General features: G+C 44.9%; 1 protein-coding gene and 1 pseudogene across 2 annotated transcripts; one reads left to right on the forward strand and one right to left on the reverse strand.

Moving 5' to 3' along the window:
* Positions 1-526: 526 nt before the first annotated feature.
* LOC144509254 (zinc finger and BTB domain-containing protein 8B-like) lies at positions 527-31379 on the reverse strand. 2 transcript variants are annotated; one of them, XM_078237828.1, is made up of 4 exons: positions 31321-31379; positions 28584-29553; positions 13366-13544; positions 527-5892 (listed from the first exon to the last, which is right to left on the reverse strand). In XM_078237828.1, the coding sequence occupies exons 2-4, from the start codon at positions 29512-29514 to the stop codon at positions 5584-5586; spliced, it is 1419 nt and encodes a 472-aa protein (XP_078093954.1). In that variant the 5' UTR covers positions 29515-29553; positions 31321-31379; the 3' UTR covers positions 527-5583. The 2 variants fall into 2 exon arrangements, with proteins under 2 accessions (XP_078093954.1, XP_078093955.1); XM_078237829.1 differs by lacking the exon at positions 31321-31379 and having other exon boundaries at positions 28584-29558.
* Positions 31380-62942: 31563 nt separating this feature from the next.
* Positions 62943-63152, forward strand: LOC144509615 (U2 spliceosomal RNA; annotated as a pseudogene).
* The last annotated feature ends 8937 nt before the right edge of the window (positions 63153-72089 follow it).

Below are 72089 nucleotides of genomic sequence, written 5' to 3' on the forward strand. Positions count from 1 at the left end.
CATTTTGGGATTTTTGATCTTTTTCACAGAAAATATTTTTAAATGAATTACATTAGAGCATGACATTTTAAAGTTAATTTGCACACACTTAGAAAGCCCCAGGCTGGAACCTCAGAGATCTGAAGTGTCCATAGCAACTGGGGATATTAAGTGTTTCTTTTTTTTCCACCCACATGGGCCAACAGAACTTCCAGAACCTATTAAGATGGAGAATATTTAATTACTGAACCCAGAACGTGGTGCCTTGTGAGGACATCTCTTTGGAGAGGGACAGTCAGTTTGGCTGCCAAGTCTACTAGAAAATGCTTGATGGGGATCGAATCAGAGACAATTCTCTTTCCTTTGAATGCAATGTGGAAAATGGAGGGGAAAGAGAGAGAAGGGCAATCAGCCATTTGTTTTTTTTAAAAACAGAATTACAAGTTAAGGCCTGGGAGCTAAGTTATAGGAAGAGTTTAGTTCTTGCAGTTAGTCAGTCGTTGAGAGAGAAAGCTATTGCCAAAGTAAAGTCAGCCCACAAAAAGGAAAGAGCATGTGGTTTATCTTTATTTTTTCCTCGTTTTCAAGAGAAGCAAAACTGAATGAAGAAAGTGAGATTTGCTTACAAAGGTTATATTCACTTGCTGTCTATAAAATAAAGCAGCTTAACAATTCAAACCAGGGCTCATCTCAGTCTGTGAAGATATAGACTAGAGAAATTCAAATGAGTCCAAATGTAAAACACACCATAACTAAGGATCCTATTGTTAAATCTTCAGGTTACATCATCATATAATTAGATAAATAGCAGTAGGGGCACATTTCTGACTGCAAGGTTTTCAGCTCACTGAAGAGAATGATCAGCATCACTGTATCTAAAGGAATATCCAAGGCAGACTCAACATTTGTAACAGTATTAAGAAAATGTAATTTTACCTCCTCCATTGACTTTATCTACTTCAATTTCCCATGCTCCAAAATTGACTGCACATGTCCGAATAATACAAAATACCTTAAAAGACATACAATATGAAAATGCATTTTAATAACAGTAATACTGTAGAGATACATAGCTGCAGTGTAGTTCACCTTTTAAAAACTAGGTCACAATTGCTGTGCTGATGGGACAATGAACATTCTGGGCTAACAGTTAAAGATGTTATAAGCCAGAACACTGACTTTTGTCTGGGATCTGTAACAGTTAAAAAAAGTTATCAAATTATCGCTTAAAATGTAGTCCAAAACTGCCACTTCTATTGGTTGGCCATAAAATACTTGATTTTATATATATTTTTGCATCTATTGGAAAATTCACTCCAAGTGTCCACAGGGTCACCATCTGTGAAATTCAACGTTGAAGCACGAAAATAGACACGGTTCAGTAAACATAAAGGGAAAATCAAATGTTCTTCAAAGAGTAACAGGTGCTCAGTAGAAACACGATTACACCAAAAGTGTCTACCAAGTCACAACAGCACATGGGGGTCCTAAACATTGACGACGGCAGAAACGCTGCAATTTGCCCTGCACCATCTAAAAATTGATTTACCGGTACGACAATGGTGAACTTAAACCATGATCAGACAACCCAGTGCAGCTCAAAGTGCATATTTACACCAAATTAAACAAAATGACCTTTTACAACTGCCAAAAGTGCTATGGCAATCATTAAAATAAAATCAAACTGCGCAGTTAAAAGATGCAATTCTGTTTAACCACACCTTGCTTTTGAAAAATCTTTCACAGGCAGTGTAGTAGTACAACGACACCACAGAATGTGGTGGAACGTGACCTGTGAGTCACCACATAGGAAGTCTCTGATCTGCTGGGGGCGAGATGGCAAAGTTTAAAAAAAAGGACTGGACACCACAAGCTACTCATGCAGACATCCCAGTGGCCACCTCAGGAGCAGCAACAATGGGAAGAACCTGGGGGATTGTCTGTTGAGCCATTTTGGACAGGAAATAATGCACTGTAACATGTGATCCAGAGGTAGAAAATTAGGGCCCAAAAGAGAGTACATTTTAAAAACTAAACCAGAAAAAAATATTTTAATTATATCTAGAAAAAGCTATACACCCTGAATTCCCACAGTTCTATCACCAATTAGAGGTCACCCAGCATCAGTTACAGCCACAGGGAGCTTACTGTAACTGACTTAATTAACTCAGCTGGAAGGCTTCAGAACACACAGTAATCGTACAGTTATCATTTCCATTTATTCTCCAGAAGATTGCAAAATGGGAGGGCTAAGGAAGACAAAAAGAAAATCCCTTTCTTTGTATTAAGATAATATTTCTACTCATCAGCTGTGATATTGCTACATTAACACTCAATACCACTGGCAACTCTACTATAAAGGAACACTCCTTTTAACATTAATTCAGCATATAGAAATTTAAAAATAATGTACAAGATTCTAATTCATGCATTTCTGTAATTACATTATTTTTGAGACTGAATCTGCTTTTCAGAGGAAGTTTTTAAAGTTACATCTTAAAAATTAATCAAACATTCGAACAGTACATCAGCCATTTTACATTTTTGAATATGATGGTGTCATCCAATGGGGTGGAAAGTCCTTTAATTAAGGAACCGGGGGCATATTCTGACAAAATACTGTTACAATAATTGAAATGCCATATTTCCTTCAGAGCAAAATTCAATTCTGCCGTATTCTCAGCAACCTGTGTGGATAAAGAAAGGGCTTATTCATTTGCAATATGCTACTGTCCGCATCTGATATAAATGGTATGGTGCTCAGGAATCAAGAACGTTCAGCTTTTAATGGATTTCAACTGTTAGAAGTTCATAATGAACAAAAGAGAGAGCGTATTTCAGCTGTGCTGCTGCATTCCCTCCCCCCCACACAAAAAAAACCTTTTCTCCCCCTCACCATCCACTTCCCGCCAGCAGCTAACTGTTAAATGTAGCATTTGGATTGTTTGTGTCAATAATTCTGTTATGCCAAAATATGGTGCCTCAACTAATATGGTCCTGCAAACAAAGATTATTTGTAAGGGCAATTTAACACAGCGTTTATTTTTGTGGAGTTTGAGGTTGTATGGGATCTTGATGCTTTTAAATGGAACACTTTCTTACTTTGCACTGGTATCATAAGAGTCATTTACTGGTAAAGCTTCCTTTACTTTGTACCATCAATGAGATATCTAATTTTGCTCCAGAGTCAGCCTCTTTTTGGCCATGGATTAACTGTTGCTAGTCTGTTTCCAGTACTGACAATATTGCCAGACATAGCACAGTAGTTCACCAGATATTTCTTCTCACTTCCCATATTATAGCTTTAACTTGACTCCACCTAATAGCTGCAAAGGTAATTTAATTTGTACTCTATCAGACTACTTTTAATCTCAAGCTTAGCTGTATCTAATGCAAAGTGTGGCTTCTCCCATACCACCCACGTCCTTGGCCTGAATAAGAGTGCCAATAAATTAAGAATAATTTATGCAATGTATTTAAACCTACAGGTAACCAGAGCCGAATTATCTCACTACAGTGACTGGATTTAATATCCAGGTACCTGAATTAAAAGACCAGAGTGCTAACTCACGTCACCACTTGATCTCTTTTAATCTCAATTTTTGGTTGAGATTATTGAAAGGGGAATTTCACAGTAACTTCATTGCAGTGTTAATATAAGTCTTACTTGTGACTAATAAATATATTTTACATTTTTTAAAATGAGGGATCAGAAAGGGGTCAGGGGCACTGATTAGTCCAACAAATTGTTTGTATAATTTGGATAGCTGACCGAGCTTTTAAAAAAAAAATCCACAAGGAGGGTTTGCTTAGGTACACTTCCTCCTTTTATCATCCAAAATGCCACTGGCTAAACTTAGGACCTAGTTGGATCAGTCACTGATAAATGATGCAGAGATCTTATACAGGGAGGAATCTACGTGAAACCACGAAGGATGGTGGGGGTGGGGGTGGGGGGGAGAGTTGGAGAGAAAGGTGAATCAATATTGGTTACTAATCAATAGTTTCATATTTTGAGATAACTGTCCAGAGCTGTATAATTTCTGGCCTCCTGATTTAAATTTTAAACAGGGTTCTCCGTTCCCAGTCAAGAGAGGACAATGCTAGTCTCAGTATAATTGAGAACAAACTTTACAACATGCACATTAGAATCACATCTACGCAGTAATTATTAAGATAAAACTTTAAAACACAGTGCCCAAACCAACAGAAATGATGAGACACCAAAAGAACAATGTGTCAACGAGACATAGGGACACTGTTTCCACCCCATTATACAACATAAAACAATGACAGTTTATTGAGCCGGGGCTAGCAGACAGCGATATAACCTATTAGACAAAGTTGAGAATTCCTTTATAGATGAGCAGTCTTGTCTGCTACTTGACCCCCTCAGGTCAAATTTAAAGTTAAAAAAATTATTGCAGTTTAAAGCAGTTCTGAGCCATCCATCAGAACATGTACACATTTATAGCAGACAGGTTTCGGCTTCAATTCCTGTAGGACAAGTTCTCTTTAAATACTATTTTCTAGCCCTTGAATTTCACTTTCCAAAAGTGACGGATAGGGTTCATCAAAATCTTTATCATTCCAGCTGTTCATTTTCCACTTCTGTTTAGCCAAACCTGTAGGCTGCCAGGAATGGGGAATAAATTTAATCACAATAATAAAAAAAAATAATAAGAGAGACAACAATGAGAATGGATACAATTATCATAAATACATAGTCAAGTGTTGGAGCGCCTTCCTCAGTTGTTTGGAATCCACCCTGCCTCCTTCCACCTGTGCCATATCCTGGTTAAATAATGTTCAGCGTCCCACAGAGGGCTGGGGAAATCCAGTGGTTCTGGCTTTTGGCCCCTAACAATAATTCTAAGAGAACAGATTTTACTCAACCGTAGGAACACCAACACAATATCCACTATGTACAAGCTATAAAACATCCACATATTAACCAACAGTGAATACTTCAATGCACCTAGACTACCATATTTTAGTGCTATTTTTAAAAAAAGAACTTCATGTACATAGTTATTCAATGCACAGCATTTCAAGCTGTTTGATGTTGAAACTCTAAGTGATTTGCCAGTGACACAGCCCAGTCAACCACTAATGTTTACTTTCCCATAACAAGTCGCTTACTGTAGAATTATTCCAGCTCAGTTGCATTTGTTTAGAATATTGTTTGGGAAGAAAAAAGTATTTCTCACAAAAAGAAATACTCAACAAAAGCTGAAAAGGAATTGGCTCTTAACTTTCTGCTACTGCAGAAGATTTCACTTTGGTTTTACCAGCAGATATTTGGCTCTTTCCAGTTGAGAAGTTGTCACAGAAAGAGGCTTCTCAGCTTCCTCCATTCAAATCGACAGGCATTCTGTAGCATTCTTCTCTCCAGTTTACTGACCTCCTAATGTACTCCTTGGACAGGGGTTCTTTAAAACTGCTCGTATCCCATTTGGAAATCAATGGAGGATCTGTTGTGGCTGGAGTTTCTTTGGCCTTGAAGTTTCCAACTATATACACTGGTACATAACTGCACCTGTTCAACATGATGCTAAGGGTGTATTTGCAAACTGCCTGGAGAAGGAATTGTTGAGGATAGCACTAAATAAATCCTTCACCATCTGTCAAGCTTCTCTGAATCTGCTGCTTGTCATCCACATTGTCTCCAGCAGACTCATTCTCCTCACTTGATTCTATGTACACAGGCCAGGTGGCATCTTTGTCCTCCTTCTCCTGGGTTTCCAAAACCTGCTCAGTCTGGCTCAGATTGACCGGTGAAGTCTCCTCGTTGGTGGTCATTACACACGTGCAGCTATCGCAGAGGCCAAACCGCCTTGCACCGTGCTGCAGGTTGCTGGTAAATGTTCTCCTGCATCCTTTGCAGACAATTGGTCTGTTCGAACGATGTACCTGAGCAAAATGGAATACAAAATGTATAGTTCAATTTTTGACCATATGTAGATGTCCCAACAGTAGAAAACCAAAATTGCAACAAAATAAAGCTAACCACTATGCCACAATATTTATTTTAACAAATAGTTAAGTAGATACTTCTGGACAATTAGAGAGTAAAAGTCACATTTATGTCAAAGACTAATTATGAATCACAGACAACCTAAAGGAAAAACTTGATAGCAACCAATACATTTAGTAATAACCCAGGGTCTGTGATAGTATAATTGGTCCAGGTGTGGCCAACTGACCATTGAAAGAGTAGCAACAGAACCCTGCATTAGTCCAAAAGGAAACAGCAAAATTACGTGATACTGACAACCAATGTTTAAACTGAAGGATAATTCATTTCAACCTTTTGTTAGTCTTGCTGTTTGAGAGCCCAATGTCAGTTAGAAATGTTTTTAATTGGTGATACAACAATGTCACCATCATTCAAGTTATCACCCTATTGCATTCTAAAGAGTGCAGAAATAACCACTCTAGGAAACTGGTCCAAACAACAAATGCAGAATTGCTGAAAGCAACAGTGCCATCCCAGTTTGTCAGTATGAGCTTTTTAGGTACCTAATACTTTTATACTAGCTGGGCAGAATTCAAATTATTACAGGAATATTGTACAAATATTGTATATAATTTCTGAATCGCTTTTGGAAAGAAGCCAGTCTCATCTAAAGTTTAAGTTTAAAGTTTATTTATTAGTGTCACAAGTAGGCTTACATCAACACTTCAATGAAGTTACTGTGAAAATACCCTAGTCGCCACACTCCAGTGCCTGTTCGGGTACACTGAGGGAGAATTTAGCATGGCCAATGCACCTAACCAGCACATTTTATGGACTTGCGGGAGGAAACCGGAACATCGGGAGGAAACCCAGAGGAAACCCAGAGGAAACCCAGAGGAAACCCCACTGTTTTTTCTCTAAACCCTCTCTTATAAATACACCACCACTTATAAAGAGAGAAACAAATCAAAACACCTTACTGTTTATGGACGAGTGGTGAGGAGAAATTAGTGCTGCTTAAATTAAAGCCCCTCCTGTCCATAACACAGGACCATTAAAGGACCTTGGATGGGACAACTGACCCTCAAAGTTTCAGTTTGAAGAAACAGTGAGTAAGCCATGACATTCCACAATCTAGATCATCTACTTTCCAAATTTCAATCCCTAAAGTCAGTGGCCTTTTATTAAAAACTCTGAGAATTTTGTTTTAAATATAAATGTGCGGGTTAGGTTAGGTTGATTGACCATACTAAATTGCTCTTTAGTCAGGGAGATTAGTACGATAAATATGTGGGGTTATGGGGATAGGGCCTGGGTGGCATCCTTCTGCACTGTAGGGATTCTATAATTAAACATAACTAATTCCCAAACCGTTTCTAAAGAAAAGTACAGAATTGGCACCAGCACCCACAGTGTACAAAAATAATGGCCGAGGTACCCACACCTGGTCACTATTCAGTGATACTTGTTAGAAAGCTCATGTGGGACAGGGACATGATCACCTATGAAGCTCAATACTGTCAAATAACCTAGCAACATTCATTGTGGTGAGTAACACATGTAGAACTGGCTATTGTTTACCACCTTATCCTGCTTCAACCACTTTTAATCTTTTTGTAATAACTGCCAGACCACATAACTCAAACTAAATATGTATAAAAGGGAAAACAGAGCAATTGATCATTGTGAATGGGCAGCACGGTGGCACAGTGGTTAGCACTGCTGCCTCAAAGTGCCAGGGACCCGGGTTCAAATCCGGCCTTGGGTGACTGTATGCAGTTTGCACATTGTCCCCACGTCTGTGTGGGTTTCCTCCGGGTGCTCTGGTTTCCTCCCACAGTCCAAAGGTGTTCGGGTACGGTTGACTGGCCGTAGTAAATTGCCCCTTAGTGTCAGGGGGACTAGCAGGGTGGATAAGTGGGGTTACGGAGATAGGGCCTGGGTGGGATTGTGGTCTGTGCAGACTCGATGGGCCAAGTGGCCTCCTTCTGCACTGTAGGACTTCTATGCTTCTATGATTCTAAAACAGAAAGTTATGACCGAAGAGCAATCACTGAAACTTGCCTGGGCAATTAGGAGGCATAGAGATGGAAGAAATGAGGAGGGGTACAGATATTAAGCAGGGATAACATCATGGCAATAAAGATATAAATAAGTAGTTCAAATAAAAACTGAAAAAAATACAAGGGATAAATCACACGTTACTGACAGTATATTATAAACTGTCAAACAGTGGGAGAAGAAACACAGGACTGCATTAGTAGTTTACTTAAAGAAAAACACAGTACAAGGCAGTGGTGTAGTGGTTTTTTTCACTGGACTAGTAATCCAGAGACCCAGGATAACGCTTTGCAGACCTGGGTTCGAATTCCACCACAGTAGATGGTGACATATGAATTCAAAGAAAATCTGGAATTAAAAGTCTAATGATGACCACAAAACCATTGTCGATTATCATAAAAACCCAATTGGTTCACTAATGTCCTTTTAGGGAAGGAAATCTGCCACCCTTACCCAGTCTGGCCTACATGCAATTCCAAACCCACAGCAATGTGTTTGACTCTTAAAAGCCCTCTGAAATGGCCTGGCAAATCACTCAGTTAGGGGGTAATGGGGGCGGGGGGGGGTGATAAATGCTGGCTCAGCCAGCAATGCTCACATCCCCTGAATGAATAAAATTGTGAATTTTACGTTGCTTCAAAAATAGACTGGGTTACGAACAGTGTTCGTGTGAAAAGAGGAGCATTTTATAGTGTTTTGTCAATACTTCCCCCCCAATTGTTATGCTTTCAATGAGCACTGATCTTTGCTCTCCTATTAACACATTTCACTATCATACCTTGATGCCACCATCAGCACTCCTTTAGTCCTTAATGCTACCATTAACATCCCTTTTGTCTCGTGACCATGTCATCTTCATCAACCTCTCCCGAGCTCCAACCTATCGCTGACCTTCAATTCTGCCCTACTTCCTCCAACCCCTCTCCAACTATATAACCCATTACGTTTCTACCCCTCTTCAGTTCAGAAACAGTCTCGAAACGTTAACTCTGTTTATCACAAACAGTGGGGAGAAATGGGTGTTTTTCTGGTTGGCGATCAGTGACTAGTGGTGTGCTTCAGGGATCAGTGTTGGGACCGCAATTGTCTACAATTTACATAGATGATTTGAAGTTGGGGACCAAGTGTAGTGTGTCAAAATTTGCAGATGACACTAAGATGAATGTGTGCAGAGGACACTAAGTCAGCAAAGGGATATAGATAGTTTAAGTGAGTGGACAAGGGTCTGGCAGATGAAGTACAATGTTGGTAAATGTGAGGTCATCCATTTTGATAGGAATAACTGCAGAATGGATTATTATTTAAATGATAAAAGATTGCAGCATGCTGCTGTGCAGAGAAATCTAGGTGTCCTTGTGCATGGATCGCAAAAAGTTGGTTTGCGGGTGCAGCAGGTAATTAAGAAGGCAAATGGAATTTTGTCCTTCATTGCTAGAGGGATGGAGTTTAAAAACAGGGAGGTTATGGTGCAGCTGTATAAGGTGCTGGTGAGGCCACGCCTGGAGTACTGTGTACAGTTTTGGTTTCCTTACTTGAGAAAGGATATACTGGCACTGGAGGGGGTGCAGAGGAGATTCACTAGGTTGATTCCGGAGTTGAGAGGGTTGGCTTATGAGGAGAGACTCAGTAAACTGGGACTATATTTATTGGAATTCAGAAGAATGATGGGAGAAACATAAAATTATGAAAGGAATAGATAAGATAGAAACACTGGTGGGTGAAACTAGAACAAGGGGGTATGGCCTCAAAATAAGGGGGAGCAGATTTTGGACTGAGTTGAAGAGGAACTTCTTCACCCAAAGGGTTGTGAATCTGTGGAATTCCTTGGCCAGTGAAGCATTTGAGGCTACCTTGTTGAATGTTTTTAAGGTAAAGATAGATTTTGAACAGTAAAGGAATTAAGGGGGGTAAGTGGAGCTGAATCCACGAAAAGATCAGCCATGATCTTATTGAATGACGGAACAAGCTCGAGGAGGCCAGATGGCCTACTGGTTCTTATATTATGAGAAGGTAAGGCTTATTTTAGGGGAGTTAAGGTGAAAAGGTGATCAGATAAATAGAAATTGATTGTTTTACAGATTTAGTATCCTATGTCAGGATGCTATCCTGTGTCACCGTGGCACAGTAGTTAGCACTGCCGACTCTCAGCGCCAGGGTCCCAGGTTCGAATCCCGGCTTGGGTCACAGTGTGTGTGGAGTTTGCACATTCTCCTCGTGTCTGCGTGGGTTTCCCACAGTCCAAAGATGTGTGGGTTAGGTGGATTGGCCATGCTAAATTGATCCTTAGCGTCAGGGGGGCTAGCTAGGGTAAATGCATGTGGGTCTGGGGACAGGGTCTGGGTGGGATTGTAGTCGGTGCAGACTCGATGGGCCGAATGGCCTCCTGATTCTATACATTTTGTCGGATTCTATACATTTTGCCAAACTTAAAACAAATAAAAGAACTAAAGCAGAGTTAGGGAAAATGTATTTAACCAGATGATGGTCACGATGCAGTCATCCACCAGATATTGCTGAAGCAAGTTCATAGGTAATTTTAAAAAAGAATTTGTTAAAGAGCAATTATTAAATTGTGTAGGAGCAGGCACTAGAGTAGAACTAGACCAGATTGAAAAAACAGCAGCACTAAAGCAAAGGCTTGGGTCAAAAGGCACTTCACAATAGTGTAACATTCTAAACATCGAAGGTTACAAGATAATGGGATGCCAGGAGGACCCTACACAGCATTAAGCAACGCCTTCAGCAGAGGAACGGAGCATGTGAGAAATGAAAGGAAATAAAAGCAGAAAAACAACATATAGACAAAGCACAAGTGACTTTTGTTCTGTTAACATATTTGCTGATATTGTCCAAGATAACAAATACCAGCATTTTCCTAAACACAGAATTAAGGGTCACTGCAACATAGAACATTACAGCGCAGTACAGGCCCTTCGGCCCTCGATGTTGCGCCGACCAGTGGTACCAACCTAAAGCCCCTCTAATCTACACTATTCCAATATTATCCATATGTTTATCCAATAACCACTTGAACGCTCTCAACGTTGACGAGTCCACCACTGCTGCAGGCAGGGCATTCCACGCCCTTACTACTCTGAGTAAAGAACCTACCTCTAACATCTGTCCTATATCTCTCACCCCTCAATTTAAAGCTATGTCCCCTCGTGCTAGCCAACACCATCCGAGGAAAAAGGCTCTCACTATCCACCCTATCTAATCCTCTGATCATCTTGTATGCCTCTATTAAGTCACCTCTTAACCTTCTTCTCTCTAACGAAAACAACCTCAAGCCCCTCAGCCTTTCCTCATACGATTTTCCCACCATACCAGGTTTCCACATCTTTCCTATAATACGGCGACCAGAACTGTACGCAATACTCCAAATGCGGCCGCACCAGAGTTTTGTACAGTTGCAGCATGACCTCCTGGCTCCGAAACTCAATCCCTCTACCAATAAAAGCTAACACGCCATACGCCTTCTTAACAACCCTATCAACCTGGGTGCCAACTTTCAGGGATCTATGCACATGGACACCCAGATCCCTCTGTTCATCCACACTACCAAGTATCTTACCATTAGCCCAGTACTCTGTATTCCTGTTACTCCTTCCAAAGTGAATCACCTCACACTTTTCCACATTAAACTCCATTTGCCACCTCTCAGCCCAGCTCTGCAACTTATCTATGTCCCTCTGTAACCTGCCACTTCCCTCCGCACTGTCTACAACTCCACCGACTTTAGTGTCATCCGCAAATTTACTAATCCATCCTTCCACACCCTCATCCAAGTCATTAATAAAAATGACAAACAGCAGTGGCCCCAAAACACTTAAGTACACCACTAGTAACTGAACTCCAGGATGAATATTTCCCATCAACCACCACCCTTTGTTTTCTTACAGCTAGCCAATTCAGAACTTAATAAAGTACCTTTAATGATCTCAGGACATCCCAAAGCACTTTATAGCCTATTGGGTACTTTTGAAGTGTCAGAAATGTGGCAGTCAATTTGCATACAGCCAGGTCCAACAGATAGCAATGTGATAATCAGGTGATCTGCTTTTAGGTGTGGGAAAAGGGGAAAATGTTGACGAGGAGAACTCCCATGCTCCTCTTTGATGTAGTATTTTACGTCCATCTGGCAGGGCAGACAGGCCTTCGGTTTAATATACTGAAAGGATGGCACCTTCGGCACTGAAGCAGTCAAATGACAGTCCGTATTGTGTACTCAAGTCCTTGGAGACAGCCTTGAACCCAAAGCTATATAATTTAGAGGTTAAATTTGTCAAGAATCAACTGTAGAAATTAGGGCGTCAAGGCTATCTATTTATTGTGAAGGGTGGGACAAAGGTTTTACCTAATGATCGTTAAAGGCAAGGTGGTTAAATGGACAACGGCCTGAGCAATTAGGCTCAACATAAAATTGGGACACTTTAAATTAATACAGCTAAACTGCTTCTACGAGGTTACCACAGGTCAAAAACCAACAGGAACACATACCAGGGCTGTCTCTCATATCGAACAGAGGTACTTCACCTTAACAATGGGGAAGTCACAAGACCAGAACCCAAACCTCTTACATATTGAATAAAGAGGCTTAAACATAACAATGGGAGAAGTTGTTACGGCCCGAAACCCATCAGGAGGTACTCAGCCAGAAGAGTAGAAAAATACATTATGATTGTGTATTCCCTAGTTTCAGCCAGACTCAGATATGTACAACTAGGTTGACCTGGCTATCCTCATTGGGTGCTGTGACCCCCTTCCCTATCACCCCATTAGCGGAAAGCCAGAGAACATTCCAGAAGGGCTCGAAGGGGGGGGGGGGGGATTCCAGAAGGGCTCGAAGGGGGAGGGGGGTGGGGGGGGGGGATTCCAGAAGGGCTCGAAGGGGGGGGGGGGGGGATTCCAGAAGGGCTCGAAGGGGGGGGGGGGTTAAAAAACAGTCATTTTCAAGACACACTCCAGTGAAGACTCAACCAGCCTACTGTGATCTGAGATGACGCAAGAGGGTGTGCAAGATTCACCTTTGTGTCAAGAGGACCCCAAGTTCATCTGTCGACATGAGCTCAGTGAATTGAATCCAACAGCCCAATCAATTTCACCAAACCGGGTAGTATCTGTTGCTCAGGCAATTATCCTGAAAAGTTAATTTAATTTATTGGGGAAAAGTTAATTTAATTTATTGTGTAAGAATTGTTTCTTTAACCTGAGAGTGTTTTTAATAAAGCCAAGTTCGAACCATAGTCCTGTACCTGTCTCATAAAGTAAGAGCTCTGGGTAAATATGTTTTGAATGATAAATTTGTCAAAGTGTCTATATGGAATATTTCACAGACAACACAAAAATATGCAAACTTTACTCACACTTAAAGCATGGCTTCGGAGATGCTCAAGTCTGGTGAATCTTTTTCCACAGGTCTCGCAAGGGTATGGGCGCTCACCAGTGTGTGAGCGCATGTGTCGTTTTAGGATGCCTTTCTGTTTAGCTGTGTAGGTGCAAAACGGGCACTTGTAGATCTTTTTTGGCACAATTATTCCATTCCCTAGAAAGAGAAACCATCAATGTTAAAACATGGAATGGCTCAGGTAAACCATTTTGGGGGGGGGGGGGGTGTGGCAGTATGGAGAATTTAAATGAATAAATTTGACAGGATATTACTTAGAAAGCATCTATAGGAATAAATCTCCATTTGGGACAGTTCAGCCAAGAATATTGTATAATATGACAGTAATAACCCCAAAATTCAAATAAAGTTTTCAGTCTTGGTCAAGTCTCTGCACAACAATCTTAATGAAGTGCAACCAAAAACTGAAGACAATTATGTTAATTTCAACTTCATTTGCATTGTTTTGCTACATATTTTAATGATGTAATGGGATGAGCCCACAGAACACAACTAAATCAACCACAAAAACAGAAAATTTTGGGAAACTCAGCAGGACAGAGAATAGAGCCAACGTTTCGAGTCTGGATGACCCTTCGTCAAAGCTTCAAACCAGACTTGAAACGTTGGCTCTATTCTCTGTCCACGGATGCTGTCAGACCTGCTCAGATTTCCCAGCATTTTCTGTTTTTGTTTTAGATTCCAGCATCCGCAGTATTTTGCCTTTACAACTAAATCAGCATGTTGGCAACTGCATTTACACAACAAAGTATTTTACTTTAAATTACCCTCTCCCAGTTAAGTTTCTTACTCCATTCATTTTCTCTCCTGAAAGTATCGATTTGTCTGCTGAAGAACAATTCTGAAGATATCAGCGCCTAGCCCAAATGGACATTATTCACCTGGCAGTCTCGAAAGTAAGGGACAGCAGACCATTCAGAGACCATGCAGAGCATCATTATTGACAGTCAAACTGGTTATCATCCAAAGCTACACAGTTTTTCAGCAGGTCAATAGATGACTGTTAGAAAGCATGGCCATTTTCCAACCCTCTTCTAACCTGTAGGGCTTATTGCTCCCACTGTGAAGTTTGCCTAACTCAATACAGATCAGGGATCAAACCTGCCCATCTCTAATTGCCCATCCCTAATTGCCACATGATATTTCAGAAGGCAGTTAAGAGTCAATCAATCACATTGCTGTGGATCTGGAAGGTTGGCCAGACCAGGCAAGGATGGGAGATTCCCTTCCCTAAACTTTTAATTCCAGATTTTTATCAAATTCGAATTTCATGGTTTGGGATTCGAACCCGTGTCCCCAGACCTTTACCTCAGGTCTCTGGATTACTAGTCTAGTGACAATGCCACTACCTCCCCATGATTACATTACTCACTGGATAAACTTGCTAAATCATGAGAAGCTCATTATTTAGTTGTGAAATGAAACAACAATACAAAATCAAACATTGGAAAATGTGGGTTATCACATGGTGTAAAAGCATTAGACTATATAGACCACATTACAGATTTTTATTCCTAGTTTCTGCCAAGTTAGTTAACCTGCACCAGGGCAGAAGCTAAGAGTAACAACTAGCAACAGGCCTACTGATAGGAAAGAAGGGGGGAAACAAACAGGTCAGGGTTCCAGCTTCTGGATATTATCCAGTGCCTCCTGTAGCAAAATGCAGCTCCCAACCATTCCACTGCAGACTATTTCCTGGCAATATTCCCACTCTATGGTTCACATTTGAAGAACTGAATGTTGCTGGAGGATTACCAATTGTAGTGGGTGGGAGGGAATAAATTGTTAGGCAAAAGTTAAAATAACCCACAGCAGATGTAGAATCACCAATGGCACAGCTCTCCAGATTAAGGAATGGAACACACACACACTCACTCACATACTGTATTTCTCGATGGATCAAACATTTTATCTTCCCCTTCAATGTATCAAGCAAAGATCCAACAACAACAAGTCGCTTCTTTGCGGTGCACCTGCACAATCCCATGTTAAATATCTGGTCAAAAACATACACTGGGAATGTCAGAACTGTAACCTGGAATTTGCTTACTGCAGTCACTCCAAAATCAGGATCACGAAGAAAGGTCTGAAATAGCTTTACAAGGATTTCTGCGTAATCTTTGAGGCATGATGTGATCAGGTTTAAGGTCCCAATTAAAAGGGAAACTATCAGTACAAAAGTAAGCGCACCAAATTAGAATAGATTTTACAAAACATAAGGAGGAATAAGTTAGCAGAGAGAGAAATTATCACAGATGAAAAATGGCATCTATTTTAAGAACTGCAAAAATGCAGAAAAAACATACAGTATTAGAAAAAAAAAGAAACTACTTCAGGTTTCCCAATTCAATTGATAAAAAGGTTAGAAACAACTGAAGAGGGTAAATGGGGCCAGTAAGAATGACAATAATAATAAAAAGGGTTTATTGCCTAATTACCTTTAAACAACATGGCATTTCAGAAGGCAGTTAAGAGTCAATCAATCACATTGCTGTGGATCTGGAACGTAGGCCAGACCAGGCAACAAATGGCAGATTTCCTCCCCTAAAGGGAAGGACATGAATGAACAAGACTTTTATCGAATTTAAATTTTGTGGTGTGGGATTCGAATCCAGGTCCCCAGACCATTACCTTGGGTCTCTGGATTACGAGTCCAATGACAATGTCACTACACTGCTGCCTCCCCACAGTAAAGTGGGTCACTCATTCAATGAGTAATTGAATACGCTGAGATTCTCTTCAAACAAGAAAATCTTCTTGAAGTACATTGCTGAAAAGAGAATTGTAAATATAAAGATGAGGTCCCTGCTGAGAGAGAATGGTGTGTCAGCAGAAGGAATATGAAAATTGGTAGGGATACATAATGAGAACTTTACAAAGTAGGGTATTGGGGAGAAGATAAATGATGAAATTAGATATTGTGATAAATTAGAACCATAAAATCATGCAGCACAATAGGAGGCCATTTAGGTCATGTCTGTGGCAGCAATTAGTCACATCCCCATGTTCTTTCCCAATAGCTCAGCAAATTCCTACAATTCCATTATATATCCAATTCTCCTTTGAAAGTAACTACTTAATCTACTTTCGCTACCCTTTCAGGTAGCACACTCTGACTTGCAATGTAAAAATCAATTCCCACTTCCTCCCCTCGATATTTAGTCAGTTACCTTAAATCTGTCTCCTTTGGTTCTTGACCATAAATGAAAAGAGGGAGGAATTAACTAATCCCTCAGAATTTTAAACACCACAATTAAATCTCCCATTAACTTTCCCTGCCCAAATGTAGAGCAATCTTTTTCCACATATAACTGCAGTAAGCTCGCCCCAGTACCATTCTGGGGAATCACCTCTGCATCGTTTCCAAGGCTTTGACATCATTCTTAAATTGTGGTACCTAAAGTTGGGCCTCATACTCCAGCTGAGGCCTAACCAGTAATTTAGAAAGGTTTACTATACCTTTTTTGTATTCTATTCATAAATCTCAGGATCCTGTGGCCAAGTGGCTAACGGCCTAAGCAACTAGGTCCAACATAAAATTGGACGCTTTAAATTAATACACAGCTAAACCGCTTCTACAAGCAAGGCCTGATGGAATGCGGACAAAGTAGCCACAGTTCAAAAGCCAACAGGGTCCAGCCCAGACTTGTCTTGCATACTGAACAGCGTTGTTCGACCTTGATAACGGGAAAGTTATGACCAGAAACCTATCAAGAGGTGGTCAGCCAGAAGAATAGAAAAAAATACATTATGTTTGTGCATTCCCCCGTTTCAGCCAGACTCCCTGATATTAACCATATTTTGTGACCCCCCCCCACCCTGTAATGCCATTGGCTGAAAGCCAGAGGCATGGTGGCACATGGTTAGCTCTGCTGCCTCACAGCACTAGGGTCCCAGGTTCGATTCCATGCACATTTCTCTGCCTTGGGTGACATTCTCCGTGTCTGCGTGGGTTTCCTCTGGGTGCTCCGGTTTCCTCCCACCCTCCCAAGATGTGTAGGTTAGGGGGAATTAGCGGGGTGAATATGAGATAAGAACAGACTTCTTGAGATGACCCCCAGCGAAGACTCGACCGGCCTGCTGCGAACCATGACCACGGAAGAGGATATGTGAGATCCACCTTTGTACCATGAAGGCCCTGAGTTCATCCATCAACGTGAGCTCAGTGAATCTAATCCAACAGCCCAGTTAACTTCACCAGAACGGATAGTATGTGTGTTTTCAGGCAGTCAGCTTAGTTTGGGGAAAAGTTAACTTAATTTATAATGCAAGAGCTGTTTCTTTAATAAAACTAAGTTTGAACTCAGTCCTTTGTCTCAAAGAAAGAGCACCTAGGTAAATGTGATTTTGAGTAATAAACTGGTCAAAGAGTCTCTCCAGAATATTTCGCAGGCAACACTATATTTTATTTTTTTTAAAAACATCCCTCTCAACTTGTCCTGCCACTTTCAAAGATTTGTTCATGTGAACACCCAGGTCTCTCTGTCCCAGTACACCCTTTAAAATTGTACCATTTATTTGATATTTCCCCTCCTGATTCTTCCTTCCAAAAAGTATTTAAACTTCTACTCAGAGAATATTACACAGGAAAAGGTAATTCACTGCACCATGCACATTTCTCTGCATTAAATTTCATCTGACATGTGAATACCTGCTTCACCAATCTGTCTGAAATTTACTCCTGTGTTTACCACATTTACAAGCTTCATGTTATCTGTAAACTTTGAAACTATGCCCCATACTCCTGTCCCGATCACCGATTGATTATGTAATAGTAAAAGCAGATAGTGCAGATGCTGGAAATCTGACATAAAAATCAGAAAATGGTGGAAATATTCAGCAGGTCTGGCAACATCTGTGGGGAGAGAAACAGAACTAATGCTTTAAATATGCGACCTTTCCGCAAAACACAGGATAGGTTCCTCCTTTAGAATCTGATGAAAGATCACAGGCCTAAAACATTAATTCTGCTCCTCTCTCCACAGATACTGCCAGACCTGCTGAGTATTCCCAGCATTTTCTGGTCTTGTATCACTAATAGTCATCGACTTCAGGAAGCATAGTGGAGATATGTCCCCGTCTACATCAACGGGGATGAAGTGGAAATGGTTGAGCGCTTCAAGTTTCTAGGTATGCAGATCACCAACAACCTGTCCTGATTTCTCCACACCAAAACTATAGTTAAGAAAGCCCACCAATACCTCCACTTTCTCAGGAGGCTAAGCAAATTCAGCCTGTTCACTACGACTCTCACCAACCTTTACAGATGCACTCTGTCTGGATGTATCCCAGCTTAGCATGGTTCCTGCTCTGACCAAGACCGCAAGAAACTACAAGGGGTCATGAACAAAGCCCAGTCCAACACGCAAACCAGCCTCCCATCTATTGACTCTGTCTACAATTCCTGCTGCCTCAGAAAAGCAGCCAGCATAAATCAAGGACTCCACGCATCCCGGACATACTCTCTTCCACCTTCTTCCATCAGAGAAAAGGTACCAAAATCTGAGGTCACATACCAACCAACTCAAGAACCGCTTCTTCCCTGCTGCCAAACTTTTGAATGGACCTACCTTATATTAAGTTGATCTTTCTCTAAACCCTGGCTATGGCTGTAACACTATATTCTGCACCCTCCCCTTTCCTTCTTTATGAACGGCATGCTTTGTATAGCATGCAAAAAAAAATTTTTCACTGTATACTAACATTTGACAATAATAAATCAAATTTAAAATTATTAGGAAAGTGAAGTAGGTTACAGGAGTACATCACAGAACTAGGGAAAGAAACAGCAGAGAGTTTAGAAATTATATTTCTGGAGGGTATAGATTTTTGCCCGACAACAGAAAAATGGCCAATGCAATATCCACTGTCAGACAGAAAGCCAGTGTAATTACAGACCCCACAATTTAACATCTGTGGCAGAGGACATTTTGCAATCTTTAATTAAAGGTGAATTTACTAAATTTCTAGATGAAAATAATTAGAACCAGCCAACATAGATTTTAGAAAGCGTAATCATGCTTGACAAACATGATGTCTCTCACATCCTCAATGAATTAAATGACAGATAGGGAAACATAGCGTAAGTGGTATGTACAAGCTTACATGAAGCTTTTGAGGAGGCCCCGCATAGGACCCTAATACAGAAGATTAAGGGATATGAAATTAAGGGAAGGGTAGCAAAGCTGGGTAAAACTAGTCAGAAAGAGGTGCAAAGAATAGAATTCAAGGGCAGCTTTTCATAGTGAATGGAAGCAGGAAGCAGTGTCCCATAGTGTTCTATTAGGAGATCACTTTAATTCCCGATGTAGATCAATGATTTAAAAACAGGGCTACACGCAAGAAGTAGCCAAACTCCAAGTATAGAATGCTGAGGAGCAAAGGAAACTGTAAAAGGATACTGATTCAATGGTGAAACGATCAAATTCAATATCAGTAAATGTGAGGTGATATTTTTTCAGTAAAATTCTTTTAATCATCCTCCATCGTCCAGCCTATCCCCATATAAAAGCAGAGCCTTTAAGTAGTTACGAGTCATCAGACATTAAAAGCAGCACTTCAAGTGGATAAGCAACTTAAAAAATGCTAATGGTAAATTGTGTTTTATGGCAAGAGGTATTGAATACAAAAGACCAAAAGTTAATGGTGAATCTATACAAAACCCCATTAAGATCACATCTGCAGTGCCGTGCAGTTTGTGGTTCCACAAGAGAGGAAGAATACTGAGGCATTAGACAGTGCAATGCAGGTTCATCAGATGCAGTTAAGTATAAGGACAGAAGTGGGGCAACACGGTGGCACAGTGGTTAGCACTGCTGCCTCACAGTGCCAGGGACCCAGGTTCGATTCCCGGCTTGGGTCACTGTCTGTGCGGAGTCTGCACATTCTCCCCGTGTCTGCATGGGTTTCCTCCAGGTGCTCCGATTTCCTCCCACAGTCCAAAGATGTGCGGGTGAGGTTGATTGGCCATGCTAAATTGACCCTAGTGTCAGGGGGTTAGCAGGGTAAATATGTGGGGCTACGGGATAGTGTCTTGTGGTCGGTGCAGACTCGATGGGCCAAATGGCCTCCTTCTGCACTGTAGGGATTCTATGAACTTCGATGACGTATAAAAGTTAAGGTGTGAAAAATTGAGTGGTAATAATATGGATTCAGTACCACATGTAGTCATTGTGGCAAACAACGTAGAAGCACTTAAGTGGAAGTTAGATAAGTTCCTGACAGAGAAAGAATAAGAAAAATGTTTATAGGTTGAGATGAATTATGGTGGGGATGGCTCATGTGGAGTGTAAACACCAGTTGGACCAGATGAGCAGTCTCTATTCTGTAAATATCTATGTAGCTGGGGCGGTTTTTGATGTAGAAGGGCAGTATGACCCAATTTGATGGGAAATTTAAAATCATGAAGAGTTGAGACAACAGACCGTTTCCAATGATTGTGGGGCCTAAAATGAGGAGACAGAGATATTAGATTAAATGTAAGAGACTTAGATTAAGTGAGCAGGGGAAACTTTAAAAGCACAACCAATTGTGAGGCTGTGGAATACAAAACCAGAATTACTAACTAAAGCAAGGCCATATTAACATTTAAGATGAGATTGATAGGTGGTTGAAGGAAAGGGATATGGAAACTGGGTGGGCAGATGGATTAGAACTAATCCTTGCTTGGAGGATAAAACCAGCATGCACGGATTGACCCAAACATCTTGTGTCTGTTATAATTTCTATATAATAAACATAGTGGTTTATTTGATGTCTTTATTAGCACTCTGATGACAAGGTGTGTATACCAGCTTTCTAGATCGTACAGGTAGGTCTCTGCAGCAGCAGCAGTGTGACAGAAATGTATTGCCAAATTCTTTTGAGATTATGAAAACTGGATTAGATTAGATACTTAAAGCTAACAGAGTACAAGAGAAAATACTTAAGCAAAGTTGGGACAATTAGATATCTGGGACTGGCTCAGGGTGTGTATACCAGCTTTCTGAGCCATACAGGGCAGCACTATGGCACAGTGGTTAGCACTGCTGCCTCACAGCGCCAGGGACCCGGGTTCGATTCCCGGCTTAGGTCACTGTCTATTTGGAGTTTGCACATTCTCCCTGCATCTGCGTGGGTTTCCTCCAGGTGCTCCGGTTTCCTCTCATAGTCTGAAAGACGTGCTGGTTAGGTGCGTTGACCCGAACAGGTGCCGGAGTGTGGTGACTAGGGGGATTTCACAGTAACTCCATTGCAGTGTTAATGTAAGCCTTACTTGTAACTAATAAATAAATAAACTCTTAACATATAGGTAGGTCTCTGCAGCAGCAGTGTGACAGAAATGCATTGCCAAGTTCTTTTGAGATTATGAAAACTGGATTAGATACTTAAAGCTAACAGAGTACAAGAGAAAATACTTAAGCAACTCACAGTTGGGACAACTAGATTTCTGGGACTGACTGGCAGAGAAACAATCAGCCTTAAGGAACATGTGGTTTCAGTGTCAATGGCACCAGCTGTTTCATTGCATTGATTTAAATGTTCTGATGTTTAAAATGATATTCATGATGACGCTCTTTAAAAAGAGACTGATAATAGGGCAAGATTTTATATCAATTTATGGTCAAGAAGTCAAAAGTCTTTCCTGCAATTTCTTTGTGCTGTAACAGTAATGTAAAGTCTTTGGTTATGATTCTAAAGATGAAACCTATCTTCCATCACCTCACCCAAGTGGTCATTAGTCATGTGCTAGCCTCAGCGAAAGACCATTGACAGGCTATTTAATCACAAAGACAACCAAAAACTATTGCTGTCTCCAAACAAATACTTACCATTTTACAGCAGGAGTGATTCAGAGCATGAGGAGTTCCAATAAAAAAAGCCTTACATTTATATAGCACCTTTCACGGCCACCAGACATTTCAAAGATCTTTACAAAAAATGAAATGTTTTTGTGTAGTCACTGGTGTGTTATAGGGAATGCAACAGCTAATTTTCACACAGCAAGCTCTCACGATGTGATAATGACCAGAATTGTTTTTTTGTGATGTTGGTTGAAGGATAAAAATATTGGCCAGGATACTGGGTTAATTCCCATGCTCTTCATCCAAATAGTGCCATGGAATATCTTGCATCCATCAGAGGGCAGATGGGACCTTGGTTTAACATCTCACACAAGAATGCAAGTCCGCAGTATTAGAGAGTCAAGCTTGACTTTTGTGCTCAAGCCTTGAGCGAGACTTGAGCATGGAACCTGGTGATTCAGAGGCAAGTGTGCTACCAACTGAACTATGGCTGACACAAGATCAATTATCGCTATATTACAATTACTTCCGATAAACTTAGCTGGACTACAGGTCAAACATGGGAATTTTGCTAGCTATCAGGGTATTCCTAAGTGAATATTTAATAAAAAGCAATTCTTTCCTCTCATATCTCCTAAATTTTACATCCTATATAGTACAAATGAATCAATAACAATGGCTTTCCTGCTTGTTTTTAGGTTGGTCTATGCTAACTTCAGACACAGGGGCTTAATAGAGACAGCTAATAAGGCAGTAGATGCATTGATGTTAATTTTCCAAAATATGTTAGATTCTGGAAAGGCTTCATCAAACTGGAAAGTACCAAACATAACCTCTCTATTCAAGGGAGGGAGGGGGACAGGAAATGATACGCCAGTTAGCATGCCACGTTATGGGGGAGGTGTTAGAATCGATCTTTAAAGAAGTAATAACTGGGTACTTAAACAAGCTCAAGCTATTTATGTTTTTAAATTTGTTTACACGGTGTGGACATCACCCCTCTCTATTTGCCCTTGAGAAGGTGTTGGTGAGCTGCCTTCTTGAACCGCTGCAGTCCCTGAGGTGCAGGTACACCCACAGTGCTGTTAAGAAGGGAGTTCCAGGATTTTAACCCAGCGACAGTGAAGGAACGGTGATATATTTCCAAGTCAGGATGGCGAGTGACTTTCAGGGGAACTTCAAGGTGGTGGCGTCTGCTGCCCTTGTCCTTCTAGATGGTAGAGGTCGTGGGTTTGAAAGGTACTGTCTAAGGAACCTTGTTGAGTTCCGGCAGTACATCTTGTAGATAGTACACACGGCTGCTACTGTGCACTGGTGATGGAGAGATTCAATGTTTGTGGAAGGGGTAGCAATCGAGCAGTCTACTTTGTCCTGGATGGTGTTGAGCTTCTCGAGTGTGGTTGGAGCTGCACACATCCAGGAAAATGGAGAGTTTTCCATCACACTCCTGACTTGAGCCTTGTAGATGGTGGACAGGCTTTGGAGAGTCAGGAAGTGAGTTACGCGCTGCAGGATTCCTAGCCTCTGACCTGCTCTTGTAGCCACAGTATTTATATGGCTAGTTCAGTTCAGTTTCTGGTCAATGGTAATCCCCAAGATGCTGATAGTGAGGGATTCAATGATGTTAAGCCATTGAATATCAAGGGGAGGGATGGTGAGATCCTCTCTTGTTGGAGATGGTCACTGCCTTGCATTTGTGTGGCGGGAATGTTACTTACCACTTGTCGGCCCAAGCCTGGATATTGTCCAGGTCTTGATGCATTTGGATATGGACTGCCACTGTGCCATCACCTCTGCTGGGTCTGTCCTACCAGTGGGGCAGGACAGGACATGCCCAGGATAAAAGCAAATTACTGCGGATGCTGGAATCTGAAACCAAAAAGAGAAAATGCTGGAAAATCTCAGCAGCTCTGGCAGCATCTGTGAGGAGAGAAAAGAGCTGACGTTTCGAGTCCAGATGATCTTTTGTCAAAGCTTTTAAGCTTTTGCCACTGCCTTTTAGCTTTGACAAAGGGTCATCTGGACTCAAAGTCAGCTCTTTTCTCTCCTTACAGATGCTGCCAGAGCTGCTGAGATTTTCCAGCATTTTCTCTTTTGGTTTCAGGAATGCCCAGGAATGGTGACGGTGGTGTCTGGGGTATGATTCTTGACTAGTCTGTGAGACAGTTTTCTGAATTTTGGCACAATACTCCAGATATTAGTAAGGAGGATTTTCACAGAATCCCTACAGTGCAGAAGGAGGCCATTCGTCCCATCGAGTCTGCAACGACCACAAGCCCACCCAGGCCCCATCCCCATAACCCCATGCATTTACCCTAGCTAGTCCCCCTGACACTAAGGGGCAATTTAGCATGGCCAATCCACCTAACCTGCACATTTTTGGGCTGTGGGAGGAAACCCACGCAGACATAGGGAGAACATGCAAACTCCACACAGACGGTGACCCAAGCCGGGAATTGAACCCGGGTCCCTGGCGCTGTGAGGCAGCAGTGCTAACCACTGTGCCACCCTGCAGGGTCGACAGGGCTGGGTTTGCCGTGGTCATTTCCAGTGCACAGTGGTCCATCCAATTTCATTCCTTTTTGTTTTCTTTGTAGTGATGGGATTGAACGGAGTTGCTTGCTAGGCCATTTAAGAGTCAACCACATTCAGTAAGGACAGTAGGTTTTCTTCCCTAAAGAGTATTAGTGGCCCAGATTTATTTTCAAGACAATCGATAATGGTTTCATGGTCATCAATAGACTTTTATTTCCAGTTGTTTTGATTGAATTTAAGTTCTACCATCTGTTGTGGTGGGATTCGAACCTGGGCCCCCAGTGCATTACTCTGGGTCTCTGGATTACTAGCCCAGTGACAACACCACTGCACCATCGCCTCCCCAATGGGAAGAGTCAGCATGGTTTTGTGAAAGAGAAATCACGTTTAACCAGTTTATTAAAGTTCTTTGAACATGTGCTGTGAACAGAGGGGAACCTCTGTGGCACGGTGGCACAGTGGTCAGCACTGCTGCCTTACAGCTGTTCTTAAACAAAGGCACAACATTTGCTACCCTCCAATCTTCAGGCACCTCACCTGTGGCTGTCGATGATTCAAATATCTCTGCTAGGGGACCCGCAATTTGCTTCCTAGCCTCCCACAATGTCCTGGGATACATTTCATCAGGATTTATCTATCTTGATGCACTTTGAGACTTCCAGTACTACCTCCGCTATAATATGTACACTCCTCAAGACATCACTATTTATTTCCCCAAGTTCCCTAACATCCAAGCCTTTCTCAACAGCACCTAGAACACTGAGATAACAAAGTCATCGATGTCAGACTTCTATTTATTGACTGCAGCTCAGCCTTTAACACAATTATTCCTACGAAACTCATCTCCAAACTCTGTGGCCTCCCTCAGCTCCTCCCTCTGCGACTGAATCCTGAACTTCCTCTCCCACAGACCACAATCAGTAAGGATCAGCAACAACACCTCCTCCACATTCATCCTTAACACTGGTGTCCCACAAGGCTGTGTCCTCAGCTCCTTACTATACTCCTTATACACCTATAACTGTGTGGCCAAATTCCCCTCCAACTCAATTTTCAACTTTGCTGATGTCATCACCGTAGTGGGTCAGATCTCAAACAATGACGAGACAGAGTACAGGAATGAGATAGAGAATCTGGTGAACTGGTGCGACGACAATAATCTCTCCCTCAGCAAAACGAATGAGATTGTCATCGACTTCAGGAAGCGTAGTGGAAAACATTCACATCTACATCAATGGGGACGAAGTAGAAATGGTCGAGAGCTTCAGGATTTTAGGTGACCAGATCACCAACAACCTGTCCTGGTCCCCCCCATGCCGACACTATAGTTAGGAAAGCCCACCAACGCCTCTACTTTCTCAGAAGACGAAGGTAACTTGGCACGTCAGCTAGGACACTCACCAACTTTTACAGATGCACCATAGAAAGCATTCTTTCTGGTTGTATCACAGTTTGGTATGGCTCCTGCTCTGCCCAAGACTGCAGGAAACTGCAAAGGGTCATGAATGAAGCCCAGTCCATCACCCAAACCAGCCTCCCATCCATTGACTGTCTACACTTCCCACTGCCTCGGAAAAGCAGCCAGCATAATTAGGACTCCACGCAGCCCGAACATACTCTCTTCCACCTTCTTCTGTTAGGAAAAAGATACAAAAGTCTGGGGTCACATACCAACCGACTCAAGAACAGCTTCTTCCCTGCTGCCATCAGACTTTTGAATGGACCTACTTCGCATTAAGTTGATCTTTCTCTACACCCTAGCTATGACTGTAACACTACAATCTGCACTCTCTCCTTTTCTTCTCTATGAACATATGCTTTGTCTGTATAGCGTGCAAGAAACAATACTTTTCACTGTATGTTAATACATGTGACAATAATAAATCAAATTTAAAAAACCAATGAGAAATATTCATTTAGGATCTCTCCCATCTTGTGGATCTGCACATAGATGACATTGTTGACCTTAAGAGGCCCTACTCTCTCCCTAGTTACTCTTTTGCCCTTTATATATTTGTAAAAGCTCTTTGGATTCTCCTTTGCCTTATCTGCCAAAGCAATGTGTCTTTTTTGCCCATCTGATTTCTCTCTTAACTCTACTCCAACACCCTCTCGACTCTTCAAGGGATCCACTTGATCCCAGCTGCCTATGGATATGTTGTTCTTCTTTTTGACAAGGGCTAGGATCAGGATCTTAAGAAAGCATGTGAGTAGCTCGAGTTGTTGTTTGAGTATATTGACCATCAGCCCAAAATTTAATTTGGTTCTACAAACATACATCTATTAATCCCATATTTTAGTCTGCCTGGTCACTAGCAACTCAAGTATTCAGATTTTCTTTTTAAGCTTGGCCCGGCTCAAGAGTTAGTTCATTCATTACCCAGAAAGAAACAGGTTATCCACTACTACTTTTTTTTTTTAAAGTCAAAAATCCACTTGAATTTCCTCACAAAAAATGAAGACATTTTCAAATACAATAGACAAGAGACGTGCAAATAATTGTAAGAAGAACCGAACATTACAAATAGAAGCAAGAGCAGCAGTGGCCACTTCCTCCCCAAAGCCTGGTCCACTATTCATCAAAGATCAGGGCTATTTCTTTTAACCTCAATTCCACTTTCTCCCATCCCTTGATTCCCTCAGAGTCCAGACATCCATCAATAACAGCCTTGAATATACACAACACTGAGCACCCATAGCCCACTGCAGAGAACTCCAAAGATTCACATCTCTCAGTGAAGAAATTCCTCCACATCTTGCTCCTAAATGGATGACCCCTTATCCTGTGACCCCTAGATTTGCTTCTGTAGCCAGGTGAGAGAATCTCTTTCAATTAGATTATTGAAAGGTAAGTGTTTCCCCAATCTGTACTTTGCTAGAATCAACAGTTTAAAAGCATTGAGATATATGCCACGATCAAAAAGACATGCAATGTGCAAACAAATGTGCAGCACAAAGCAAAGTAGTAAAGAACCAAGCAAGAATTGACAAAATTGCCAGCCCATGACAAACAGACACTGATTGCTGCATGGTGGCACAGTGGTTGCACTGCTGCCTCACAATGCCAGGGACTTGGGTTCGATTCCTGGCTTGGGTCACTGTCTGTGCAGAGTCTGCACATTCTCCCAGTGTTTGCGTGGGTTTCCTCCGGGTGCTCTGGTTTCCTTCCACATTCCAAAAGACATGCTGATTAGGTACATTAATTATGCTAAATTCTCCCTCAGTGTACCCGAACAGATGCCGGAATGTGGCGACTAGGGGATTTTCACAGTAATTTCATTGCGGTGTTAATGTAAACCTACTTGTGACACTAATAAACTAAAACTAAGAGTAAAAACCAATTTACTCACTGCATCTTATATGTACAGCCATATGTTACTTGGAGGACTTTTACTGAAACCACCCAGTTTATAGTGTTAGCCAAGATTTGCCCAAACATCTTTAATGTTGGAACCCATTGGTTGGCCCATTGTCCTAGTCACACACACTGTTATTGGTGCATTGTTAGCCATACTGACCTTCATCTACTGGATTAATGTTAAACTAAACCGGATCTGAATTGCTTGGATTTCATACAAAAATAAAAAAGGCCTCACTGTCAACTTTTGGTAATCTAAAATTGTAAAGGTTTACTTTGCCAAATCCTTTGGTTGCTGGTTCAGCCAACCTTTTCCTTGGTATTACTTCAGCTTCACTAAGGATCATATGTGTGCGAGTGAAGATAGTTGAGTTGTTGGATTCGTCAACAACTGTATAAGTGAGTACAGTATATTATCAGAGTACAAATTCCAAAATGCATCCTCCTCATAGTATTGATAATGTGATTCATTTAGGTATTGGTTAGTAATATGAATCTCACCTGCATCCTCCCCATACCAATCACTCTGTACATCCATCATATTGGAGAAGGTGCCCCCTCCATCCTCTGAACGCGCACCTCGGGAAAAGTGCTGTATCAGATCCTCTTTCCGCTGTACGTTCCCTGTCCTCAATAAAACCTCTAAAAACTGTTTCATCTGATAATTTTCATAGGCTATTTCCATAGCTGGGGCAGACTGCAGCCTCTCCTCAGCCTGGTCAGTAGCAGATGATGTAAACTGCCGGAACCTATCAACTGATTCTACTTCATCCTCATCAAACTCAACTTTAGGTTCTGGAAGTTTAGAAAGCGATGCAGAGTGAAGTTTCTCTGGAGAAAGGTTGTCCTGATCTTTCTGTGCAAGGTCTATAGGATGATAAGAATTGCACTCATTCCAGGTTATGCCTTGATTATTGTCAGGGCTTGATTCTTGCTGTTGAATTGATGAAACAGGATTTGGACATTGATTCCTACAAAAAGACACTGCATCTCCAAAGGCTGCTACATTATTCCCATTCTCCACATGATTACAGTTATCATCCTTCTCGTCTTTCACACAGATATCAAGAGAGGATCTGATGTACAACTTGCAAAAGCTGACTACATCAGTCATCTGCAGGTAACTAGCTGCTGACATAACTTCAATAACATTCTTACTGCAAAGGTTCAGCTTTCCAGAATAAAGGAAGTCCAGTATAATGGAAAAGGCCTCAGATGTGACAATGTCCAGGGAGGCAGTGCTGGGACGCCCACTATCGTGGATATAGTGAATGAGCAAGGCTCTGAAATAGCCACTATTAGCAAACAGAATATTCCGGTGAGCTTTGAAGATCCTCCCCTCCACAATAATGCTGCAGTCACAGAAGAAGTCCTGCTTCCGCTGTTCATTTAGTTCTCCCAGAAGTTTAGTGTGATATGATGTGATCTCCATCTTTCTTGAGCAAGATTTTGTCAAATGATGTTTTGCTGTCTGTAAAATAACTTTAAAAAATCAGAAAAGACATTTTAAAAAATAATTTGTGTGTGTGCAAAGACATTAGCTCTACAGTTGGAATTCTTTTTCACTTTGGCTTCAGTGTCAGCAACCAATCTCAGCAAATAAAGCTTCAGAGAATAAAGAAAAGAAAGAATTTTGGAAAAGTCCTCATATCACAATATCTTAGACAATGCTCCTTTAACTCTATCCTGAAAATGCAATTTAATCCCAATGAGAGCACCCATTTTCTTGTGCACCCATGGAATGTTCCACTTCCCACATCAGCTTTCCTTAAAGCCTATCCATACAGACCCATGATTGTCCATTTGAGATGGCTTATGAATAGCTTTAGCTGGACAATCATGCGGACCAGAAATTAAATGCTTGGTTGGTACTAAGTTAAAGAATAAAAGACACCTCCAGATCAGCATTTATGAATGTGCAGTGGCAGTGGTTAGCACTGCTGTCTCACAGCGCCAGGGCCCGGGTTCAATTACCAGCTCAGGTCACTGTTTGCGCAGAGTCTGCACATTCTTCTCTGTGGTCTGTGTGGGTTTCCTCTGGGTGCTCCGGTTTCCTCTCTCACTCCAAAAGACGTGCTGGTTAAGTGCATTGGCCGTGCTAAATTCTCCCTCAGTGTACCCGAACAGGCATCGGAGTGTGGCAACTAGAGGATTTTCACAGTAACTTCATTGCCGTGTTAATGTAAGCCTACTTGTGCCACTAATAGACAAACTTAAACAAAGGTTACCAGAAATTATAGAAACACTAGTTGACTGAGCCATTGCTAACTCAGTTAAGCACCCATCAGTGTTTTCAATGGGCCTCTGAACAATTAATTTTGATTCAGAAAAAGACACAAATAAACATATATCAGATAAAGTGAATGTTTGTCTATGATTTTAAAATATTTTGAACGACGTAGGTAGATCGAAGCAAAACAATATCAGAGCTCCAGAGTATTTTAAGTACATGGGACTAGGCTAGTAATCAACATTAACAGTATATCATGTAATTTAAAAATATTCATTATAGCAGAAAAACAGTAATACACCTGACAAAATGAAATAAATACACTCTTACCAATACATAACACAACAGTATGAAAAAATAATTGCATTCATTAAAGCACAAAATGTCTCAAAACGCTGCACACTGCTTTGAGGGAAGGGCCGGCTTTTCATGGAAGCACCAGATTCAACTTCGTATTGCTGTCCTAAAATCACAAATTTTAAAGCAAAACTCTTCTGACTCACTTTTGAACAGTTTAAAATGTTAAAATTGGGTTTAGGCAAACTGGATATTGAACAGTAGGATAGCAATGTGGCATCCCAATTTCCAGAGTTATGAATACTGACTGACTGACTAACAGGAACACATTTGTACTTGGGGCAGATCAATTCTTCCAGGATCTGTTCTAAGGAGCTAAAAAAAATAATTAAATATTCGGATCTTGGCACTCTTTATGGCGTCACAGGGACTTTATTTGACCCACAACAAGAAATCTTTTGGAAATAAAGTTCCTGCCAAACCCCAGGCCCAAATTCAATCCTGGAGCTTAAGAATGAAGGGTGAGACCATGCCAGCGGTCTAACTGTCCTGTTGCAACACAGCACTTCACAGTTGCTCATGAAGACTACAACAGGTCAGAGTTTAGGATTGCACCCCCTCATTCCCTTCAGCAAACACCCCCTTCACTTCAACTGTCATCCCACCGACTTGTTTAAAAGGCCGCAATCGCTCAGCCGGCTCCATATTTACCTTTCCTGCCTCTGGCCAGAGCCGAAAGATCTCACCAATGCCCCCCCACCCCCTCACCCTCAGACACACGCCCGGCCAACCTAACCTGACCTCACACCGGAACTGGCCGCCACCACGCTCATGGATTGACAGCGGCCTGGGCCAATAGCAAGAGCCGCCGGGCCAGAGGCCGAGCGTTTTAGCCAATGGAAGTAGCAGAGGGGAGTCGGTGGGCGGGACTATGAGGCCAGCAGGTTCGGTTACAGGCGCTGGGGGTGGACGGCGCGTGCGCACCAGGCTGCTGTCGGGAGTTGTAGTTTTCCTCCCCCTTGGCCGCCGCGCCGGGCCGGCCGGAAGGAACTACAATTCCCAGCGTGCGGCGCGCCGGGGGACGACACAGCTGTCCACGTCAGGGCCGGCGGGCGGCCCCGCCTCCTGTGATGGTTTCCGCTCACTTCACTGAGCACCCAGTGGCACCATTGAAAAAATCCCGAGCCCAGCCTCACACAAAGCAAATGCCGCCTTATGTGCTGGGTGTTGAAAGGGGACCGGCCGGAATATCGACCCCATAGAATGGGCACAGCACTGGAGGAGTCCATTCGGCCCGTGGTGTCTATACTAGCCCTCTGAAGGGGCAGTTGATCTGGCGCCACTGCCCGGCCTTGTTCCCTGTCACCCTGAAAATGTTCCCTTTTCAGATAATGATCCAATTCCCCTTTTGAAAATCCCCTAATTGACCCTGGTGGCTCAGGCTTGGATTGTTATTGTTGTCTCTATGATGAAGCGCTGCTCGCCTGATGAAGGTCACGATGTGGCGTTTGCTACCAAATAAACCTGTTGGACTTTAACCCGGTGTTGTTGGACTCCTTACCTGATGAAGGAGCAGCGCTCTGAAAGCTTGTGATTTCAAATAAACCTTTTGGGGACTATAACCTGGTGTCCTGTGACCTCTCATTTTGTCCACTCCAGTCCAACATTGGCATCTCCACATCATGTCTGAAAGCTGCTTCTCACAATCTCACAGAAATTTCTCCAAAGCACCCATTGTCCTTGAAATGTGCCTTATTTTATGCTTTGATGTTATGGTGTGCATTATAGAACATAGAACATTACAGCGCAGAACAGGCCCTTCGGCCCACGATGTTGCACCGACCAGTTAAAAAAAAAACTGTGACCCTCCAACCTAAACCAATTTCTTTTCGTCCATGAACCTATCTACGGATCTCTTAAACGCCCCCAAACTAGGCGCATTTACTACTGATGCTGGCAGGGCATTCCAATCCCTCACCACCCTCTGGGTAAAGAACCTACCCCTGACATCGGTTCTATAACTACCCCCCCTCAATTTAAAGCCATGCCCCCTCGTGCTGGATTTCTCCATCAGAGGAAAAAGGCTATCACTATCCACCCTATCTAAACCTCTAATCATCTTATATGTTTCAATAAGATCCCCTCTTAGCCGCCGCCTTTCCAGCGAAAACAATCCCAAATCCCTCAGCCTCTCCTCATAGGATCTCCCCTCCATACCAGGCAACATCCTGGTAAACCTCCTCTGCACCCTCTCCAAAGCCTCCACATCCTTCCTGTAATGTGGGGACCAGAACTGCACACAGTACTCCAAGTGCGGCCGCACCAGAGTTGTGTACAGTTGCAACATAACGCTACGACTCCTAAATTCAATCCCCCTACCAATAAACGCCAAGACACCATATGCCTTCTTAACAACCTTATCTACTTGATTCCCAACTTTCAGGGATCTATGCACACATACACCTAGATCCCTCTGCTCCTCCACACTATTCAAAGTCCTCCCGTTAGCCCTATACTCAACACATCTGTTATTCCTACCAAAGTGAATTACCTCACACTTCTCCGCATTAAACTCCATCCGCCACCTCTCGGCCCAACTTTGCAACCTGTCTAAGTCTTCCTGCAAACTACGACACCCTTCCTCACTGTCTACCACACCACCGACTTTGGTGTCATCAGCAAATTTGCTAATCCACCCAACTATACCCTCATCCAGATCATTAATAAATATTACAAACAGCAGTGGCCCCAAAACAGATCCCTGAGGTACACCACTTGTAACCGCACTCCATGATGAATATTTACTATCAACCACCACCCTCTGTTTCCTATCCGCTAGCCAATTCCTGATCCAATTTCCTAGATCACCCCCAATCCCATACATCTGCATTTTCTGCAGAAGCCTACCATGGTGAACCTTATCAAACGCCTTACTAAAATCCATATATACCACGTCCACTGCCTTGCCCCCATCCACCTCCTTGGTCACTTTCTCAAAAAACTCAATAAGGTTAGTAAGGCACGACCTACCTGCCACAAAACCATGCTGACTATCACCTATCAATTCATTACTCTCCAAATAACTATAAATCCTATCCCTTATAATTTTTTCCAACATCTTGCCGACAACAGAAGTGAGACTCACCGGTCTATAATACTTTTACATATTTTTCCCATTAAAGTGAAATGCATTAATTCCACTGCGAACAAGTATAGAATTATCAAATGGTCATAGCATAGAAGTAAGCCATTCATTCATAGTTTATGGGTGGCACGGCAGCACAGTGGTTAGCACTGCTGCTTCACAGCTCCAGGGACCTGGGTTCGATTCCCAGCTTGGGTCACTGTGTGGAGTTTGCACATTCTCCTCGTGTTTGCGTGGGTTTCCTCCGGGTGCTCCAGTTTCCTCCCACACTCCAAAAATGTGCGGGTTAGGTTGATTGGCCGTGCTAAAAATTGCCCTTAGTGTCCTGAAATGCGTAGGTTAGAGGGATTAGTGGGTAAATATGTAGGGATATGGGGGTAGGGCCTGGGTGGGATTGTGGTCGGTGCAGACTCGATGGGCTGAATGGCCTCTTTCTGTGCTGTAGGGTTTCTATGTTTCATTCACTCTGTCAGTACTAACACTCTGCAAGAACAAACTACCTTTCCTCTGCTTTTTGTCCATAATGCTGCAATCTTGACAGTCAAGATTGAATCTGCCTCCATCATAGTTTAGGCAGTGCATTCAATCTATCTACTTAATGAAGCTTTCCTGGAACCATTCTTGTAAATCTTTTCTGCACCCTGTCTAATACAGTCACACCCTTCTTAAGGCATGGCGGCCAAACTGGACCCAATACTTCAGCTGAGGCAGTGTTTTATAAAGGTTCACCATATCCTCCTTCCTTTGGATCTATAGCTCTATTTATATTGGGGGAGGCAATGGTGTAGCAGTATTATCACTGGACTCACAATCCAGAGACTCAGGGTAATTCTTTGGGGAGCTGGGTTTGAATCTCGCCATAGCAGATGATGAAATTTGAATTCAATAAAAATCTGGATGGCCACAAAACCATTGTTGATTGTTGTAAAGGGCCATCTGGTTCACTAATGTCCTCCAGGGAAGGAAATCTGCTCTGGCCTGGACTCCAGAGCCACAGCAATGTGGTTGACTCCTCTGAAACGAAATGTCACTCAGTTCAACTTGCCCTGCCACCTTCAATGATTTGTGCACAGTTTTTAAGTTTATTTATTACTGTCACAAGTAGGCTTACATTAACACGACAATGAAGTTACTGGGAAAATCCTCTATTCGCCACACTCCAGTGCCTGTTCAGGTAAACTGTGGGAGAATTTAGCATGGCCAATGCACCTAACCAGCATGTTTTTCAGACTCTGGGAGGAAATTGGAGCACCCGGGGGAAATCCACACAGACATGGGGAGAGCAAACAAACTTGACACAGACAGTGACCCAAGCCAAGAATCGAACCCAAGTCCCTGGCGCTGTGAGGTAGCAGCGCTGACCACTGTGCAGATAACCTGAGATTCCAATACTCCAGCTGCTCTTTGGGAATTGTATCTTTTATATTGACCCTCTTCATTCCTCCTCCAAAAATGTATCATTTCACATTTCCTTGAATTAACTTTCATCGGTCATCTGTCTGTCTATTCCACCACTTGCTTCCATTCCATTACAGTTAGTCAGTGTCAGGTCGCGAGCCTCCAGGGGGCAATTTAAACTGGTGTTTGTCTTGAAGCCGCACAGTGCATGTTCACTTAAATAGACTGGGTATGGACATGGTATTACCTGGTCCATTTGTTGACATCTGTCCAGAGTATGGCTATGAGTCTCCCTTCTTTCTCCACGGCGTACGGTAGGGTGCCATCATGTCCTATCCACATTTCCTCCAGAAAGGTGCCTATGTTCTCAACTACCAAGATCCCTTACCCTGATTTTGTCATCTGTTCTCATTTCTTTCCGGGATTTAGTTAGCTTTACAAATATTGTGTTTTGTATAACCACCACTTTGCATGCTTTCTTATTAAAATAAATTTGTGTCCTTAAAACCTAAATTGCCTAACTTCCTCAGAGTGGCAATCTCCCGCAATTGCTATTCTCGACAGACTGGCCCACGTTGAAATTGCAAGGTCCTTGTCTCGTCCAACCTTCCTCACTCAGGCTGGGTGAGACAGGAGCAGCGGCATGGGGCAACATGGGGCAGAGAGGAAAGACACACACCCTTTTTATGGTATTAGTACTATTGAAGGGACAATTTAAAAAGAGATGGTAATTTCCAAAGGAGGGAGGGGAGGGGGGGGGGGGGGGGAGGGGGCAGGACCCAGGAAGGAGCGAGGGGGAAAGCAGGAAGGGGGGAGTGGGGAAACCAAAAAGGGTGGTGAAGAAGACCAGGAGGCAAAGGGCACAAGGTGGGGAGGGGGGCGGGGGGGGGGGGGGGGGGGGTGGTGGGGTGAGGTGGGTGGAGTGTTCAATCCAGGAGGAGGTGAGGGTTGGTTCAAGATGGGGGGATCAAGCCAGATTGGGGGTGGTTTGGGGGATCCGTTGGGTGTTTGCGTGTGTTTAAGGTGTCCCGTGCGAAGCTGGGTCTGCTCTGGGTCTGGGTGTTTAAACAGCTTCTCTGGAGGTAGAAGTGATTTTTTTTTCTTCTAAGTCTTCAGAGTAACTATCAGGGTAAAACTGGTAGAAAAATCCAAAGTTAATGATTTAAATTGTTTCTGCTGGATCTTTCCCAGCCCAGTGCGATTGTCCAGGGAAAGTTCATCCTTCTGGACAAATGCTGGGTAAACCCTTCCATGGGAACTTCCTAGATGAATTCCCCAGCACATCACTGGTATTCTCCCCAAAATGTCCTGACTGGAGGCAATACACATCTCTGTAACCTGTGCTTAACCCTCTCTCCACTCACATTGTCTGTACCTTTCAGACTTGATTACCTGTAAAGACTCACATTCCAACCATTATCTTGTAAATTGAGTTTGTGTCTATATATGTCCTGTTTGTGAACACAACTCCTCACTCACCTGAAGAAGGAGTGACACTCTGAAAGCTTGTGCTACCAAATAAACCTGTTGGACTTTAACCTGGTGTTGTGAGACTTCTTATTGTACTCCCCAAATGCAGGAGAACCAGGAAGTTATAGACCAATGTTTTATGTCAAACACTCAGTGAATCGCGCTCCTATTCTCTTAATGAGGAGTTAACCTGGACCCTTACGTTATTCAGAAAATTACAAGGTAAAACCCTAGGTTGATTTTTTTCCATTTGCTAAGCAGCAGATCAGATTCACTGGACCCAAGAACGTGTTCATGAGTCTGGCTTCCTGCGGCTGAAATTAAGGGTAAATAATTGGGAGACACATATGATTTAATTAGTTCCAAAATGAGGGGCTATTGTAAAAGCACCACAAATTGATAAGGAGATTGTTTCTACTGAAAAGTTGATAAGTCACTAGGTCAGATGGGATGCATCCAAGGATTTTGAGGGAAATAAGGAAGGAAATTGTGGAGGCACAGGCCATAATATTCCAATCCTCCTTAGGTACAGGGGTGGTGCAAGAGGACTGCAGAATTGCAAACGCTTACACCGTTGTTCAAAAAAGAGTATAAGGAATTCAGCAACTGCAGGCAAATCAGTCTAACCTCAGTGGTGGGAAAGACTTTCAAAACGATAACCTGCAACAAAATTAACAGTCACTCAGAAAGTATGGATTCATTAAGGAAAGCAGGCACGGATTTGTTAAAGTCAAATCGTGTTTAACCAAGGTAAAAGCAAATTACTGCAGATGCTAAAATCTGAAACAAAAGAGCTAGCATTTTGAGTCTGGCTGACCCTTTGTCAGAGCTCTGATGAAACGTTGGCTCTATTCTCACTCCACAGATGCTGTCAGACCTGCTGAGCTTTTCCAGAATTTTCTGTTTTGGTTCGTGTTTAACTAAGCTGACTGAGTTTTGTTTTGATGAGGTAACGTAGAGTGTTAACACACTTGATTTGGTGTATATGGATAAAGTGCTACATAATAAGCATGTCAACAAATGGAATAAACAGGATGATGAGATCATGGATATGAAGTTGGCTGATTACCAGGAAGCAGGGTGCCAGTTAATGGTTATTTTTCAGAAGAAGGTGAACAATGGAATTCCCCAGGGATCGGAATAAGACAATTGCTTTTCTTTGTACACATTTTAATGACTTAGACTTAGGTGTACAGAACACAATTTCAAAATTTGGAGATGACACAAAAACTTGTAAATAATGAGAACTATGAGCAGAATAGTTATAGGCCTAAATCCTCCCGTCCCAGACCATAGGAGACCAGACTTACTCTCTAAAATACAGTTCAGAGCCCTATAAAGGTCCCAATGTAATAGTTCTGTGGGAATTTCCCAGAAAGTTTGTATTTCCCATGGGCAATACCCCGCTGAAAAGGTCTCCGACTCTAAGTTAGAGTCAGAAGTTTTGACTTACTTTCCTGAATATCTACCCAGGAAATGTTAGACAGAAAAATCCTCGTCTAATTCTTGACTACCCATCGATTTCCCCACTTGACACCCCACATTCCTCACCCCAATGATGCCTGACTCTCCCTCCAGTCCATTCTGGCAGGTCCCTACAACCGACTAGCCCAACAGCCTCCACTACCCAACTAACCCCATGACACCCAATTAATTTCTCTGATCGCCTGTCTCCCCCTAACCTGACCTGACTAGCCCCCGACGAGACTAGCCTTCACAACCTATTCCCAACCCATCTACCCACTCATCCATCTCATCTACCCTACCCACCTGCCACCCTACCGCCTCACCCACCTGCCAGCCCACCCAGATGTCATCCTACCCACCTACTACCCAACCCAGAATACGACAGTTAGTGCCATGAAAAGGGGGTGCAGTTTCTGCGCAGATTCTCTTCGCTGCTGTCAGTGAGGATTTCTGTGCTGTGGGAGTTCATCTCTATCGGTGATGGGGAGTTAGAGCCTTTTCAACACATCCAGGTAAAAAATTGGGTAATTCTCTCTCTGATCAATATCAGGCACAGGGGTTTTGACTCTGTTTGTAAGTTATGAATCGCAGTCTTCCAACAAGATTTTCATGAGGGTTCCAGACAGAGTAGAGAGAGAGACAATGTTCCCTTTGGCAGAACATTCAGGAACTGGAGGACCCAGATATAGAGTGAATGGCAGAAGAACCAATAGCGACTTCAGGAAAATCTTTTGTACATAGCAGTTCCCCTCTGAGTCATACACCGTCCCGACTTGGAAAGATATTGTTGTTCCTCCAACATTCTCAAACTCTTTCCCTAACAGTATGTGAACTGGAGTAGTTCAAAAATGTGGTTCTCTACCACCTTCTCAAGTACAATTAGGTATGGGCAATGCTGTAACACCCACAAGGATATGATTGCACTGGAGAGGTGATTTGCCAGGATACTGCCAAAATCGGCTGCAGCGTCTGAGCCATGAGGAAAGATTGGATAGGCTGAGGCTGTTTTGAGAGGGGACATGATAGAGGTGTAAAATATTATGAGGGATATAGCTAGGGTGGATAGGAAGACACGTTTTCCATTAGTAGAGGGATCAATAACCAAGGGGCATAGATTTAAGTTGAGAGGAAAAAAGCGAAGAGGGGAGTTGAGGGAAATCTTTTTCACAGTAAGAGTTTTAACAACACCAGGTTAAAGTCCAACAGGTTTATTTGGTAGCAAATCTTTTTCACCCAGAGGATGGTGGAAGTCTGGGAACTTGCTGCCTGAAAGGATGGTTGAGTCAGAAACTCTCGTAACATTGAAGAAGTATTTAGATATTCACTTGCGCTGCCGTAACCTCCAGGACAATTGGCCAAGCGCTGGAAAACAGGACTGGAGCAGTCAGACCCGTGTTGACCAGCATGGACACAATGGGCTGAATGGTCTTCTTCTGTGCTGTAAATGTCTATGAATCTATGAGATTAACATTGTGATAACCCGCATGGTCTACATGGGGAATCTTTAATTGACCTCCCAATTGGGCTTGTTGAATACGAATTCCCTGAGAATTGGTAATTAGCCAACCAGGCGGCGCTCATGTATCAAGCCCTGAATAAAGCAAGACCCTGAGAGGGTCCATTAACCTTTTCGTCCCAGTTGGGACCTGTTGTGCTCACCACAGGCCTGTGGTTATTGTTTATTTTCATTTGTGCAATTAAAGCATGGTTCCTTCACAGCCGACTCCTGGAGTTATTATAAAAATCCTGCGAATGGATAATGAATAATTAAACTGTACATATATCTTCACTAATTAGAAGGGTGTAAAAGAAAAAAACATATATTTCATGAGAACGTGAAAACAATTTTATATTTCACTCTTGATAGATTTTTAATCTAAAAATGAATAACAAAGTACATCTTCAAATTTTCAACAAATTAACCTATCATCTCTTCTCCAAAAATAATTTCAACAGTTACCCTCCCATATCCAACACCCCACTGGGATACAAGCATTCAAAGCCCTTCAGATCCAGTTCATAAATTCCATTCAATTGCCCAGCCTTTTACAGAAGCATCCTTACTTCTCCAACCATTTCACTTTGTATTCGCACACCTTCTTTCTCCCACTCCCAGATTCACCACCCCTCCCCCGCAACCCAAATTCAGCCTGGAACTTCCTGCACTCCCCCCTTCCCCCCCCCTTTCGCCCCCACCCCCAATCCCAACTCCAACCCAGTTTATGCTTGCAGTTTGCTTCAACTTCACTTTGCATTATTCTTCAGTATTTTTTTTACTGCCTCTGAAGCTAGTCACTTTCAAACAACTCAATAACCTCCCCTTCTTCCCCATCCTTGGCATTTTTCACTGGATTCATAGAAACATTGAAACTAGAAGTAGGAGTAGGCCATTCTGCCCTTAGAGTCTGCTCCCGCCATTCATTTTGATCATGACTGATCATCAAATTCAATATCCTGATCCCCCCTTCCCCCCAGTAGAAATGACATCAACATGACGTGAATGGAAATCTCAACTACCTCATTCAATATTTCCAGTCGACTGTCTCACCACTTCTCAGCGGTTAATTTCCCTGACCCACACCTGCTGACCCCTTCCCCTGGTTTGGATCTGAATACACTGTCTGAGAGCGTGGTGGAGGCAGATTCAATCCTAGCTTTCAAAAGGGAATGGGACATAAATCTGAAGAGAAAAGAATTTGCAGGGCAGCGGGGAAAGTGAAGGGTTGTGGGACTGGCAGAGTTGCTCTTGCGGAGAGCTAGCACCGATAATATTGGCTGAATTGTCTCCCTTTGTTCTACAACCATTCGACAATTCTATAACTTCACCGGCCTTACAAGGCTGCAGTAAAGGTATTGACACACAAAGTGCTCAAATGGTGCAGATAGTGTGAAAAAAAGCTACCCCAGTTCAAGTTGTACCTTTTTTTTCAGTCTGTCATTGTTTTACTTTTATTTGATGTTTTGCCTTCTTGCACAGATATAAGTCAATACCTGTTTATTCTTACATGAATTGTGAAATCTGCTCTTAATTATACCAAGATCAAATACCATGGTTGGGACTGAACACTAGAATACATCACATGCGTGCTTTTAGACAATGAGGTGGTTCTGTGAACCAGGAAAAAAAAGCAAACTCCAACCATTGATGCTTAAATGCAGTCAATCACAGTGGGTTTACCTGACTGATTAAGTCCAATGCTACTTTAGAGTTAAAAAAAATCAAGCTGAAATATGTCTGCAAAAATATCTTACAAATATCATGCCTTCCACCACAATAGGAATACTTCACATTATTTCACAAGCAATTATGAAGCATTGTCATTCCCCTTTAAGTAGGGAAACATGGCAGCCATTTTGAAGTGGAGATGCCGGCGTTGGACTGGGGTGGGCACAGTAAGAAGTTTCACAACACCAGGTTAAAAGCCAACAGGTTTATTTGGTAGCACGAGCCACAAGCTTTCGGAGCGCTGCCCCTTCGTCAGGTGAGTGGGAGATGTGTTCACAAACAGGGCATATATAGACACAAACTCAATTTACAAGATAAATTGAGTTTGTGTCTATATATGCCATTTTGAACACAGTGAGGACCCCAAATGGTAGTGAAATGAATGACAGTTAAATCTGTTTAGTGGTGTTGGTTCAGAGAGTAATATTGGTCAAAACACAGAGAAGACTTCCTGTTCCAGTTCGAAAATGTAGGTCTAATTCAAACAAGCAGTCTGAATCACTTCCTGAAGGCAAAACCAGTAAAACTTGGGAAATGACAGGTACTGGTCCAAACTGGTCTTATATACAAAAGGTGTACAAAATTCTGAAGGGTATAGATAGGGTGAACAGTGGGAAGCTTTTTCCCAGGTCGGAGGTGATGATCACGAGGGGTCACGGGCTCAAGGTGACAGGGGCGAGGTATAACTCAGATATCAGAGGGACGTTTTTTACACAGAGAGTGGTGGGGGCCTGGAATGCGCTGCCAAGTAGGGTGGTGGAGGCAGACACGCTGGCATCGTTTAAGACATACCTGGATAGTCACATGAGCAGCCTGGGAATGGAGGGATACAAACGAATGGTCTAGTTGGACCAAGGAGCGGCACAGGCTTGGAGGGCCGAAGGGCTTGTTTCCTGTACTGTACTGTTCTTTGTTCTTTATATACCTTGAAATGGAATTCCAGTTCAGACCAGTATCAGTTACTAGTTTTTCCTTCTAGGCTTCCCACTCATCCCTTGCTTCCTTCCTACTTGCCCTCACTCTGCCTCAAACGATTGCCTTAGCTACTTGTGATCAAGTTGGAATGATACCAATGCTTCAGGAGATATAGAACCATGGATGCATCCACCTGCACAACTGGACAATTATCATAGAATCCTTACATGCAGAAGGAGGCCATTTGGCCCATCAAGCCTGCACCAAAAACAATCCCACCCAGGCCCTATCCCCATAACCCCATCATGTATTTTCCTTGCTAATCCCCCTGATACTAAGGGGCAATTTAGCATGACCAATCAACATAACCCGCACATCTTTGGAGTTGAATTATATATTCTTTTAATTATATAAGCTCTTCTCCTCAACGGGTAAAATGTAATGAACCAGTGTTGTAATGCCCAAAAGTTTTCTTATCTTTCCCAGTTAAGGTATTTTAATCCAAATTCTGTTTCCAGGAAAGGCACAAAGTAAATATATTTGCTTGCACTTTCTCCAATTCTGTCTCAGTTTGCTTCTTTAGTTATCTTTGCATCTTATTGTCAGACAGTTCCTTTCTAAATTCTGGATTTTTCAAAACCATATTGGTGCTTGAATTGGCACTTGCTGCAGTCCCTGCATCAGAGTGACAATGGTTACTCAGATTCTCCCCAAGAATCTCGATCTGATTAACCAGTTACCAAGATGGGCAATAATTGTAACCTTGCCGGTTCTGCTCACAACCAAGAAAAGCATGTTTTTAAAAAAGCTCCCCTTAACATTAGCTTCCTCTGGCAAAAATTCTTATAATTACATTTAGTTAGTTTCTTTTGAGAACACTTTTCATCAAATGATGACAAACTTTCACAATTTCTTCCCAAAAGTTGCTTCGAAAGACCAAGAGTGGAATTTTCCACTCCAGAGACTACGGCCAGAACTCTACCAACTCACCCGCAACAGAATCAGAGCGGGCAAGGGTCTCTCAACGGAAATCTCCATTGACCTCGGGTGGGAATTTCCGGCCTTGCTCGAGCAAGGCTGTAAAATCCCGCCCTAAGTGTGGTGGTGGGAGAGATAAGAGGTGCGTTTCCCACTGGCTGGTATGACGGATTATCATGCCTGATTTCATGCTTGGAAGCTAATTAATTATGCATTGGTGAGAATCTCTCCGAATCACGTGGTGGGACGGGCATTGATTCATCTGCCCCACTGACACCTAATGGAATCAAAGGTCCCGGCGCCAGACTTAAACACCACCCAAGCACACACATTCACTCTCTGCAGCCCAGCTGTATTGTCACTAGTTCCTGAGATGGAACCCAGGAGAAAGTAGACAGTAGCCCCGAGGTTCACCACATCTCCCTTGAAGCTCTTATTCCAGGCATCCACCAGAGCCATGAGGCCTTTTCCCAGAGATGGAACCAGGAGATCTACCAATCTCACCTCGCTTGCGTTGGAGATAGTCACAGAGGAGGTCTGTGCCACAGCCAACCGGCAACAAAATGCCTGACAGCACAGGGAAAGGATGACTGATCAAGGAGCCCTCAGGTACCCAAAAGGAGATGGACCATCAGCTGGACACCCAGGTGACTCCAAGGATGTCCAGCCGATTCCAATCCCATCTGCCTGTGTCCCCATCAGATCCAGTTCCACTAGCCCAGGAGGATGCACGTGCATCACAGGCGGAAAGCCAAAGCATGCAGGGACCCGACAGGACTCAGGCCTCCTGAAGATGCCTGCCAAGGTCATCACAGACAATAGGCTGTAACAGTCAGCAGGCTGCCTCCAAATCTGCTGTCGACGTTTGGGGTTTACTTAGACAGAGCGGCAGGCTAAGAATAATTGAATGATTTGGAGATACCTATGTTGGCACAAGTGTTAACTCACTGTAAATATTGTGCACCTTTGGAAAAATGTATCCTGTTCATGACAAAGCTTCATTTGAATGCATTATGTATATGCATCAATGCACCCTCATATTGAGAGGTTGACCCAAGCTCCCACTCTGTGATTGCCTCCCTTTGTGAGCCTCCGATTTATGTGATGTTCAGCAAACACGTGTTAAGTCATTCGCCCCTTGTATACTGTCATGGAGATATGTGAAGCTCTCTCCTGAAAGTGACCACACTTTGAGTTTTGAACCTTTAAGCTTTGCAACACACCATAGAATTATGTGTGCTCATGTGACTTGGAGGGTTAGAAGTTATGCTGTTTCATCAACATTGAGCTGTCTTCATTGTAAGTGCGAAAGCACATGATCTGAACCAATTATGGTCTCAGCAACCATGTGCGTGCGAATCTCTGTGGCCACACAAAGTGTCTCCTTCACGTGGCAATGACTGCAGTGTGTGCAGTCCCGCAGGGTTTATGCTGATGTGCTGCCTTTCACTTCCCACATTGGCTATACAGAGCTTTGCCTCGTGATCCTTGAGGCCGAATGCTGAGTTTGCTTGAGATGTCACTGCTTGTTAAGGCCTTTCTAATCACTGACATGGCACGAAGTCATGATGTGGAGATGCCGGCGTTGGACTGGGGTAAACACAGTAAGAAGTTTAACAACACCAGGTTAAAGTCCAACAGGTTTATTTGGTAGCAAAAGCCACACAAGCGAGCTTCGAAAGCTTGTGTGGCTTTTGCTACCAAATAAACCTGTTGGACTTTAACCTGGTGTTGTTAAACTTCTTACTATGGCACGAAGGGACAGGAGAAATGCGCTCGGGTCCCCTCGCCTGGTCCTTATTCCTCCTGGAACCTTGTGGTTATCGGTGTGTCATGCCACTGAGAGGGCATCCTCACATGGAAGCTGACCATCATTGCCCTGTTCAGGCTCCTGCCCTTTCAGATCTTCATCGCCCAAGCAGTTCTCAGCCTGTGACAAGTGATCTCTCCTTTGAAGCACCAGTTTGTGCAAGACTCAACAGACCACAATGATGCGGGACACCCTCTCGGGATTGTACTGCAGAGCCCCACCTGAGCGGTCTAAACATCGCAAGCACATCTTCAGATGCCAATTGTTTGCTCAATGAAGGACCTTGTCACAGATTGTGTGCCGTGTTGTATCGCTCCTCCGAGGCACTTTGAGGATGATTCACAGGTGTCACGAACCATTTCTTCAGCGGGTGCCCCTTATCACCCAGCAGCCAACCCTGTAATCTCTGAGGCCCTTTGAATATCTGTGGCATCTGGAGTGCCTCAGGAGTTGTGAGAACTCCCAGTTCCTGTTTCTGGTGATCGCAGGCCAGCTGAACGTTGGATGGAGTGGAACCCTTTCCTGTTAATGAAGATCAGGAGCTGCTGCCACGGAGCTCTTAAAGTGACATGTGTGCAATCGATCACACTCTGCACTCTAGGAAAGCCAGAGATCACAGCAAATCCCAGAAACCCAGCAGCCTGGCGCGCCTCATCTATTGTGAAATTTATTGAATAATGCACCTTACTGTAGATTGTACATTTATGTTTTGAGGCCTGAGAGATGCCACAAAGGTCCCCTGTGGATCTCTGGATCAAGCTGCTTGCAATAAATTGAGTGTAGCAGTGACCTTCGGTGCACTGGCAGAGAATGACTTTCCAGTCCACACAGTATCAGATCCTCCCGCAGAATGTGGCAGGTTTGAGCCATCATATCTCTTGACAAATGTAGTTCTGCGCAGCACTCTCTCTCGCTCATTTCCAAATAGGAGAGACGTCTTTGGTATAACCTTGGTCATGTCAGTAGCCTCCATGGGATGGGTCTGACATCCTCAGCCTCTGGGTCTTCCTGGGGTTCCCCTGGAACATGGGCCTCAGACCGGGACTCTTCTCTAAGCTGTGCTGGACGGCACCCGGGCCCTTCATCTCCTCAATCTGAGTATTGCCATCATGAAGGCAGCATTGAGGCAACCTCCATTCTGAAATCCTCCTTCTGCCTGTGGACAGATAGATCCAAGAGATGAATCTAATGTACCCAAAAATTACAGACCTCCCATTTCCAGCCATAAAGCCATTGGCATTGCCCTTGCGAAGTGCTTGCGCTACCCGCCTTTTCCTGTTCCAGCCTTGTAGCTGAGGCGCTCCCTCATAGACCATGGTGCCTAAGAAGACCCCAAACAACTTGTCATTTCAATTCCATAGAGAACTGAAGAGGCTCCAGCACTGCCAGACAAAGCTGACCCTCAGTAATGACACCGTACTTCACAAAGGCATGCCAATGGCTTTATAGCTGGGAATGGGAGGTCGTCCTCAATGCTGCCTTCTTGTCGGCAGTACTCAGACTGAGGAGAAGAAGGACCTGGTGCCCGATTAGGATTAGAGATTCCCACTGCCTTGCACTTTTGAAATGATTGGATGCCTTGTAGCAGGTGAACCTTGTCAATTGGAAAATACGCTTTCCAGAGTTTCAGACAGCATCTGGCAGATATCCAGCAGCTGTGTTCCCTAAATAGCTGTGTGTCCCTTCCCTTCTCACATTCCCCTAACACTTAAATGCTCAAAGAGACCACCTCTAATGTGACCCCAATGACTATTTCAGTCTCATGTAAAAATGCGCCATTAGTTAATGGTTCCAACTATAACTTCTCAATAAAATATTCCTGAGTTCCATCATGGAATATAATCATAAAATCCCTACAGTGCAGAAGGAGGCCATTTGGCCCATCGAACCTGCATCGACAATCCCAGCCAGGCCCTATCCCCGTAACCCCATGTATTTACCTGACTAGTTCCCCCTGACAGTAAGGGGCAATTTAGCACAGCCAATCAATTTAACCCACACATCTTTGGACTGTGGGAGGAAACCGGAGCACTCGGAGGAAACCCATGCAGACACAGGGAGAACGTGCAAACTCCACACAGACAGTGACCTGAGGCCGGAATTGAACTCGGGTCCCTGGCACTGTGAGGCAGCAGTGCTAACCAGTGTACTACTCTATCAGTTGAGCCTTCATCTCTATGTTGAGAATAGAATCTGACGAAGGAGCAGCGCTCCGAAAGCGAATGGCATTTGCTACCAAATAAACCTGTTGGACTTTAACCTGGTGTTGTTAAAATTCTTACTGAGAATAGAATCCCCAGAAAGGACCCCGGAGTCCAGCTGTGGGCTCCTCACATTCTGGGGGCGATTCTCCCAACAGCGCTGAATTGGCAGGAAAACTGGTCGAGATCTTGACTGTTTGTTCAGTGCAACTTCAGACCCGAATCTCCCCACTCTGTGCAATGCAGAGGTCACAATCATGAATATCATTAAACGCTCAGGGGGCGGGGCCTATTCACGCCAAAGAGCCAGAAATCGGCAGGATGAGCAGGAACCCGCGCATGCGCACATCGCTGGGAGATTTCTGAAAATACCTCCCAGCATCCAGCTCACTGCCATCTAACCCCCAAAGACTTCGCTGGCCTCATCGCTGGCCCCCACAACCCCCCCACAGACAGCGCTGGCCCCCACACCCCCCCATACAGACATCGCTGCCCCCCCCCCCCACCACTCCCTTGTCTCTCCCCACACACAGACATGACTGCCCGCTAACCTCATGCCCCCATGGATCCGGATAATGTGGGTCCCAAACCCCTCCATCCCTTGAACATACTGTCCTCACTGCTGCCCTGCAGAGAATTTGCGTTGTGCTGTCATGCACAACCCCAGCTTGTGATCATTCCCTCTCTTGAATGGAGCCTCGTGTATTGCACCCCCCCCGGACACAGCAGCCTTTTGAATGGCAGCCGATCAGCACCCCAAGGGATGCATGACACTCAACTGAATGCAGCCTTCAAAATTTCTCACACGTATTTGTTGCCAGCGGGCCCTTGACTGGCCGCACTCACTGCACCTGCACTCCCCGAATAGGCCACACAGCCAGTCACACCACAAAGATGTCTGCGCGGAAACCAGCACCCAGAATTACAGAGGCCGACCAGGGGCACCTGCTAGATGCCGTGGAGGAGAGGCATGAGCGGACCTTCCCCGGCCAGGGCCCTCACCCAAGGGGTGCATCCGTCACACCATTGTGGGAGGAGATGGCAGAAGTGGTGAATGCCAGGAGCCTGACAGGCAGTGTCAGAAAAAAATGTACAACCTTCTGCAAGCAGCAAGGGTGAGTGAATATCCCACTTGGAACCCCGCACATGCTTGGCACGGATCTCAAATCCTGCTTAGACACCTGAAGGGGATGCAACAAGTGACCCTTCCCCCAGGAACAGAATCTAACTCCTTCCCCTCACCCCTCAACGAGCACCCTTCAGTGGTGACCTCTTTCCCTGAAACTGCCAGCACAACGCCCGAGACACATTGCAAATCATGCACTGCAACATATTAATGCTTGGTATCCACCTTATGTTCCCACAGGAAAAGAACATTTACAACGTACGTAAGACGACACAGACTGGTGGTGGTGTGCCTGACCTGTGGCAGCTGGCCAGCATCAAGGAGCGTGCCATGGAGCTGGCAAGGAGCAATGGGCCTTCCACATTGGTCACTGACAGCCAGGTCGGCGTCCAGCATGCAAGTGAGCAGAAGCACACCTTCAACCTAGGTCCTCCTCGAAGTAAGTGCGATGCTACATAGAATGTTTTGCCTCCCTTCCCCTAATGTGTGTTCTTTATTGTAGCTCTGGACCCAGAGGAACCCAGCCCTTCGGGTGTTGCCGCCGCTCCTGCTGCTCTGCAGCAAGCTGCCCACGACCCCCTGGATGACACCTCAGAGGAAGACACTGAGGAATCCTCTGAGGGCAGCACCACTGAAATGGCACCGGCATGTACCACACAACCCACCAACATAGAGACTATCGCCTTGGTGGGTACCTTTAGTGTTGAGGTTCTGGGTCACGAACTGGTGAGCACATCACAGACACTGATGCACATCAGGTGGAGGCGGGCACATCCGAGGGCTCGGGCACACGGAGGTCTGCCAGAGGCCAAGATTCAGCTTTCCCCAAGCCAGATGCTGGGCCTCGGGGCTTGTTCCTCTCAAGGCTGGTGGACATGCATCAGGGAACCCGGGGAGTTGTGGAAGGGCAGTCAGCAACCATACTGCGACTGCAAGGCTGTTTAAGGAAGCCCAACAGAGTGTTGTTGCAGGAGGTGGTACTGACACAGTGTGCGAACAAGGCCAACACTGCAAGGGTGGCGACTGCAGTGGAAAGTCTGGTTCAGGGATCTGTCCTCATGGGTGACAGGGTCCAGGCCATCCTGGAGACACAATGGGCCACGGGCGAGTGTGTTTCCGGCATCCAGGCGGCACAGCGTTCCATGGCCATGGGTGTTGGGGGCATGTGGAAGACACTGCTGTCCATGGTTGGGACTCTCGCTGGCATTCGGGACACACAGCAGGCCGTGGCTGTGAGCCTCGACAACTTAGCCCAGGCTCAGAGGGCTACTGCTGAGGGGCTCCAGAGCCTGGCTCACTCACAGAATGCTGCAGCGGAGGGGCTCCAGTGGTTGGCCCAGTCTCAGAGGGCCAGGGCTGAGGGATCACACATCATGGGGCATACGCTTCTAGGCCTCCAGGACTGGCAGAGCCAGGTGACGCAGGAGTTTCTGGAGCTCAGTCCAGCCACCCTGGCGTCCCATGGAGTGTTCCTGGGGCCTCTGGGCACCCCAAGGGAGGAGGAAATGCTTGAGCCCATGACGGGGCCTTCCACCCAGGAGATCCTGGACGTCCCAAGACCTTCCGATTCCCCACTTCCTCACACCGGGGCATCTCAGGGCCAGCGAGATGAACAGGGTGGCACTGAAACAGTGCCATCCGCAATTCAGCCAGGGCCCTCCAGTCCGGCCACCCAGGGGACGTCCGCCAAGAGCATCGCAGGCAACGGGACGTGCATCACAGCAGGACACTTCCACCTCTGATATGCATCTTGGGGTAGAATCTAGAAGAAGCAGTAGACTGCATAAAGTTAGTAAGCTGTAATTCACTAAGAGGGCACGGGTGAAGGTCACCAGTAGTCAGGGTTTATTAATCAATAATGCTAAGAACACAATAAACTGTTAATTTCACCTCACAGCTGTGACTAATGTGTCTCTGATTCCCCCCCCCCCCCCCCCCCGCCCCCCCACCACCACGAGCCCCCCAAACAGGGCTGAGTGGTTCCCATTTCCAAACACAGAGGTGCTGTCTGTTGAGACTTGCAGACTCAGCCACATGTAACAGAGTGCCTGCCCTACCTTCCCCAACATCCTCCAGACCCTTGGTGCAAGTGCTCCCCCCCCACCCCATTGGCCAAAAAGCATGTGTCCCAAACCCTTACAGCTACATGGGCCAGGGTGGCAGCATGCATTCGGAGTACAGGTAGGAGTCAGATTTGAGTGGCACCAGGGACAGGATCCCAGTGCGCACAACTGCGAGTCATCATCATCCTCCAGCCTTCAACCAATTGCCAGGCCAGGTCCATTAACAGGTTCGGATGTTTCTGGGGGATAGGATGGTGGGATGATAGAGGCTGGGGAAGGGTGATGTGGTGGGTGGTTTGAGGGCCCAGTTCGGACCGGAAGGGGAATGGCAGCTGCACCTGCTCCTGGGGTGTGGTGGGTATGTGTTGGTTGCAGCCCCCTCACTGCACAGCACCAGCTGGGTGCAATCAAGGCGTCCCTCGCTGCCCTTCCCTGCCGGACACCTGCCGTCGCGGCCCGTCCTCTTTCCTCCGGCTCTCCATAAGGCAGGACGTCCACCTCACCCCCTCACTGCTCCTCCTCCTCCTCGTCCTCCTGCTCCAGCTGGTCTCCCTGCTGCTGGGCAATGTTGTGCAGAGCGCAGCAAACGATAACGATGTGTGAAGCACGCACAGGTCACCCTGGAGGGCCCCCCCAGAGCGGTCCAAGCAGCGGAACCGCATCTTAAGCAGGCCGATGCACCGCTCTACGGCGGACCGGGTGGCTGCACGGGCCTCGTTGTAGCGGGTCCCCACCTCGGTCTCAGGCCTCCGCACAGGCATCATCAGCCATGACCTTAGCGGATGTCCTTTGTCACCCAGTAGCCATCCCGGGAGCCTGGGCTGGTCTTCAAAGAGCCTAGGGATGTCCGACTGCCTGAGCACAAAGCTGTCATGGACACTCCCTGGATAACGTACATCGACCTGCATGATCCTCATTTGATGGTCGCAGACAATTTGGATGTTCAAGGAGTGGAACCCTTTCCTGTTCACAAATTGCTGCATTCCTGCATGTGGGGCCCACAAGACGATGTGTGCCCCATCCACTGCTCCCTGGACATTGGGAATCCCAGCAATGGAAGCGAGCCGAGAGCCCGGGCCTCCTGCTGTGCACGGCCCACATCGAAATTTATGTAGTGCCCTGCCCGGGCATACAGGGCGTCTGTGACCGGCCGCACACATCTGTGTATGGAGACCTGGGAGATCCCAGCTAGGTCGCCACTGGGTGCCTGAAATGAGCCGGAGGCATAAAAATTCAGGGCAGCCGTAACCTTCGCGTCAATGAGGAGTGGGTGGCCGCCTCCCCTTCCCCCCCCCCCACCTCCCCCCAACGTGCCAGGTGTGGAAGCACCTCACAAAGGTGTCGCACCATGGTCTTGGAGAGCCACACCCGGCGACGGCACATCCCCTCCAAGAGAGGGCCTTGAGGGCCTTGAATCAATTGTGGGGCCTGTACCTCCTTGGCCTCAGCACCCTCCACCTTCTGTGCACCCTCTCCGGAGCCTCCTGGCCCACAGTTGCAGCCCCTTGCCCTCCTTCCTGAGGGACTGGTAGTGGCTGCTCCTGCAGTGGTCTCTCCACGCCCGCCACCTCCTGAGCCACCACCTCCTCCTCCTCCTCCGCCCCTGCTGCCACCAACAGGGCCAGCTCCAGATCGAGCAAACCGAGATCCATCTACACCGTGGGGTTTGGAAAGAGCATAGAATGACGGATTATTATCATTGGCTGCATAGACCCAGCACCACTCCAATTCCTCACTTGGACCTGTACCCCCACTTGTGGGTGCTGGCAACACCTCACAATCCATGGTGTCATGCGTGGCCCGATTAGGGTTGTGTGAGGTTCCCATCATGACAATGCTGGCACAGATTATGCAGCTCGGTGTGCAGCTGTGGGCACTGCGCACCCTTGAGCCATTGCTATGTGTGCAACTGCAGCATCCGTTACAGGCATATGTTGCTGGTCCGTGTCATAGGGCAGGGACAGACTGCAAGTCAGCACCAGATGTGTGCCCAGTGACAGCAGATTCCATGCAGTCCATGTCTGAACCTCCGCACCCCGACCTGGAGCAGCAGATTCATCTGGTTAGGCCTCAGTCAGCACATGGTGCACTCCCCGTCCCCACTCCAGAACACTGGCACTCAGTCGAGTCCCTGACCACACCCCGCAGAAAGACAATGCCACTGCACAGTGCCCTGGAGGAGAAGGCAGAACAGGACTCCTTGAGGGTGCCTCCCACACTGAGCTACAGCGCTGCCCTAGAGGGAAAGGCTGAGCAGGACTGCTTCAGGGACCCTCGCCCAGAGAGCTCTGAGAAAATAGAAGCCCCCCCCCCAGCCCCCCACCCCAGGTATCACTGGTCCATGGGCCAGCACCTGAAGACAGCTCTCCAGGGCCTGTCTGCAACATCCCCCACGCTCTGCTAGCAGCACTTACCTCCTCACGCCAGTTCAAGGCTGCCACACCAGGTTGAGACTTTTATATACCGACTCTGATTCGCTCCAAAGTTACATCACGCCAAAGAGGTGGGAGATGCAAACATGGACGGAGATTGCCGTGTCGATCCCGATAATGGCATGTTAAGCTATGGAAAGTAATGCAAATCAGCGGCACACCGGTTTTCTGTGCGGTCCCGGCGGCGCCATTATTTTCCGGTTGGGAGATGCGCGCGGGTCGTAAACGCTCGCAGAGAACCCACAAAATGGCCGACACGCGCATCTCCTGACCTGACCCGCCAGAACATTTGTGGGTCGCGATGGGAGAATCGCCCCCCTCTGTTTCAGAACCCCACCCACCCCACACCCACATTTTGTTCCAGTTTCATTTTTAAACTGTGTCATTGATTCAGGGTCTCCACATGGTGGTGCTGCACCTCTCCTTTCAGATCAGTTTCGACCCTCCCCCTGTCACCGCTCACACCCCACTGATTATCCTGGAACCCCGCAATGTTAAAGCTGACCTCCCTCTGGTAATTCCCCAGCCTCCCCCAGTAAACTTGGAGCCCATAGTGATTGTTGTGGGCATTTCTGCCCTTCCCCCTGAACCCATCACTATGGATGTCTCACCCCTTGCCCCATGTAAACCGCACCCCTCCCGATCTTGAGGTCATCTGTGCAGTCACATACAGCGGAGCCAAAACCTCCCAAGAGTTTCACGTACTTGTTCCCCCCCAACTCCTCCTGTCCCCCACAATACATTTTCCCCATTTATAGGCTGAAGATGCCACTCCTGACCATTCCATTGGCAGCTTGGTAGCAAACCAGCAACCCTCAGCACCACCATGTGCGATTTTTAAAAATATTCTGCATTACTGGTCGAGTGATAATACCGCTATGTCATCACCTTCCCCAAGGCACCGACCACACACTGCTGTGCACGACCCTCATTGAGTAGACATGCTTTGCTCCTCCCTTGTTCGGGACCATGATTTGCATGCCACACATAGCCTTGTCGCATGGCCCACAAAACCTCAGGGCTGCCTTTGATCCCAATCCGAGAATGTGGCCCACAAAACCCCAGGATTGCTTTTGTTCTCTCCGACCTCCTGGCCTCAGTCCCAGGACTATGACTGTCTGTCACTCAGCTCCCTGTTTCCTTCAGGACAGATCCCATTATCCTTCTCCCACCTTCCCTTCATGAGTCTCTGTATAACCCTTCCCTCTTGAGCTACACTCAGCTCCCCCCCGCACTTTATCCTGGTCTTGAAACTGCATGTAACTCTTCCCTCTCGAGCCAGATGAAGCCCACCCACCCTTCTATCGAGTCTGCATGCACATGTGGGGCTCCGCTCCCCCACCCTCAGCAGAAAGGTCAGTCAGCAAGCGGGTTGGGAGCGGGAAGGTTGGCCATGACCGGGAGGGTCAGCCGGCTGCAGAGTTGACCAGCGAGGGGGCAGGGGTTGGGGTCAGCCAGTGGGAGCATCAGGAGCAACGTGGAAGGTCAGCCAATGGAGGAGTCCATTCCAAAATGGCGCCAATTGAATCAAGTGAACCCATTACCAAACAATGTCAATGCAAATCCACAATGTCCAACACTATTGCCAGCCCACTAAAAACACAATGTTAAATCAAAGAAACTTTAAACAAGGCAAGTTAAAGCAAGGATTTGGTTCTTCACAAACTAGGCTCTTGGTGTCCTGGCTCTTAGTGAAACTAGTCTTCCAGGTGGTGTGAATGCTACCCCTTCACTGAAGTCGCCTTGTTTGGCTATGCATTCCATAACTCGCCCCACAATAATTGCTGTGGTGCTAATATAGATCTTATTGCCTCTCTCTCTATTACGCTGGCACTCTCTTCCCCTTTGAGCATCTTTATTCCACCTTTATCTCAAACATGTCTTCATACCATGTCCTCTACTGATATGGCATGGTGGCACAGTGGTTAGCACTGCTGTCTCACAGCTCCAGGGACTTGGGTTTGATTCCCGGCTTGGATGATTGTCTGTGTGGAGTTTGCATGTTCTCCACGTGTCTGCGTGGGTTTAAGAACATAAGAACTAGGAGCAGGAGCAGGCCATCTGGCCCCTCGAGTCTGCTCTGCCATTCAATAAGATCATGGCTGATCTTTTCGTGGACTTAGCTCCACTTACCCGTCCGCTCACCATAATCTTTAATTCCTTTACTGTTCAAAAATTTATCTATGCCTGCCTTAAAAACATTCAATGAGGTAGCCTCAACTGCTTCACTGGGCAGGGAATTCCACACATTCACAACCCTTTGTGTGAAAAAGTTCCTCCTCAACTCAGTCCTAAATCTGCTTCCCCTTATTTTGAGGCCATGCCCTCTAGTTCTAGTTTCATCTGCCACTGGAAACAACTTCCCTGCTTCTATTTTATCTATTCCCTTCATAATCTTATATGTTTCTATAAGATCTCCCCTCATTCTTCTGAATTCCAATGAGTATAGCCCCAGTCTACTCAGTCTCCCCTCATGAGCCAACACTCTTAACTCCAGAATCAACCTAGTGAAACTCCTCTGCACCCCCTCCGGTGCCAGTATATCCTTTCTCAAGTAAGAAGACCTAAACTGTACACAGTACTCCAGGTGTGGCCTCACCAGCACTTTATACAGCTGCAACATAACCTTGCTGTTTTAAACTCCATCCCTCTAGCAATGAAGGACAAAATTCCATTTGCCTTCTTAATTCTGCACAGAAGCATGCTGCAATTTTTTACCATTTAAATAATAGTCCATTTTGCTGTTATTCCTACCAAATTGGACCTCACATTTACCAACATTGTACTCCATCTGCCAGACCCTCACCCACTCACTTAGACTATCTATATCCCTTTGCAGATATAGTTTCCTCCCATTGTCCAAAAATGTGCGGGTTAGGTACATTGGCCATGCTAAATTGTCCCAGGATGTGTCGATTAGAGGAATTAGCGGGGTAAGTTTATGGGTTTTGGGGATAGGGCCTAGGTGGGATTGTTGTCTATGCAGACCCGATGGGCTGAATGGCCTCCTTCTGCACTGTAGGGTTTCTATGGTTTCTTTCTATTTCTTGAATGTCTCTATTCTCCCTTTGGTGTCTTACACCCACTGACTTCAACCTGCGCTGAATACCCCAGTCCTTCTCCTATGACTCCTCCACTGTTTTGGACGGAGAGTCCAGAATTCAGGATCAGAGTCTTACAATAAAGGGTTGGTCATTTAGGACTGAGATGAGGAGAAATGTCTCCACCCCAGAGGGTTATGGATGTTCAATCATTAAGTATATTGAAGACTGATGAATAGATTTTTGGATACAAAGTAAATTGAAGTATCTAGAGATAGTGAAGGAGAAATGAGATAGATCAGCTATGATGGTGTTGAATGGCAGAGCAGGCTCAAAAGGCCCAATAGCTTATTCCTGCTCCTATTTATTATATTCTTATGACCTCACTCACCCTCGTATAAACTGAATCACTCACTCCCATAACTAACCCTTTGCCATGCCACCTTTCATGCCCTATCCATTTACTATGATATTGGTCACCAGCAAGATTATCTGTGGTCACTCATTCATCTCTATTACCACCTACACATGCCCACACGTATTAAATCTCTTCTTCCAATCTCTACCTTCCATCTCTCACAAAATCAAAGAAAGAACTTCTGGATTACCCTGGTTCCAAGACAGTTCTCACCAACTAGCATCTTGGGTGAAATGTTCCTTTCCTGCCCACCATGGGAATTGTAGCGGGTGGAAAAGGACCTTGCAAAGGTCGGGCAGGATTTTCCGGTCTTGGGATGAGCACGGCCAGAAATTCCCGCCCCTTTCTTTCATTCATCCCCCTTAACTTCCAAATTTCACCAAATCTGTTGCTTCCCAACTTAATGCCCATCTCTCCCAAAGTTTCTTTTTCAAATCCTTTCAGTCCTTTTTGCCCACATAAAAATGGTGCAGCTCCCAGGACCACTAGCAAGTTGGTCAGAATTGATCATATAAATCAACTAGGATGCAGGTTCACAGACACAATTCCACTCACCAAGGCAACTTCATCATTACAAGAGGAATGGAGTTGAGGGAGAAAGAACAATCCTTCCTTCTTCATGGTTATGGATTGAGAAAAGTCCAATGTGGGCAAACCATTTACCCCTATCAACTAGTCATCTGCATTAGGGTGAGGGTGAACCCTAATGCAGCACATTCCAGTACCCCAGGAGTGGTCTGACCAGTTCATTTGGGAGGTGGGGGGGGGAGTTGCAGAGGAGATGGAGGCAGTGGTATAATGGTTTTGTCTAGTAATTCAGGGACCTGGGGTAATGCTCCAGGGACCCGGATTCAAATCTCACCATGGCAGATGATGGAATTTGAACTTAATAAAAAAAATCCGGAATAATTAAAAGTCTAATGATGACCATGAAACCATTGTCAACTGTCACAAAAACCCATCTGGTTCGCAAATGTCCTTTAGGAAAGGAAAGCTGCTGTCCTCACCTGGTCTGGCTCACATGTGAATCTGGGCCCTATAAATCGTCCAGCAAGTCACTCAGTTCAAGGGGCAATTAGGGATCGACAATAAACGCTGACCCAGGGAGTGAAGCCCACATTCCATAAATTATCTTTTTAAAAATGTGGAGACCTATAAGAGAGACAAGAATATAACCTAAAATTGTGACGTGATCTCTCTATTTTTATAACCACATTACCTTATTAAACATTGCTCAGATAGTTTGGGCCTATCGCATTGAGTATCTTTTGTGCATGCAGATTAAACTTTGTAAACTCAGCAACAGAGGCTGGAATGGATATTGATGTATCATTGGTTGTAGGTTGAAAGTAAAAGGCAGTTTTAGAGAAGCAGATCCTTTTATTAATTATGAATCACCACCAGGAGGCACCAAGAGCTAACCAAATTACCTTTCTTTGCTACACTGATCATTTCCGAAACACCGGTACGAACTTCAAGGGCACCGGGCCCTTGTAAATTTCAGAACAACAAAATGTATTAAATATAATGACCTTTTACAGTGGCTTATCTAAAGATTTATGTGTTGTTTTTTCAAAATGCTAAGCTGAAGATACTCCCCTCCCCCTCCCCCTCTCCAGCAGTGTTAATCTTCAGAACTTCTTCTACAACCCCCTCTCATTCATTCAAACCCTAGGATCTCTCCGTTCGCATTTCCCTTGGCTCCTAGCATTCCTTCCACACAGTTCTAGAAAAATCCAAGATCCCTGTACCATCTCATACCTAACCCAGGAGTGGTCTGACCACGAGCAGAGCCACAGCGAGTCTGCTGCAACATTTCAATAAGAAGTCTCACAACACCAGGTTAAAGTCCAACAGGTTTATTTGGTAGCAAATACCATAAGCTTTCGGAGCGCTGCCCCTTCGTCAGATGGAGTGAAAATCTGTTCTCCAACAGTGCACAGAGACACAGAAATCAAGTTACAGAATACTACAGAATACAGCAGTCACGGGCATTCAGCCTTGGATCTTCAGGTAAGCGTTCTCCAAGGCGGCCTTCACGACACACGACAGCGCATAGTCGCTGAGCAGAAACTGATAGCCAAGTTCCGCCATTAAGCAACATTTCAAAACAGTTCATTCATTGCACAAAGACAATGCACTGCTGATCTCACGGAGCAGGTGAAAAATTGTCATGAAATTTGCACTCCTCATCTGGAGCATGGCACTGACAAATATGTCCCCATTCACAAATTTCCCTGACCTAAATTAGTTTACATCAAAATTAGACATCGTGGGCATGATCTTACCAGCCTTTCGCTGCAGCGAGGTCGGAAAATTGGCGGCCAGCCAAATCTCCCTTCACTGCAGCGGGATGGGAAAATCCCGCTGGCATGAATGGTGATTGTGAGTTTAATACGCTATTACTTGGGCGACCAGTTTTTCAAAAGTCAAACCTAGGACGCACTGGAAAGCCTTAGGAAGGCGGGACTCTGTGCTGATTGACATGTTGGGTGAGGGGCAGCTGAAGGTCAGGTGACGACATCTTTCGGAAATGTCCAGCCAGAGTTGGCAACCACAGACTTTCGTTTTGATGACATTTCGGCCTTATTTCCTTAAAAACTGAAACTAGATTTAATTTGTAACAAGACCCCAGTCAGAATCTTCAATTCCACTCGAACTTCACTGTGCAATGCAAAATGACAAGACCAATCTCCATTTAGTAACCTTGTTTATTTTCATTTATGATGTGGAGATGCCGGCGTTGGACTGGGGTAAACACAGTAAGAAGTTTAACAACACCAGGTTAAAGTCCAACAGGTTTATTTGGTAGCAAAAGCCACACAAGCTTTCGAGGTTGTGTGGCTTTTGCTACCAAATAAACCTGTTGGACTTTAACCTGGTGTTGTTAAACTTCTTACTGTATTTTCATTTACCCATTGGGTTCTGACAATAGATGTTTTCAGCAAGAAGCTAGATTTTAAGCTAACAAATGTATGTCCGGTCTGGGAGATTTTGTTCACACCCAGAGCTGCAGGAAGGAAAGCTTGCAATCTTTCAGTGAGAAATTTGCCTGCCTCCTTTGTCAGTGTTGATTGATGATTTACTGATGGACTCTGTCTGATTACCTCTTCCAAGGCAGATTGTGATTGGCAGACATCACTGTCAATCTTCTATCGTCACCCAGAGGCTGTTTCTTTGCCAGCTCCCAGGTGGTCACAGGGTTCATTTATTGGAGGTCAATTTACGCCCATAATCTCCCATAAGTTAACTCCGATAACTCCCTATAAATTAGTGCCTCCCCTGCTGGTCTCCCCCTCCCCCGCTATCTCCCCCCCCATTTCCCTACTGGCACCCCACGCTCCCACACTGGCCTCGTCCTCCTCTCCTCGGCCCCCGCTCTGCCTCTTCCCCACTGGCCTCCACCTCTCCCCAGTCCCCCTCCGCCTCTCCCCTGCTATGCGGCCCCTCTCCCCGGCCCCTCTCCCTGGCCCCCCTTAGCCTCTCCCACAGTGGCCTCCCCCTCTCCCCGGCCACTCTCTGCCTCTCCCTCACTGGCCTCCCCCCCTACCCCACCCCTCTGCCTCTTCCTCACTGGCCTCCCCCTCTCCCCAGCCCCCTCTGCCTCTCCCTCACTGGCCTCCCCCCTCTGGCCTCCCCCCTCTGCCCCCTCTCCCCGGCTCCCTCTGCCTTCCCCCTCTCCCCGGCCCCCTCTGCCTTCCTCCTCTCCCCGGCCCCCTCTGCCTTCCCCCTCTCCTCGGCCCCCTCTGCCTTCCCCCTCTCCCTTCCCCCTCTCCCCGGCCCCCTCTGCCTTCCCCCTCTCCCCGCCCCCTCTGCCTTCCCCCTCTCCCCGGCCCCCTCTGCCTTCCCCCTCTCCCCGGCCCCCTCTGCCTTCCCCCTCTCCTCGGCCCCCTCTGCCTTCCCCCTCTCCCCGGCCCCCTCTGCCTTCCCCCTCTCCTCGGCCCCCTCTGCCTTCCCCCTCTCCCCGGCCCCCTCTGCCTTCCCCCTCTCCCCGGCCCCCTCTGCCTTCCCCCTCTCCCTGGCCCCCTCTGCCTTCCCCCTCTCCCCGGCCCCCTCTGCCTCTCCCCCACTGGCCCTCCCTTTCCCCGGCCCCCATCTGCCTCTCCCCCACTGGCCTCCCCCTCTCCTCTGCCTCACTAGCCTCCCCCTCCACTCGGCCCCGCTCCCCTCTCTTCTATTGGCCTCCTCCATGGAATCCTTGATTGGACGTCTGACTAAATGGCCAATCAGGGTACTGAAAGGTGAACCATGTGTAAGGAAGTGGAATGTGAGGGGCTGGGTAAAGAGGAGGGGCCTCGGTGTGGGCAAAAACTCAGATATTTGAGCAATTTGGGGAAAACCGTTAGCACACCAGGATGCTGAGTAAAAAACCCGGGTTGCCCCAGTGAAACTGGGATATCTCGTTATCCCTCTCAAACTCTGTGCAGCCTGTGACATAACTGACCACTTCCTCCGATATCTCTCCTCCATTGTCCAGCTTACTGGGACTACACTTACCTGGTCACAATCTCACTTAGGTAAAGCCAGAGAATCTCCAGCAATTATTTCACCTCTCACTATCTCAAGAGTACATCAAGGATCTATCCTTTGTCCCCTCTTAATTAATTAATTAAAGAGTACGAAGGCATGGCATCTGGTTATACATTTACACTGACGGCACCCAGCTCCACATCACCACCACCTCTCTCGACCCTTTCACTGCATCAATGCTGCCAGATTGCTTATCCTATCTGCAATCTTGGATAAGATCTCTCTTGCCCATATTCTAGCCCACACTGACTTCTTCTCACCTATTAGTCCGGTGTTCGTTGATCTATATTGGCTCCCAATTCACCAAGCTTCAAATTCTGACCCTCATCTCTTCCTCATGTTCAAATCCTTCTATAGTCTCACCCCTCCGCATCTCTGTGACCTATAAGAACATAAGAACATGTTCACAAATCTGATTGAGTTTTTTGAAGGGGTAACCAAGAAGGTAGATGAGGGCAGTGCAGTTGATGTTGTCTATATGGACTTTAGCAAGGTCTTTGACAAGGTATCGCATGGTAGGTTGCTGCATAAAGTTAAATCTCATGGGATCCAGGGTGAGGTATCTAAATGGATACAAAATTGGCTTCTTGAAAGAAGCCAGAAGGTGGTTGTAGAGAGTTGTTTTTCAAACTGGAGGCCTGTGACCAATGGTGTGCCTCAGGGATCAGTGCTGGGCCCACTGTTATTTGTCATTTATATAAAGGATTTGGATAAGAATATAGGGGGCATGGTTAGTGCGTTTGCAGACGACACCAAGATTGGTGGCATAGTGGACAGTGAAGAAAGTTATCTCCAATTGCAACGGGATCTTGATCAATTGGGCCAGTGGGCTGATGAATGGCAGATGGAGTTTAATTTAGACAAATGCGAGGTGATGCATTTTGGTAGATTGAACCAGGGCAGGACTTGCTCAGTTAATGGTAGGGTGTTGGGGAGAGTTACAGAACAAAGAGATCTAGGGGTACATGTTCATAGCTCCTTGAAAGTGGAGTCACAGGTGGACAGAGTGGTGAAGAAGGCATTCGGCATGCTTGGTTTCATCGGTCAGAACATTGAATACAGGAGTTGGGACGTCTTGTTGAAGTTGTACAAGACATTGGTAAGGCCACACTTGGAATACTGTGTGCAATTCTGGTTACCCTATTATAGAAAGGATATTATTAAACTAGAAAGAGTGCAGAAAAGATTTACTAGGATGCTACCGGGACTTGATGGATTGAGTTATAAGGAGAGGCTGAATAGACTGGGACATTTTTCTCTGGAGCGTAGGAGGCTGAGGGTTGATCTTATAGAGAACTATAAAATAATGAGGGGCATAGACAAGGTAGATAGTCAATATCTTTTCCCAAAGGTAGGGGAGTCTAAAACTAGAGGGCATAGGTTTAATGTGAGAGGGGAGAGATACAAAAGTGTCCAGAGGGGCAATTTTTTCACACAGAAGGTGGTGAGTGTCTGGAACAAGCTGCCAGAGGTAGTGGTAGAGGCGGGTACAATTTTGTCTTTTAAAAAGCATTTAGACAGTTACATGGGTAAGATGGGTATAGAGGGATATGGGCCAAATGCGGGCAATTGGGATTAGCTTAAGGGTTTAAAAAAAAATGGGCGGCATGGACAAGTTGGGCCAAAGGGCCTGTTTCCATGTTGTAAACCTCTCTGACTCTATGACTGTTTAACATAAGAACTAGGAGCAGGAGTAGAGCCATCTGGCCCCTCGAGTCTGCTCCGCCATTCAATAAGATCATAAGAACATAAGAACATAAGAAATAGGAGCAGGAGTAGGCCATCTAGCCCCTCGAGCCTGCCCCGCCATTCAATAAGATCATGGCTGATCTGAAGTGGATCAGTTCCACTTACCCGCCTGATCCCTATAACCCTTAATTCCCTTACCGATCAGGAATCCATCTATCCGTGATTTAAACATATTTAACGAGGTAGCCTCCACCACTTCAGTGGGCAGAGAATTCCAGAGATTCACCACTCTCTGAGAGAAGAAGTTCCTCCTCAACTCTGTCCTAAACTGACCCCCTTTACTTTGAGGCTGTGCCCTCTAGTTCTAGTTTCCTTTCTAAGTGGAAAGAATCTCTCCACCTCTACCCTATCCAGCCCCTTCATTATCGCTTCTCGGCCTTTTGGCTAAGATCAAGTGTAGTATGGAGAGGATACTGCACTTGGTTGAGGTCATTAGGTTACATTGAGGCTTCATATGTTTCATATGAAGCAATTTTTAAAAGCGGCATCTCGGCCTTTTGGCTAAGATGCAAATGAGCCCAAGTCTTGGAGGAGGAACCTCCCCCTTCTCCAATCAGCTTGGCTCATGTAGATCGGGCCCAGGACAGGGTAGTTTGGTCGCTTGCCCTGTCTTGTCAGCCTGGATCGGAAATGTCTCAACTTGTTGAGACTCTGAATTGGATTTGATTTGATTGAATTGGAAAAGTATATTAAAAAAAAACGTCTCTATAAGATCCCCCCTCAGCCTTCTAAATTCCAACGAGTACAAACCCAATCTGCTCAGTCTCTCCTCATAATCAACACCCCTCATCTCTGGTATCAACCTGGTGAACCTTCTCTGCACTCCCTCCAAGGCCAATATATCCTTCCGCAAATAAGGGGACAAATACTGTACACAGTATTCCAGCTGCGGCCTCACCAATGCCCTGTACAGATGCAGCAAGACATCTCTGCTTTTATATTCTATCCCCCTTGCGATATAGGCCAACATCTCATTTGCCTTCTTGATCACCTGTTGCACCTGCAGACTGGGTTTTTGCATCTCATGCACAAGGACCCCCAGCTCCCTCTGCACAGCAGCATGTTGTAATTTCTTTCCATTTAGAAAATAATCCAATTTGCTATTATTTCTTCCAAAGTGAATAACCTCGCATTTGTTAACGTTGTACTCCATGTGCCAGATCCTCGCCCACTCACTCAGCCTGTCCAAATCTCTCTGCAGACCTTCTACGACCTCCACACGATTCACTTTTCCACTTATCTTTGTGTCGTCTGCAAACTTTGTTACCCTACACTCAGTCCCCTCCTCCAGATCGTCTATATAAATGGTAAATGGCTGATCTTTTTGTGGACTCAGCTCCACTTACCCGCCCGCTCACCATAACCCTTAATTCCTTTCCTGTTCAATAATTTATCTATCCTTGCCTTAAAAACATTCAATGAGGTAGCCTCAACTGCTTCACTGGGCAGGGAATTCCACAGATTCACAACCCTTTGTGTGAAGAAGTTCCTCCTCAACTCAGTCCTAAATCTGCTTCCCCTTATTTTGAGGCTAAGGCCCCTAGTTCTAGTTTCACCCGCCAGTGGAAACAACTTCCCTGCTTCTATCTTATCTATTCCCTTCATTATCCTATATGTTTCTATAAGATCTCCCCTCATTCTTCTGAATTCCAATGAGTATCGACCTAGTCTACTCAGTCTCTCCTCATAAGCCAACCCTCTCAACTCCGGAATCAAGCTAGTGAATTTACTCTGCACCCCCTCCAGTGCCAGTATATCCTTTCTCAAGTAAGGAGACCAAAACTGTACACAGTACTCCAGGTGTGGCCTCACCAGCACTTATACAGCTGCAACATAATCTCGCTGTTTTTAAACTCCATCCCTCTAGCAATGAAGGACAAAATTCCATTTGCCTTCTTAATTACCTGCTGCACTTGCAAACCAACTCCTTGAGACTCTTGCACAAGGACAACCAGGTTCCTCTGCACAGCAGCATGCTGCAATTTTTCACCATTTAAATAATAGTCCATTTTGCTGTTATTCCTACCAAAATGGATGGCCTCACATTTACCAACATTGTACTCCATCTGCCAGACCCTCACCGACTCACTTAGACTATCTGTATCCCTTTGCAGACTTTCAGCGTCCTCTGCACATTTTGCTCTGCCACTCATCTTAGTGTCATCTGCGAATTTTGACACACTACACTTGGTCCCCAACTCCAAATCATCTATGTGAATCGTAAACAATTGCGGTCCCAACACTGATCCCTGAAGCACACCACAAGTCACTGATCGCCAACCAGAAAAACACCCATTTATCCCCACTCTTTTCTTTCTGTTAGTTAACCAATCCTCTATCCATGCTAATACATTACCCATAACATTGTGCACCTTTATCTTATGTAGCAGTCTTTGGTGCGGCACCTTGTCAAATGCCTTCTGGAAATCCAGATACACCACATCCACAAGTTCCCCATTGTCCACTGCACATGTAATGTTCTCAAAGAATTCCACCAAATTAGTCAAACATGACCTGCCCTTCATGAACCCTCCTCCAGCCCATCCCTTCACCCCAATATTGGCAGTCGTACCGTCAGCTGCCTGGGCCCTAAACTCTGGAATACACCCCCTCTGCTTCTCCATTTCTCCACTGCCCTTTCCTCCTTTGAAGGCCTTTCTCAAAACTTACCTCTCTGACCAAACTTTAGGTCACCTGTCCTAATGCCACCTCCTTGGACTTGCCATCAGTTTGTATCTTATTTCACTCAAATGATGCATCTGGGGGTGCTTTCCTGCATCAGAATCATTGAATCTCTGTACTGCAGAGGAGGCCATTCAGTCCATTGAGCTTGCACAGACAACAATCTCACCCTATTCCCGTAACCCCATTTATTTACCCTGCTAAGCCCCCTGCCACTAAGTAGCAATTTACCATGGCCAGCCAACCTAATCCTCGCATCTCTGTTGTGTGGGAGGAAACTAGAGCACCCGGAGGAACCCCACATGACACGGGGAGAACATGCAAACGCCACACAGACAGTGAGTGACCTGAGGCCGGAATTGAACCCAGGTCCCTGGCACTGTGAGGCAGCAGTGCTAACCACTGTGTCATTATATTAATACAAATTGTCAATAATGCAGCAGAACTTGACCTTACCAGCAGGGTAACATGCATGCTCTTGTTCTTATTAAATAGCATATTATCTGACATGTCAAGAACAAAGCAGTGGGAGAGAGGTGGATAATATTATCAAGCACTTTAATGGCAGGCACATTATTTTGTACATCGCACATCAGTATTGTTAGGGACCAGATCAGAAACTCCAAAGTACATTATGAAGTTAAACTAGACACCAGTATTTTTGATCTTAGCTTAAGTGTGAGCATAAGCTGTTTTGCACCAGCTGTGATTCAATTGACCCACCAGGAAGCTTTTATGAAAACAAACTTTATTTAACAACACAGTTATAATACAGCAAAAAGACTTAAGTTTTACCAATTGAAATACTTAAACATGATAAGATATAATTCTTAATAGCTAGCTATCCCTATAGTTCCAATTTAAGCAATATCCCCACAGACATAAATTCATTTTCAGAATCAGTTAGCACAAAACATATAGGGTGGGATTTTACAGCCTCGCTCATCGCGAAACCATAAAATCCCACCCAAAGTCAACAGACCTTTCCATTGTGCGCTCCTCGCCTGCTCCGATTCCCGTGGCAGGTGGGACGGTAAAATTCCAGACATAGGCTTATGTTAGTGTTAGACTTCCAACCTTTTAACATCTCTGGACAGAGATACAGAAAGATACCTATCTCCTGACTCCCATACAGCAGCCTCCAGAGAAAGACCTATCTTCAAACAACAGAACTTCAGAGGAAGGGACCTAGTTTCTGGCAGGTCCCAGGCTCCAATCTCCAGAGAGAAAAAGAGTGAGACAGGAGCTACTTCTCTCTAAAGATCCCAAGCAGCAACAGAACTTGTTTCTCTCTGTGAGCCTAGTCCCACCCAGTCACATGATTTTTGCTGTCAATCAACCTAATCAAACCCTACTCTGAAAAAACTCAGGGGAAAACACTAAAATAACCAAACTGCATTAAGAACATAGAACAGTACAGTACAGCACAGAACAGGCCCTTCGGCCCACGATGTTGTGCCAAGCTTTATCTGAAACCAAGATCAAGCTATCCCACTCCCTATCATCCTGGTGTGCTCCATGTGCCTATCCAATAACCGTTTAAATGTTCCTAAAGTGTCTGACTCCACTATCACTGCAGGCAGTCCATTCCACACCCCAACCACTCTCTGCGTAAAGAACCTACCTCTGATATCCTTCCTATATCTCCCACCATGAACCCTATAGTTATGCCCCCTTGTAATAGCTCCATCCACCTGAAGAAATAGTCTTTGAACGTTCACTCTATCTATCCCCTTCATCATTTTATAAACCTCTATTAAGTCTCCCCTCAGCCTCCTCCGCTCCAGAGAGAACAGCCCTAGCTCCCTCAACCTTTCCTCATAAGACCTACCCTCCAAACCAAGCAGCATCCTGGTAAATCTCCTCTGCACTCTTTCCAGCACTTCCACATCCTTCTTATAGTGAGGTGACCAGAACTGCACACAATATTCCAAATGTGGTCTCACCAAGGTCCTGTACAGTTGCAGCATAACCCCATGGCTCTTAAACTCCAACCCCCTGTTAATAAAAGCTAACACACTATAGGCCTTCTTCACAGCTCTATCCACTTGAGTGGCAACCTTTAGAGATCTGTGGATATGGACCCCAAGATCTCTCTGTTCCTCCACAGTCTTCAGAACCCTACCTTTGACCCTGTAATCCACATTTAAATTAGTCCTACCATTAACCCAGATTAAAACAAACACTCCAACAATTAGGATTAATTATGCTTCTGCAGTATCAACATATGGGCAGCCGGTTATAGATAAAGCAAATAGAATTGACTTCAAAAAATCCTGCACAACAAGCACGATACAAATACCTTTCTTAAAGGCACAGTATCATCACAGTATCCATTGCACCACATCACACTGCATATATTTAAAATTTTGCATCAATCTGTCACCCAATTTTACCTTCATAAAACTATGATATATCAGAACTCTGACAGAGTGCAATAATGTAAATGTATCAATTAGAAATAGCTGAAACTGAACAAATCCAATCACTCAAAAATTTAAAATTCTTGAGGCAACAGTCAATGATATTAGAATTCAACTTTGACAAATGATAAAAAAATCTACCAATTAAAAAAACAGAGGTTTTCAATTAATTACACAAAATGTTTTTACAAACCTTTTATCTGTTATTTCACCCTTTCAATTATCTAGGTCTCCAAAATGAGTTTTTAAAAACATAAATCATGAGCATTGTGGTTGGAATTCTCTGACCGTTCACGCCCCGTTGCCACTGCCAGTGGGAATGGAGAATTTGGTGTTCAACCAAATCTCCGTTCACTGCAGCAGGACCAAAGAATCCCGGCTGCTGGCAAAGCCGCAGAATCCAGCCCTGTATATTTCACAATATCTTAATTAGTCTTACCTATAAAACCATCTTTTGTGGCTGTCTTTGGCATCTTTTATTGGGAGGTCTCAGGATCTTTCAAAAACCTATGGATGGAACTAGGATTCTTCCCAGAGCTATCACTCAGTTAGGTGAAGGGAGTTAACCACTACACACGAGGTGATTCCCAGGTGATCTGTGTGTGTACAGTACAAAGAAGCTTGCAACATGCTTCAGCATCATTCTCAGTGCAAGTAGAAGCTCATTGTTCTATAACCTATATCATTGTTTTTCCAAATAATTACAAAACAGGTGGCAGGGTGAATTTTGGAGGCTTAAGCATTTTGAAATGCTCATTATTTTTCTTCAGAGAGAAATTCATGATTACAAATAAGTTTTTGAATTATTAATATAAGCAAAACACAAACAGTTAAAATCAAAATATGCCTCTCCTTTGGCAATACAACAAATGGACTTGACTTTCTGAAAAAATCATTTTATTCTTTCGGAGCTGAGAGGTTTGTTGGCAAGGTCACTTGTTGCCCATCCCTAATTGCCCTTGAGAAGGTGACGGTGTGTATTGTGTTTCGATGTTTGCCCAATACCAAACTTACCAATCTCACATATGACTGACAAAGTAATGGTAGGTTTGGTTTAGTTGTAGGTATAGAATCATAGAATCCCTACACTGTAGAAGGAGGCCATTCAGCCCCTCGAGTCTGCACTGACTCTCTGACAGAATAGCTTACCCAGGGCCCTATCCCCATAACCCCACATATTTACCTCACAGATCCACCTAACCTACACATCTTGGGACACTAAGGCGCAATTTAGCATGGCCAATCCACATAACCTGCGCACCTTTGGAGTGTGGGAGGAAACCGGAGCACCCAGAGGAAACCCATGTAGACACAGGGAGAATGTGCAAACTCCACACAGACAGTGACCCAAGGCTGGAATTGAACCTGGGTCCCTTGCACTGCGAGGCAGCAGTGCTAACCATTGTATGCCACTGTGCCACCTGTGCATAGTACAGGATTGTTCAGCAGAAAGATTTACCGTAAAGATTCAACAGCTATTGTTAACAGGAAAGCATAGCTTCACATCTCTTACTGCTAGCTGAGTTGAAAGCTCCTCTGATCAATGTCTGCTTGTCACATGATTTATATCCTGGCTATTTATTCATTGGCATATTCTCTCTTAAAGCAATGACAAACACCTGCTTTTTTTTCCAAGATAACATTACATTCATGAAGAGGGCAAGGACATTTACATTAGGCTAGTTGCAAAAACTATTTACATAAAAAATAAATCCCTGTTTGAGCTGGAGTAAGTCTAAAGCTTGGGCTGTTAACCTTGAATGTGCCAAAGGGCAACAAAGGGCCCAGTGAGAAGGAAACAAAAGACTCTGCAGAGAAGGAGACAATAGTCAAGCAAACCACAGGACAGTTGCAGACCACATCAGAGCAACGGAATGCATGAGCTGAAGGTAAATGACTCAGTTCTAAAGGAAAATATTCACACCATTTCTGTATGGCCAGAAATATTTTAGGGTATCTGGCTTTGTATCGTATCAGGCCAACCTTCTACAATGACTCTACATAATACCTTCAGTTGTGGATCATTCACTGTTTCCTCTTGAAGTTGGTTGCACTTGTGTTGACCAAAATTCATCAGATGGACATTGAGCACATCTTCTACATCAAAGTCAACTTCATCTACTCGTAGATCAAGCAAAATATCTGCAGTATATTTTGGATTGGAAACCTGCTCAGTGTGCCTCAAGAACCCATTTTGCTACCAGGTTTCTAACTGACTTCAAAGTTGTAGTCCTGTATTCAATTGGAAGTTGTTTTAGTCTGGATGGTGGACTTGCCAGTGCCTTGTGCCAAATCATTTCCAATGGTTTGAGGTCAGTTTCCATAATGAATCATTTATCAGATAGGTAAGTGTGGAACCTTCTGATACTGAATACCAGAACAAGTGAATCACGCTGTATGCTCGAATAATTGGATTACACTTGTGATAGATTTTTGGAACCAAATGTAATTGGTTTGACATCTTGCGTAATACTTGCTCCTAACCTTTCTTGAGGTTCATCAACCTCTAAGATGGTCTCCTTCCTGGGTGTTGTAGTATTGTAGAACATGGGTGGAATTTTCCAGCCGCGCTCATCCTGAAACTGTAAAATCCCGCCTGAGGTCAACGGACCTTTCCATGGTCCGCCCCTTGCCCGCTCCAATTCCCCTGGGGGGGCGGGACAGTAAAATTCCAGCCCATATGTCTCTCCTGACAATGCTTAAGTAACTTGGACACGTGTTGATGGTTCTCCTGCCAGGGTATGGGAGATCCTTTCTGAGCTGCTTTCTATGTGATGTTAAAATTGGGTATGGTGGTGCTAAGAAGTTGAAAAACCCAAGCCATCTCTGCAAGTTCACTTTGTCCTGGAGAATAGTCATGTTTTGTACATCTTCTGGGTCAGGACAGATCCCAGAACTTGAGTAGATAGAAGTGAGAAAATGAATCTGACCCACATTCAGTTGACATTTCTTGTTATTAAAGATGCATCCTTCAGGATGAGCCACTGCCATCACTGAGTTTAAGAGGACCAGTAACGGAACCTTATATTGAAAGACCTTAGCTGACATCAAGGGGCAGCACAATGGCATGGTGATTAGCACTGCTGCCTCACAGTGCCACGGTCCCAGGTTCAATTCCTGGCTTGGGTGACTGTATGGAGTTTGCATATTCTCCCCGTGTCAGCGTGGGTTTCCTCTGGATGCTCCGGTTTCTTCCCACAGTCCAAAGATGTGCAAGTTAGGTGAATTGGCCATGCTAAATTGCCCCTTAGTGTCAGGGGATTAGCAGGGTAAATACATGGGGTTACAGGGATAGGGCATGGGTGGGATTGTTGTTGGTGCAGGCTCGATGGATGAAATGGCCTCCTTCTGCAGTGTAGGAATTCTATGATTCTATGATCAGACAAGTGCCTTTGAATAAGGACACAACTCCCCCCATACAGGCCTTCCTGTCCTGATATAATTTGAGTGGAGGTGGAAAGGCAGTGGGGTGCTGGCACGCCATCCACTCACCCAATTAGATGCCCTCAAACAGGCCACGAGAGAGGGCATAAAATTCATTTCCTCAGAGAATGCCCATTGTGAAGGATTAATGTTTGTGACATCTGAGTATTAATGAAAGTCATGTGTTAGATATCTGCCTCTTACCATACAAAACATGCCTCACATAGAAATCACTAAAGATAATTTGAAGATAATCTTTTTCATTTTAGCGCAATCATCAGTCAATGACCCATTGAATTTATTACTTCATCCGTGCCAAGCCATAATCTTTCTGTACAGGACCAGGGTAAGGATGGGAGTCTGTACCGAGCCAGATTGGGATGAGTGTCTGTACCAGGCTGGGTGAGGGTTGGAAGCCTGTACAAAGCCAGCGTGAGATGGGAGTCTGTACCAGGCCGAGGCGCAGAGTGGGAGTTTGTACCAGGCTGGGGTGAGGTTGGAAGTCTGTAGCGAGCCAGGGTGGGGTTGTTGTCTGTACTAGGGTGGGGGTGGGAGTCTGTACCATGCCAGAGTGAGGGTGGGAGTCTGGAGCAGGCCAATTGTTGTTCTGGATGTTCAGGGTTTTCTGTTTTCAAGAGTGGGAACCTGGCCTAGGATTGATATGGCAACATTCTGGGATCCCTTCTCTCAGTTTAAGAGGATCCCCATGCAATACTTTAAACACAAGACTCTGATGGGTCTATTGATATGTAAAATTGTAAGTGAGGGGTGAGGAAAGGTTGGGGAATATGGTTACCTTATTCTCACAGTGCTGCATCAACCTGGAATTTGAATGTGTTGATTCTTGGGTGCAGCATAGAATCGTAAGTACAGATTTCTTTCCAAGTAATGCACTATATTCATTTTCAAAAGCTATTTGGTTGGGGGAGAGAGCACGAGGCTGAAGATTTGACAAGGGAACCTAATACTCTTAGACCGACACT

This window comes from Mustelus asterias, chromosome 21 (assembly GCF_964213995.1).
Source record: "Mustelus asterias chromosome 21, sMusAst1.hap1.1, whole genome shotgun sequence".
Taxonomy (NCBI): Eukaryota; Metazoa; Chordata; class Chondrichthyes; order Carcharhiniformes; family Triakidae; genus Mustelus; species Mustelus asterias.

Bases quoted from the DNA above. Each gene is read 5' to 3' on its own strand.
- LOC144509254 (XM_078237828.1), bottom strand. From the start codon at position 29,514: ATGGAGATCACATCATATCACACTAAACTTCTGGGAGAACTAAATGAA. The intron at 13,545-28,583 runs GTGAGATTCATA...TTCTCTTTCTAG, and splicing joins TTGGTATGGGGAGGATGCAG to GGAATGGAATAATTGTGCCA. The intron at 5,893-13,365 runs GTGAGTAAAGTT...CATTTTGCTCAG, and splicing joins TCCGAAGCCATGCTTTAAGT to GTACATCGTTCGAACAGACC.